Source organism: Ranitomeya imitator, chromosome 1, assembly GCF_032444005.1.
Source record: "Ranitomeya imitator isolate aRanImi1 chromosome 1, aRanImi1.pri, whole genome shotgun sequence".
NCBI lineage: Eukaryota > Metazoa > Chordata > Amphibia > Anura > Dendrobatidae > Ranitomeya > Ranitomeya imitator.
Genome location: NC_091282.1, coordinates 1,174,322,112 through 1,174,394,200, shown reverse-complemented (window position 1 = coordinate 1,174,394,200; position 72,089 = coordinate 1,174,322,112). Strand labels below are relative to the sequence as shown.

General features: G+C 44.7%; 3 long non-coding RNA genes across 3 annotated transcripts; all 3 read right to left on the bottom strand.

The window, feature by feature from the left end:
• Positions 1–26,097: 26,097 nt before the first annotated feature.
• Positions 26,098–61,405, bottom strand: LOC138658336 (uncharacterized). The gene is made up of 3 exons (XR_011317457.1): positions 61,387–61,405; positions 26,765–26,866; positions 26,098–26,146 (listed from the first exon to the last, which is right to left on the bottom strand). It is a non-coding gene; the product is annotated as an uncharacterized lncRNA (long non-coding RNA).
• Positions 61,406–64,241: 2,836 nt separating this feature from the next.
• Positions 64,242–64,959, bottom strand: LOC138658335 (uncharacterized). The gene is made up of 3 exons (XR_011317456.1): positions 64,862–64,959; positions 64,641–64,768; positions 64,242–64,306 (listed from the first exon to the last, which is right to left on the bottom strand). It is a non-coding gene; the product is annotated as an uncharacterized lncRNA (long non-coding RNA).
• Positions 64,960–65,171: 212 nt separating this feature from the next.
• LOC138658334 (uncharacterized) lies at positions 65,172–67,171 on the bottom strand. Its single transcript, XR_011317455.1, has 3 exons — positions 67,026–67,171; positions 66,812–66,910; positions 65,172–65,246 (listed from the first exon to the last, which is right to left on the bottom strand). It is a non-coding gene; the product is annotated as an uncharacterized lncRNA (long non-coding RNA).
• Between the last annotated feature and the right edge of the window lie 4,918 nt (positions 67,172–72,089).

Below are 72,089 nucleotides of genomic sequence, written 5' to 3'. Positions count from 1 at the left end.
TTCCAGCTTCTCACTGATGTGTTGATTTCAGACATGGAGGATGAAGAGGAGGAGGAGGTGCAGGAGCTGTAGACTGTAGGGGCAATCTTGATTGACGTAGGACCAGCAATCCTCGGCGTGGGGAGGATGTGTTCCATCCCAAGGTCCGACTGGGTTCTGGCTTTCACTATGTCAACCCAGTGTTCTGTCAGTGAGATGTACCATCCCTGCTCACAAGCACTTGTCCATGTGTCCGCGGTTAGGTGGACTTTCCCTGTAACAGCATTGTTGAGGGCACGGGTAATGTTGTGGGACACATGCTGGTGTAATGCCGGTATGACACACCGGGAAAATTAGTGGCGACTGGGGACCAAGTACCTTGGGACGGCCGCCGCCATCAGGTTGCAGAAAGCTTCCGTCTCAACAAGCCTAAAAAGGCAGCTTTTCTAGTGCAAGCAGAAGAGAAATATTAGAATTTAGGACTGTGGCCTGTGTTGGCTGGGTATTTCCGCTTGCGTTACAAAGACTGGGTTATAGCCAACTGAAGGCTGTGCTGGGACAAGGACGTGGACGGGCTTGATGATGGTGGTGCTTGACTGTGGGCCACAACAAGTGCAGGGCTAGAGGCATCGTCACATGCACGGTGTACTAGGGATTGGCTTCTACGCCAAACAGTGGAAGAAGCAGTGGTGTCACCTGCACACAGTGGTCCTGGAGCCTGGGGTTTGGCCCACAAAGTCAGGTGCTTTGCTGCCATGTGCCTGATCATGCTGGTGGTGGTCAGGCTGGTTGTTTTGCTACCACTGCTGATGTGGGCATGGCAGGTGCTGCAAATGGCCTGTTTGGGGTTATCGGCAGAGTCTTTAAAAAATAACCAGACACGGTAAGATCTAACAGTTGGAATGGCAACTTTCCTCATGTTGGTGTTACGGGGAACGTATGCACGGCTTCTGTCTGTGGCCACCACACTGTTTCTTCCTGCCTGTTTGGGTGATATACCTCCTTCCCCATGTGTGCTGTTGCCCTCGCTCTGCATGTTCTCCTGCCAGGTTGGGTCAGTCACATAGTCATCCACCACCTCTTCTTCCACATTCGCACCCTGCTCCTCCTCCTGACTTTCTGACAATTGTGTCTCATCATCGTCCACCTCTTCTGACACTTTCCCACCATCGCCTTTGTGTGACCGGGGCTGGTCAAAGCTTTGGGCATCTCTACATGCAATCTCATCTGTCCCCACTTCAAGTTGACCGGCTGAGAGTTCGGAATCTTGAAATGGAAAACTGAACAGCTCTTCAGAGTGTCCAAGTGTGGGATCAGTTGTCTCAGGACACTCGGCATGGTGGGAGGAAGGAGGATCAGGGTGAGGGATATCCGGGCCACACTCACGGCATGGTGGTGGTGGTGATGGCTAAATGATTGGAAGCATTATCCGTTATCCAACCAACAACCGTTTCACACTGCTCTGGCTTCAATAGTGGTGTGCTGCGGTTCCCTAGAAACTGGGGCAGGAAGGTCGAGCGAGAAGATGTGTGTCTTTGCTGTTGCCCACTTTTACCTTGGCCACGGCCTCGTCCCTTGCCCCTTGCCTTGCCCATTTTAAATGGACTACTGCACTATTTCAAATGCTCAACACAAATGTATTTATTAGTAGCGAAATAATATCTTATCAGTATGCCTGCAAATCTGCAATTTTTTAAACCCAAACACCAGGCAGGCCTCAGCCTGACATAATAGACTGTATTCAATTTTTGGGGGCTTTTTTGTGAAGTTAATTTATGCAAAATAGTCCTGTATATAAATAGAGTAACAGACAGAAAAAAAGTGGTCCACTGGCCTACAATGCCCAAACTTGGAGCACGCAGATATATGACGGCTGTAACGGAAATACCACACTGGCAAATCTGTGGCCTTTCAATTTTTTTGATGCAAAATAGGCCTCCTATGACCAATTTTGGAGCACGCAGATATATGAGGCCCTTTTCGGTGAATTTAAACCACCCAAAAAAAAAGAAAAGGGCACAAGGGTAGCACACAACTATTCTACAGATGCCTGACAAACTATAACTTTTCAACAGGCCTCAGTCTGACAGAACAGACTGTATATTTTTTTTGGGGGGGAGGGAATTTTTGAAAAAAAAAGAAAAACATAGGCAGGGGCGTATTATAATAGGGTCAATCTGGGCGGTAGCCCAGGGCCCAGTGGTGTGGGGGGGGCCCTGGGCTACCGCTCAGATTGCCCACCACCATCAGGGAATTACTGCCCTGACTGGCGTATTGGCCCGGTGGCCAGAGGGGGCCCGCATCGGGCCCCGTCTCATCTTCTCACCGGGCCCCTACCGGCGCTGCGGCAGTTTCATCTATTGACGTGTGGGCACGCGCCCGCACGTCAATAGTTAACATCAGCTGCCAGCCAATTGGTGGCTGGCAGCTGAAGTCGGCCGCAGGCGCAGCGCATACGTCGCCGGCGTCTGACGTCATTGTCAGTCACCCGCGAGTCCGCGCTGCTGGAGGAAGCTCATCGCTGGAGGGCCGGTCAGGTGAGGAGAACTCGTTTTTTTGTTGTTTTTTGCGAACGGCAATCCGGGCTGCCCGGGGCAATATGCTGGACACACTGGGGCAGATTGCTGCACACACTGGGGCAGATTGCTGGACACACTGGGGCAGATTGCTGGACACACTGGGGGCAATGCTGGAGACACTGAGGCAGATTGCTGGACACACTGGGGGCAATTCTGGAGACAGTGGGGCAGATTGCTGGACACACTGGGGGCAATGCTGGACACACTGGGGCAGATTGCTGGGCACACTGGGGCAATATTGGAGACACTGGGGCAGATTGCTGGACACACTGGGGGCAATGCTGGAGACACTGGGGCAGATTGCTGGACACACTGGGGGCAATATGCTGGAGTCAGACACTGGGGCAGATTGCTGGATATACTGGGGCAGATTGCTGGACACACTGGGGGTAATATGCTGGACACACTGGGGCAGATTGCTGGACACACTGGGGCAATATTGGAGACACTGGGGCAGATTGCTGGACACACTGGGGGCAATGCTGGAGACACTGGGGCAGATTGCTGGACACACTGGGGCAATATGCTGGACATACTGGGGCAGATTGCTGGACACACTGGGGCAATATGCTGGACACACTGGGGCAGATTGCTGGACACACTGGGGGCAATAAGCTGGAGACACTGGAGCAATATGCTGGAGACACTGGGGGCAAAATGCTGGACACACTGGGGGTAATATGCTGGACACACTGGGGCAGATTGCGGGACACACTGGGGGCAATATGCTGGACACACTGGGGCAGAATGCTGGACACACTGGGGGGCAATAAGCTGGAGACACTGGGGCAATATGCTGGAGACGCTGGGGGTAACATGCTGGACATTTTGGGGGCAAAATGCTGGACACATTGGGGTAATATGCTGGACACACTGGGGCAGATTGCTGGACACACTGGTGCAATATGCTGGACACACTGGGGCAGATTGCTGGACACACTGGCAGCAATATGCTGGACACACTGGGGCAGAATGCTGGACACACTGGGGGCAATAAACTGGAGACACCGGGGCAATATGCTGGAGACACTGGGGGCAACATGCTGGACATTTTGGGGGCTAAATGCTGGACACGCTGGGGGCAGGATGCTGGGCACATTGGGGGCAGGATGCTGGACACATTGGGGGCAGAGATGCTGGACACTGGGGGCAGAGATGCTAGACACTGGGGGCAGAGATGCTGGACACACTGGGGGCAGAGATGCTGGACACTGGGGGCAGAGATGCTGGACACTCTGGGGGCAGGACTGGAGACATGGGCAGAATGTAGATACGGGGCATAATTGGAGACACGGGGCAGAATGAAAGACATGGAGCAGGATTGGAGACAGAACGTGTAGGATCATGGGGCAGGATGGATACAATGGAGACTGATGGGGAGATCATATGGAGCAGGATGGATACTCATGAGGGCAGGATGGGAGAACATATTGCTGGAGCCAGGAATGAGATAAATGGGGCCAGGATGGAGGATATTATTATTACCATAGGGGCTAATTAAGGGATATTATTACTGCAGTGATGTATTTATTTTATTTTTTGAGTATACTGTTTTAAATGGTGGGGGGGGGGGGGGTCCTGTTACTGTGCAGAGTGTCACCTTTTTTTCTTCATGTGGTGTAATGTAGAAGTTGGGAAAAATTAAGTAATGTGTTCTGCAAGTGGAGCTCGAGATAACTGTGTTATTTCCTGCAGAGACGAGTCCTGGCTGGATGAAGTGATGGCGGTCTGTGCTGGATGAAAGATGAAGGACGTCACCTAGAGACGTCACTGGTGAGTCAGTGTTACCTATACACTGACACTATACACTGTATACAATATACTGAACTGAAGGGTAAATTGACTAGATCAATGGATGTTTGACAGGTTATAGTTTCACACAGCAACTATTTTTCTGGAATAATCTGGTTCAGGTATATGATGACCCCGTCACATGACTGGGGTGCCCACAGTGTCTGAACAGCCCGGGGCCCTGGCTACCCTTAATCCACCCCTGAACATAGGTATATGGACAGTAAGTAAGCTGCAGCAGCAGGCAGTTATGGAGCTTTGGGAAGGATGCAGTGGGACCAATGGACGCACATACAGTGCCTGCAGGCCTTGTACTGATATGGATATGCTGTGCCGTGCCTACCTAGTGCTGCAATATCGGGACCCAGGAATTAGCCCTAAAAAGGAGTTTTGGTTTCTGAGGAGTTGTGGATGTAAGAGTTGCAGACCTACACTAACTCTAAAACCACAATTCTGACCCTATCTCGGCAGCAGCTCTCCTTACTCTCGCTGAAACAGGAACAGAATGCAGCGAGCAGGGTGGAGCCTGGTCTCTTATGCTCGGGATGATGCTGTACGGCCCAGCCAATCACTGCACGACCACAACAAAGATGGCTGCGGGGTTTCATGGCTTGGCAGACAATCCCTGCAGCGTGATTGGGTCTCCAAAGTCCACCAAAACTGCTCGGTGGAGACTGCAGTTACCGCCGAATAATACCGGAAATGCTCGCTGCTCGTCGAGTATGCCGAGCATAGCGATACTCGGGCGAGTAACGAGTAGTGGCGAGCACGTTCGCTCATCACTACTAATTACTAAATATTATGTCAAAAAAGATCGCAATTACCTCATTTCTCCCAATAACACAGGTCTGCAAAAAAATGTTTTCAAAGAGCTGTTTTGGTTATTCCACGTAATCTTTATGTTTTTAAGTGCGCTGAATCCGAAAATTACCTCCGTTTTGTCACAGGACATCACGTTTTCTGACAATTTAAGTAACTATGTTAAATAAGACAATACCTCAAAATAAATGAAAATAGACTAATAATAAATAAATGAAAATTAATTTTTTATTACAAATGTTTCATGAAAATCATTTTTTAACTGCATTGAGCTCACTAACACACACTAAAATCAATTCTTCTTCCCTGTGAGGCTTCTCTTGGTACATTTACGCTTGTGAGTAGCATCTGGAATGTCTCTCTGAAGCGTCCAACAGTAGTCTGCCATCAGTGTAATGCTCCATCTTCCCTGGTATCTTCTTTCCATCTCTTTAACCCCTTAGTGACAGAGCCAATTTGGTACTTAATGACCGAGCCAATTTTTGCAATTCTGACCACTGTCACTTTATGAGGTTATAACTCTGGAACGCTTCAACGGATCCCGCTGATTCTGAGATTGTTTTTTCGTGACATATTGTACTTCATGTTAGTGGTAACATTTCTTCGATATTACTTGCGATTATTTATGAAAAAAATGGAAATATGGCGAAAATTTTTAAAATTTTGCAATTTTCAAACTTTGTATTTTTATGCCCTTAAATCAGAGAGATATGTCACGAAAAATAGTTAATAAATAACATTTCCCACATGTCTACTTTACATCAGCACAATTTTGGAAACAAATTTTTTTTTTGTTAGGGAGTTATAAGGGTTAAAAGTTGACCAGCAATTTCTCATTTTTACAACACCTTTTTTTTTTAGGGACCACATCACATTTGAAGTCATTTTGAGGGGTCTATATGATAGAAAATAACGAAGTGTGACACCATTCTAAAAACTACACCCCTCAAGGTTCTCCAAACCACATTCAAGAAGTTTATTAACCCTTTACGTGCTTCACAGCAACTGAAACAATGTGGAAGGAAAAAATGAACATTTAACTTTTTTTTGCAAACATTTTAATTCAGAACCATTTTTTTTATTTTCACAAGTGTAAAAACAGAAATGTAACCATAAATTTTGTTATGCAATTTCTCCTGAATACGCCAATACCCCATATGTGGGGGTAAACCACTGTTTGGGCGCACCGCAGAACTTGGAAGTGAAGGAGCGCCTTTTGACTTTTTCAATGCAGAATTGGCTGGAATTGAGATCGGACGCCATGTGACGTTTAGAGAGCCCCTGATGTGCCTAAACAGTGGAAACCCCCCACAAATGACACCATTTTGTAAACTAGATCCCTTAAGGAACTTAGCTAGATGTTTGTTGAGCACTATGAACCCCCAAGAGCTTCACAGAAGTTTATAACGTAGAGCCGTGAAAATAACAAATCGCATTTGTTTACACAAAAATGATCTTTTCGCCCACAAATTCTTATTTTCACAAGGGTAACAGGAGAAATTACACCACAAAAGTTGTTGTGCGATTTCTCCTGAATACGTCGATACCCCATATGTGAGGGTAAACCACTGTTTGGGCGCACCGCAGAGTTTGGAAGAGAAGGAGTGCCGTTTTACTTTTTCAATGCAGAATTGTCTGGAATTGAGATCGGACGCCATGTCGCGTTTGGAGAGCCCCTGATGTGCCTAAACAGTGGAAACCCCCCATAAGTGACACCATTTTGGAAACTAGACCCCTTAAGGAACTTATCTAGATGTGTGGTGAGCACTTTGAACCCCATGTGCTTCACAGAAGTTTATAACGTTGAGCCGTGAAAATAAAAAATCGCATTTTTTCTACAAAAATGGTTTTTTGCCCCCAAATTTTTATTTTCACAAGGGTAACAGGAGAAATTAGACCACTAAAGTTGTAGTGCAATTTCTTCTGAGTACGTCGATACCCAATATGTGGGGGTAAACCACTGTTTGGGCGCACCGCAGAGCTTGGAAGAGAAGGAGTGCCGTTTTACTTTTTCAATGTAGAATTGTCTGGAATTGAGATTGGACGCCATGTCGCGTTTGGAGAGACCCTGATGTGCCTAAACAGTGGGAACCCCCCACAAGTGACCCCATTTTGGAAACTAGACCCCCCAAGGAACTTATCTAGATGTGTGGTGAGAACTTTGAATGCCCAAGTGCTTCACAGAAGTTTAGAATGCAGAGTTGTGAAAATAAAAAAAAAATTTTTTTCCACAAAAAAGATTTTTTAGCCCCTAAGTTTTTATTTTCACAAGGGTAACAAGAGAAATCGGACCCCAAAAGTTGTTGTCCAATTTGTCCTGAGTATGCTGGCATCCCATATGTGGGGGTAAACCACTGTTTGTGCACACGGCAGAGCTCGGAAGGAAGGAGCGCCGTTTTGCAATGCAGACTTAGATAGAATGGTCTGTGGGCGTTATGTTGCGTTTGCAGAGCCCCTGATGTACCTAAACAGTAGTAACCCCCCACAAGTGACCCCGTTTTGGAAACTAGACCCCCCAAGGAACTTATCTAGATGTGTGGTGAGAACTTTGAATGCCCAAGTGCTTCACAAAAGTTTAGAATGCAGAGTCGTGAAAATAAAAAAATATTTTTTTTTTCCACAAAAAAGATTTTGTAGCCCCCAAGTTTTTATTTTCACAAGGGTAACAGGAGAAATTGGACCCCAAAAGTTGTTGTCCAATTTATCCCGAGTACGCTGATGCCCCATATGTGGGGGTAACCCACTGTTTGGGCGCACGGCAGAGCTCAGAAGGGAGGGAGCACCATTTGACTTTTTGAGCGCAAAATTGGCTGTCGTGTTTGGAGACCCCCTGATGTACCTAAACAGTGGAAACCCCCCAATTCTAACTCCAACCCTAACCCCAACACACCCCTAACCCTAATCCCAACCCGATCCATAATCCTAATCACAACCCTAATGATAATCACAACCCTTACCCCAAAACAACCCTAATGTCAACCCTAACCATAACCCTAATCAAAACCCTAAATCCAACACACCCCTAATCCTAATCTCAACCCTAACCTCAAACCTAACCCTAATCCCAATACACCCCTAATCACAACCCTAACCTGAACCCTAATCCCAAACCTAACCCTAATCCCAAGCGTAACCCTGATGCCAACCCTAACCCTAATACCAACCCTAATCCAAACCCTAACCCTAATCCCAACTCTAACCATAACTTTAGCCCCAACCCTAGCCCTAACTTTAACCCCAACCCTAACCCTAGCCCTAAGGCTACTTTCACACTTGTGTCGTTTGGCATCCGTTGCAATCCGTCGTTTTGGACAAAAAACGGATCCTGCAAATGTGCCCGCAGGATGCGTTTTTTGCCCATAGACTTGTATTGCCGACGGATCGTGACGGATGGCCACACGTCACGTCCGTCATGCACTGGATCAGTTGTGTTTTGGCGGACCGTCGGCACAAAAAACGTTCAATGTAACGTTTTTTTGTACGTCGCGTCCGCCATTTCTGACCGCGCATGCGTGGCTGTAACTCCGCCCCCTCCTCCCCAGGACATAGATTGGGCAGCGGATGCGTTGAAAAACTACATCCGCTGCCCAGATTGTGCACAATTTTCACAACGTGCGTCGGTATGTCAGGCCGACGCATTGCGACGGCCCCGTACCGACGTAAGTGTGAAAGAAGCCTAACCCTAAATTTAGCGTCAACCCTAACCCTAAATTTAGCCCCAACCCTAACCCTAAATTTAGCCCCAACCCTAACCCTGAATTTAGCCCCAACCCTAACCCTAAATTTAGCCCCAACCCTAACCCTAGCCCTAGCCCTAACCCTAGCCCTAACCCTAGCCCTAACCCTAGCCCTAACCCTAGCCCTAACCCTAGCCCTAGTTAGGGTTAGGGTTACTAACCCTAACCCTAGCCCTAACCCTAGCCCTAACCCTAACCCTAACACTAGCCCTAACCCTAGCCCTAACCCTAACCCTAATTTTAGCCCTAACTGCTCTTCTCCTGCCGGCCGGCAGATGGCGACAGATGGCGGGCGCACTGCGCATGCGCCCGCCATTTTCTTTTGCCAAGAAGACGCCGGCGGCCAGGAGGAGCAGCAGGAGGACCCAGGGACACCGGTAAGTATAATAGGGTCCCCGAATCCCCCTATTTCTCTGTCCTCTGATGTGCGATCACATCAGAGGACAGAGAATTACACTTTGCTTTTTTTTTTTTTTTTTTAACAGTTAATTACCGGCGATCGCAAAACAGGGTCGGTAAAACCGACCCCGATCATGTTCTTTGGGGTCTCGGCTACCCCCGGCAGCCGAGACCCCAAAGATTCTCCCGATGCCGGCCGGCGGGCGCACTGCGCATGCGCCCGCCATTTTGAAGATGGCGGCGCCCATCGGGAGCCACGAGGAGCACCGGGGGAGACAGGTAAGTATTGGGGGGCTACCTGGGACCCCATTTCTCTGTCCTCTGATGTGCGATCACATCGGAGGACAGAGAAATTAAAAAGAAATCGCGTTTTTTTTTTTTTTTTTGCGATCGCCGGTAAACGGTTAATTACCGGCGATCGCAAATGCGGGGAAAATCCGACTCTGGGGGGCGCTATTTACTTTTTCCACAGCGCCGTTAATTAACGGCGCTGTGGTTTAAGTACCCTTAGCGGCCGCCGTTAAAAGGCGTATCGGCGGTCGTTAAGGGGTTAATGTCCTGGTGGAATCGTTCACCTTGCTCTTCACTCACAGCTCCCAAATTTTCAGGAAAGTTCTCAAGGTGGGAATGGAGGAAATGCACTTTCAAACTCATCAGGCAACCTAAAGCTTGAAATGCTTTCAGCATTCGTCCGACGATTTTTTTTGTAGTCAGGGTCTTTGTTATTGCCTAAAAATTTCTCTCTGACCTCTTTAAATGCAAACCACCCTTCTTTTTGAGGATGCGTCATGGTATTGATAAACTCTTGATCAGTTATAATTCTTTTAATGTCTGGTCTGACGAACACACCTTCTTTCAACTTGAATATGACGAGCTAACACGAACTGAGATGAAAAAGTGTGAACAGGCGAGAACCAAGATAAAACAATTGAATCAAGCCCGGGCATGTCAGAGCCTGCTCCTTCAGCTTGCAACATGTTGATGCTGGTTTCATTAGCTCACTCTGAAAGTTCTTTTCTTTGAAAGTTATATTTTTTTGGCATTGTATATCTTCAATGCATTGATGTAAATTAATTAATAGTAATTTTGACTTTCAAAACCCTAAGATAAAAAAAATACCAAAAATTGAGAAAAATATACAAAATTTGAAGAGAATTTTGCATTTTGTGGCAAATCCTGACGTCCAGGATTTTTTTCTAAATTTTTTTCGTTGTCAGCACACCAAAATACATGGAAATTAGATGCAAATAATCAAACATCTTTTTAGTCGCAGACCTGTGTAATGATAAAAATAAAAATAATGATCATCAATTTACAATTAGACCTTTTATTTGCTTTCAATATAGTCCTCAATTTTACAAAATTTAGCAGATTATGTATACATTTTTCTGTATACTATATGAGGATCAAACTTTGGCATCTGTTTTACAGTCAGGTTGCAATGTAGTGGCGAGGAAAGCACCCACACTGGGGAGTATTCTATCCCCCATTATGCTTGTGTCAAAAATCCCTCACAAAACATGGCTTGATTGTAAGGGTTGTTGGTCAATACTAAACCATTTAGGAATCATGACAATTTTTCCAAATGATAATATTAAGGAATTTATCAATTGTAATTCATGCTATGTCATCTATAAAATTAATTTTGCTGTATGCTGTGAGATAGCGCTTACCGCATGTGTTGGGGAACACTCACTTGGCACGGAATTCCAGCACACAGGAACGGTTTTTCGCTTAAACACAGTCTATGCGGTTTATTAAAGTGTCATAAACCGGGTCATGCATAGTTCATTATTTACATTTTGTACGGCTTCAATTCACAGTTCACTAAACATGCTGGACCTCTCACTTCGTCCAGTTACCATGGGTGACCGTACGCCGAACAGTTCATATGGCAGATATACTGTATTATACGGCATAGAAGTGTATGACAATCCCCTTGTCCGGGGTTACATTTCTGGAGCTCCTGCTCCTCACACTGACCTTCTGTCAGTCCTCTCTCACAGGAAAGCTGCCAACCTGAGATCACCATCCCGGACAATGCCTTGCTCACTAGGCCACCTGACAGTCCAGACCCTCAGACGGGCTGTAGCTCCCCCAGTGCAGTGCCGTTACAGACTCTGCATCCACTCCTTCCCATGTGCTCTTCAGGAGACCTACTCCCAGGACTCCCAACACAGGTTGTGCTATTCAGCAAGTCCTACTCCCAGGACTTCCAACACCTCTCTTGGGGAAACTGCCTTACAGGGATCACCAACTTGCCTGGCAGGCACACATCAGTCAGTCCAGAGCCAGCGAAGGACGGTAGCTTCCCCAACACAGACCGTCCAGGTCCACGGTCTCTTAGGTGCTCCAGGAAGACTCCACTCACAGGAGCTTCCAACACAGACAGTCCAGGACCATTGTCACTATGCACTATTCAGGATGTCCATCCCTCCTGGGACCGTACAAAACACAACCGTCCAGGTCCACGGTCTCTCAGGTGCTCCAGGAAGACTCCACTCACAGGAGCTTCCAACACAGACAGTCCAGGACCATTGTCACTATGCGCTATTCAGGATGTCCATCCCTCCTGGGACCGTCCAAAACACAACCATCCAGGTCCACGGTCTTTCAGGTGCTCCAGGAAGACTCCACTCACAGGAGCTTCCAACACAGACCGTCCAGGACCACGGTCACTGTGCGCTATTCTGGACGTCCATCCCTCCTGGGACTGTCCAACACACAACCGTCCAAGTCCACGGTCTCTTACGTGCTCCAGTAAGACGCCACTCACAGGAGCTTCCAACACAGACCGTCCAGAACCACGGTTTCACTGTGCGCTATTCAGGACTTCCATCCCTCCTGGGACCATCCAACACACAACCGTCCAGGTTCACGGTTTCTCAGATGCTCCAGGAAAACTCCACTCACAGGAGCTTTCAACACAGACCGTCCAGGACCACAGTTTCACTGCGCTATTCAGGATGTCCTTCCTTCCTGGGACCGTCCGTCACACAGGCATGTGACTTGTCCTGGTGCTATTCTAGGACGTTCGTCCAAGACCCCAGGCCACCAGGTCCAAAGCCCCACCACGTGCTCTGCAAGGAGAAGGCACTCCCAACACATAGGCTTCCAGGACCTTACTCAGAAACCATGTGACTCACACCCTGGTCACATTATGAAGCTGTAACCACTCCCACAGGTGGGAGTGGGTGTGTGTGGCTAGTTCAACCCGCCCATCTCTCATAACGAGCCTCCCTTCACAATTATACAAACAACACAATTACTTGTGGGACTACAGGTCCCAAAACAACCTTACCTGAGGCTGGCAGTGCAGAGTGTCTTCCTCTGCGACACGCATACCGGCCATTCACAATACTGCCGGATTTTGACTCATTACCACAGTTATTCCTGCGACTGCCATGCATTCCTATGGCCTCAATACGCCTATATGCGTATTCTGGGGAGACCAGGCAGCGCCCCCTACCTGTAACAGGGGTCACTGCATCACAATGCAAAAAAGCAAATATGCGATGCACATCAAGAAAACTAAAAACACACATCTCAGGGCATTTGCATGACAAATATCTAACATTACTAATACTAACACTAATAGCAACATCTCATCAGTAGCCGAACATTTTGTTTCCTACCATTTACCCAGTATTGCATCTTTCCAGGTGTGTGAGATAGAATGGGTTAACAGGTCATTGCATGGAGGAGATATCTCACTCGTGAGTCTTATTTTATCTACAACCTGGGCACAAAGGTCCTTTATGGTCTCAATAGACGCAACGAAATTATGTTTCATTATTAGTTTCTCAGCAATGGTATCAATTTTGTTTTTATATACTGTATACTGTATATATATATATTTAACTTTATTTGCATGTTCTTTTTTTGTCTTGCTTTGTTTAATATGTTTGCCTTTTTAAGATCTGACATTTATCATGTGATGTGACTTGACTAACTGACTGGTCTAGGGCTACTTGTATGGGCCTTGATAAAGATCGCTGCGGCTATTGAAATGCGTAGCTTTGTTTCTCTTGTCACTATAGTGCTGTCCAGGAGCATTTTGTATGTTTTAAAAGGAATTGAATATAGTTTTGAATTTTTTTTTATCAAGGAACTGCAGCATCAAACTGTCTTTTTCAATATTGTTCACTTCTCGTCAGGACGGAGTTCCGTGCTCCTTTGCAACTATCGCTGAGCTGGCTATATTCCTTTTTTTTTAACAAACTGCATGGTTAAGTTTGATAAATTGATAAATGTGGAAAAAATTTCAATAAACCTAAAAGTTTTTATTTATTTATTTTTATTTGAACTAATAATAGAATAGAAGGATGTGGGAGGGGTAAAACCAGGAACAGAACCAATAGACAAAATCATAGTCAGGGAGTCAGCCGAGGTCAAATACCAAGTGATCAGTAAAAGCCCGGTCAGGCGAGCAGTAGGATTACAGCCTGGTGACAGAGGTGATATCAAAACATGTCCGGGTCTAGATGTAAGAGTCAGAAGGCCACAGGTAGCAGGTGAAGGTCCTTCTATACAGGTCCAGCAGTGATGGTGGATCTGCTGGACTTCAGGGCGCTGGATTCTTAGGTTTCTCGTCCTTCAGATGGTTCTAGGGCAACAATAACAACAAGCAAATACTCGAGCAGCCCTGGATAATCCACGCTGGCAGGATGATAAGATCCGGCGGAAGATGGAACCTATGAGAAGAGAAGTAAATATAAAGTAAGTGATGGGACTCCATATGACATGATACTACTGTGCGGTCACTGTGGCTGGACGGGGGTGGAATATTATCACACAGAGGTCAGGTATCATTGTCAGCCATCATACATGTGATAATCCCATCACTGACAGATGACATCTGCTCCACATGAATGATTCTCACTGACATCACACAACATGGAGCTGATTCTCACACTTACCTCGTCTCTTTCTTCCCCTTTCTCCATTTTCTGATTTTTCTTCTTCTTTAATCAGATTTATTGGTGAATATGTTCTTTCCATCTGAGCTGGAAATTCTGATCAGAAAGTAAAAAACAAACCTCAGTAACGACATTTCCTAATGGGATCTGCTTTGTCTCCTGTATATAGTAGGATTGTTCTAGTTGTGTCTACTATAGTCCTAATAATCTGGTAATATATCATAATAGGGCAGAATAAGTCCTATATAACGTACATAATCCCATCTGATGGGCATTAGATGTGTCACTGATATAGAGCAGTAAGCACCCTGTGTGCCGCCATGTTGTGTCTCACTGATGAGCGATATTCTATTATAGGAGACGATGTCTCCTCATGATGATGTAGGTTATTGGACGCTACAACATATCTCACAGAATTCATGTAAAAAAACTTTACAAAATGAGTGAAATAGAGATACAGTATGGGCCCATGGGAAACATAATTGGGATCAATGAAACATGGATAACATAGGAGACATAATACAGAAAAAACATGTGGAAATATTTGAAGTCAACATCCACATTGTTGATGCTGCAGACATGGACATACCTGACAGTTGGGACAAGGATGGCAAGATAATAATAGCATCGTCTCTATCAGATGCGGTTACAAATTCTTTCTGCCTGTATGGAAGAAGAAAAACACATAAATCACAAGGAAACTGTATAAAAGGGGTTGTCTCACTATAAGAACACCGACTATAGGGTCTAATAGGACATATGACTGTCATAGTGGGGAACGTCTTCTGACCGACCTCAATCATGGGCTGTTATTACCAGCACTTTCTAAGGACAAGAGCACAATGACAGCTAATCAAGGGGCGGTGGATGTTGCATTTGATATGATGGTATTTCTATTTCTGTGCTATATTTGGTGTTGTGCACATATATCAGCCTGAAGCTCCAGTAAAGAACCCCATAATCTACTCACATTTCTGAGGTATTTGTGCTGGATTTTGGTGCACACTCTGGAGGGGACTTGGGATCCTCCTCATCCTCTGAGTCCAGATTTTTTTTTATATCAGAGTGATCTACAAGACATAGGTAATGAAGTGTTATTAGAGGTTGTCAGTATAACATAGTCAACATTTATACATGAAACATGGAAAACATAAGAGACCTATTACAGAAAAACCATGTGGAAATATTTGAGCCTTGAAGTCAACATCCACATTGTTGGTGCTGCAGACATGGACATACCTGATAGTGGGGACAAGGATGGCAAGATAATAATAGCATCGCCTCTATCAGATGCGGTAACAAATTCTTTCTGCCTGTTTGGAAGAAGAAAAACACGTAAATCACAAGGAAGCTGTATAAATGGGGTTGTCTCACTATAAGAACACTGATTATAAGGCCTAATAGGACATATCACTGCCATAGTGGGGAAGGTCTTTTGCTCCAAAATAACTTTTATAGAGCAGAGTGGAAACAACTAAAAATGCATGACCAGGCGCAATCATGGGCTGCTGTCAACAGCACTTTATAAATGCTAACCATGGGTCAGTGGATGTTGCATTTTGAGATTATGGTATTTCTGTCCTATATTTGGTGTTGTGCATATATATCAGACTGGAACCCCCAGTAATGACCCCATAATCTACTCACATTTCTGATATGTTTGCGCTGGATTTTGATGCACACTCTAGAGAGATGTTTGTGCTGGATTTTGGTGCACACTCTGGAGGTGACTTGGGATACTCGTCGTTCATCATCCCGTTTGTGGTGGTATAGAGCTACATGCAGAAGCAACAAGACATGAAATAATTTTATGTTTACTTTTATGGGTCTTTTTATATATATTTTGGATTTATTAATCACATACTTACTTTAGAAAGCCTTTCAGATGATGATGTAAAATTTTGGAAGTCAAACAACTCATTGTCCTCACTTGTGCACTTCTCATCCTCTGAGACCAGATGTTTTTTCATATTAGAATGGTCTGTAAGACATAGAAAATGAAGTGTTATTAGAGGTTGTCAGTATAACACAGTCACCATTTATCATTAATAATAATGGGAAGCGATTATCACATAATATGGAAGATGAGACAAACAGACACTTAGTCTACATGACGTCTTTTTCTACTTACTGATAAATAAACTGGTGTCCACATCTGATGCAAGCTGAGGAACGTACAGCGGCTTTTGACTTAGTAGGTTATCGAAGTCTAAATCTCTAAGGAATGGATGATCCTTGATCTCAAATGCTCCTCCTGGATAAAGAAAAACAAAAGTGATGCGGAAATTATCAGAGACAGTGTCATACCAACAAATTAAGGGAAGCACTTAGTCGAGTAGGCTGGGACCATCTTAAGGTAACTGGAGATGCTGACAATAAATGGGGCATGTTTAAGGATATGCTACTAGAATCCTGTAGAAAACTTATACCCTCTGGAAAAAAAATGTGCAGAAATGGAAAGAAGCCATTATGGATAAATTAGACACTACAAAGTTTAATCAGACTAAAACAAAGGGCATTCAAAATCCTGAAGGCTGAGAATACAAAAATAACATTTCAGTAGTATAAAGAACTAAGTAAGAAATGTAAATAAGAAATCAAGCTGGCAACGTTATCCACAGAGAAACAAAATGCCAGTGACATAAGAATAAATCCCCCAAAATGTTATAAATACATTAATGCCAAAAAAGTAAAAAAAGATGGTATAGGTCCCTTAAAAACAATAATAACAAGATAATAATTGAGGACAAAGAAGAGGCTGAGATATTAACCAGGCACTTTTCATCGGTGTTCACCAATGAACTAACTGTTCCAGGGATCATTCAACAAGGCAAAGGTCACCACCGGAAATAACTCAAGAAGAAGTATGCCGCGCCTGAGCAAATTAAACATTGACAATTTCCCTGGCCCAGATGGCATTCATCCACGGATACTGAGGGAATCGAGCTCAGTAAATGACAGACCGCTGTATCTTATATTCTTAGCCTCTCTTTTAACAGATGTGGTGCCACAGGATTGGAGGATGGGTGATGTGGTACTGATATTTAAAAAAGGTAAGAAGGTGGAGCCAAGTAACTACTGTCCGGTAAGCCTGACATAAGTAGTGCGCAAAATTTTTGAGAGCATTATAAGCATGGATTCATTAACGATAGGTCATGTCTAACTAACATGTTGCGTCTCTATGAGGAGGTAAGTGCTTGTCTTGATGTTGGTAATGCAGCTGATGTGATTTATCTGGACTTTGCAAAGGCTTTTGATACTGTTCCACATAACAGCCTTATACTGAAGCTCCATACACAGGGACTGGGGGAAACTGTATGCAGAAGGGTAAGGGAATTGGCTAAATGACAGGAAACAAAGAGTTGTCATAAATGGTACATACTCTAAATGGTATATAGTCAGCAGTGGGGACCGCAGGGATCTGTACTGGGAGCAGTGGGGTACCACAGGGATCTGTGCTAAGAGCAGTGGGGTACCGCAGGGATCTGTGCTGGGAGCAGTGGGTACTGCAGTGATCTGTGCTAGGAAAAATTATTTTTAACCTCTTTGTTAATTTAGTGACAAAATGAAAAATTGGTGGAGAAAGGTTGAACTTGATGGATCTTGGTCTTTTTTCAACCTTTGTAACTGTGTAACTATTTTTGAACAGTTTATCTTAATCTGAACTAATGACGTAACTAAGCAGACAGGAGGAAATAGCCTGAAAATCTTAGTACGGAGAACTATAAATGGAGAAGATGATAGAGAAATAATGATCCTCATGGACATGAGTGATATGTCCTCGGTATAATAAGGGAATATTAATATTATTGTGTCCGTTACCTGTCCCAAGTCTTTGCACAGGATTTGTTTTGAGCAGCTGAGTGATGAGGTTCTGAGCATCCAGGGGAGGAGTGTAACAATGATTCCATTTTATAGCTCCTGTTATATAGAAAATACAGAACAGAAAACATCTTTACTGGACTGTAAGATAAAGCAAAGGAAGTAACTAAAACAAAATAACCAGTCAAAGCATTGATCAGTTTATTCTACTTACCCCTGACCATATTTTTATAAAGCTCACTTCGGGAAACCCCAAGAAATGGTGGATATCCCATGAGAAATTCATATAATATGATGCCCATTGACCACCAGTCAACAGGTCTTCCATAGGCTCTCTGCCTGATGACCTCTGGGGCTTTGTAACACGGGGTGCCACAGTTCTGCAAACCAACAGAAAATAGAGATGAGAACTGATAAAACGATATTATGACAAGTTTTTGACCAAAACAGAATGACAGAAGATAAAATATCAGTGGAAATGAAGAATGTAGGGAAGAGAAAATATAGTTATGAGATTTGTACAGAACAAGCTAAGTTCCTGTAGGTAATGCTGACCTCAAAGTCCAGGAACTCTCTGGAGATGTCCTCTGCTGAGTGCTTGTAGGTGTTGGTGTTTGGTATCATTAGACCAACTTTTGAAAGTCCAAAGTCGGTAATTTTAATATGTCCTGCAGATGTTATCAGGAGGCTGTGAAAGAGAAGATGATTTTAGCTTCATAGACCGTGAGATAATAAATTATAACATTCCCTATTTATTACTATGGGGGCACTTACTTATCCGGCTTCAGGTCTCTGTGCACCACACCGTAACTATGCAGGTATTCCACACCAAGAACTACTTCTGCAAAGTACATGCGGGCCAAGGGGACAGAGAGTGGTCCCCTGGTGGTTAGAAGGGTCCTACAGTCTCCACCTATAGAAGAAAGGAAATATGACCGGTGAGGGGTTTATATAGCAGATCACCATGACATATGATGAGAGGTGAGCGGAAACATTGGGGCAGGAGAAAATATATACAGATATGATGCACTGTATACTGCACAGATTAATTAGTCTGAAGTCATGGTGAAATGTCATCTATCTAACTAGTGACATAAAGTGATGTCAGGTACCGTCTACAGCTGTAGATACTGACGTGCTCAGTGCGGACATATAGGGAAGTCAAACAGATCAATGGCTTCCCGGGCATCTTGGTCATAGATAACCTATAGTAAATGCTCTGTGGGGATGTAACCGTCCTCGAGGACAAGTGTGGCACCCCAGGAATCCGGTTGCCACAGTTGCATTGCCTTCCTCAGCGGGGGTGATGCCATGCCTGGAAGCAAAGAGGGACTCAACTTAATTTTGAAATCCAGTGATTTTTAATGCAGTCCTGTCACAGTAACATGAGGCGTTTTGGTCCTACATGGACCTTCGTCAGTCCGACTGCTGTGGTTGTAGGAATATGTACAGTTGAAGATATCTGTAAACTAGAAGGACAGATCTCGGCAAAAATTGCTCTTTCAGAGTACAAGAATGGAATTCTGCGCGTGTCTCTCCTACACCAACGCGGTATTCTCTGCTAGTTGGAAATCACTGGAGTTTTATGTTACTACACCTTGGGCCTGGGAACCTACTTGTGCACCTCTACAGTTGTGCTACCATATATTCTATATATGGAAGCAAACAGGGGTCCCCTTACCAGCTGATGTCTGCATCCAACACCTTTCCTGACTTCAGACCAGAAGGGGGAGCTCTAAACCTAGTTTTCAGGGAAGCTTCCCTATAAGTTCTGGTCTGGAGGTGGGGTTAGTGAGTCTTAGTCAGTGGAAGGCAGCAGACAGAGAAGGAGGAAGAGGCAAGAAGTGAGGAAAACCTGAGGGATTGGAGCTACGACTGAGCTCACCCCAGGACTGAGCGCCGAAGACTGGACACCGGAGTCCAGGGTGGTGTGGGAACTGCAGGCTCTGCAACCAAATCCGGAGGACAGGAGATTACAGGTCTCCTGGCCCCAGCTGACACCCAGAGGCACAGCAGCATACAAGAACCCAGAGTCACCACGAGGGAGTGACACCTCAAAGAGGCTCAAGCGGCCTGCCATGCGGGAAGTGTTTCACTTAGTGATATAAACAGAATATACGGCATAAGCCAGCTCACCGATCATTGCAGGAAGCCCGGAACTTCGTCCTGACAAGACGCAGTAGGATTCCATAAACAAAAAGAGAATGGTTCCAGCTTCAATAAAATCATGAAAATTTATTCCAATTTTTAAAATGGAGAAACAACTCCTGGGACAGCACCATAGCACATGCGAGGTAGGCTACGCGTTTCGACCGACACAGCGGTCTTTATCACAGCTGTGTCGAGCAGAACCATCACAGCTGCATTACCATCGGCCCCAGCAGTCCCCTTAAGCAGCGTCGGCCATTTATAGCCAAACACCACAGGTGGCGTCACGTACAATCCCTTATGAACTTCCCCTTTCTTCTTTTTATTGCGCGTCTAAGGCCACAGACTGGGTCACCGCTGCCGTGACCACCCCTTTAAGAGCCGTGCGACACGGTTATGAGTACTCCCCGGCCCTAGCGGGTGTTGTACAAGTCTAAATGATATGAGAGGTGTTAATATGTCATCAGACATAGGCTAAATATAATACAATGTACGTGTCCTACCTCCTACATACTCCATGACCATACACAGGTGAGATTTAGTTAGGAAGGAGCAGAGCATGGAGGCCACAAAGGGACAATCTGCGAATGTTAGGATGTCTCTCTCGATAAAGGCTCTTTCCGCTTTTTTAGGAGTATCTAGGTTCCGCTTGGCCATTTTCTTCATTGCAAAGATCTCTTGAGAGTCTTTATGGCGCACTAAGTGGACGGACCTGGAAAGAAAGAGAATTCATGGTTTATAATGAATACTTATTAACAGTCTGTATATACAAGTCATTACATGATCTTCTGTACTAATGTTTGACACCAGCAGTCCGGCCATCACTAGAAATCCACATCTAGAAATACATGAAAGAGCTCTACATACAGTGGGTACGGAAAGTATTCAGACCCCTTTAAATTGTTGACTCTGTTTTATTACAGCCATTTGGTAAATTCAAGAAAGTTCATTTTTTTCTCATAAATGTACACTCTGCACCTGATCTTGACTGAAAAAAAAGTAGAAATTTTTGCAAATGTATTAAAAAAGAAAAACTGAAATATCAAATGGTCATAAGTATTCAGACCCTTTGCTCAGTATTGAGTAGAAGCCCCTTTTGAGCTAGTACAGCCATGAGTCTTCTTGGGAATGAGGCAACAAGTTTTTCACATCTGGATTTGAGGATCCTCGGCCATTCTTCCTTGCAGATCCTCTCCAGTTCCGTCAGGTTGGATGGTGAACGTTTGTGGACAGCCATTTTCAGGTCTCTCTAGTTATTCTCCATTGGGTTTAGGTCAGGGCTCTGGCTGGGCCAGTCAAGAATGGTCACAGAGTTGTTCTGAAGCCACTCCTTTGTTATTTTAGCTGTGTGCTTAGGGTCATTGTCTTGTTGGAAGGTGAACCTTCGGACAAGTCTGAGGTGCAGAGCACTCTGGAAGATGTTTTCATCCAGGATATCTCTCTACTTGGCCGCATTCATGATTCTTTCAATGACAACCAGTCGTCCTTTCCCTGCAGCTGAAAAACACCCCCATAGCATGATGCTGCCACCACCATGTTTCACTTTTGGGATTCTATTGGGCAGGTGATGAGCAGTGCCTGGTTTTCTCCACACATACCGCTTAGAATTATCACGAAAAAAGGTCTATCTTCGTCTCATCAGACCAGAGACCAGAGAATCTTATTTATCATAGTCCTTAGTAGTTTTTCATGTGTTTTTTAGCTAACTCTATGCGGGCTTTCTTATGTCTTGCACTGAGGAGAGTCTTCTGTCAGGCCACTCTGCCATAAAGGCCCGACTGGTGGAGGGCTGCAGATATAGTTGACTTTGTAGAACATTCTCCCATCTCCCTACTGCATCTCTGGAGCTCAGCCATAGTGATCTTGGGGCTCTTCTTTACCTCTCTCACCAAGGCTCTTCTCTCTCGATTGCTCAGTTTGGCTGGATTGCCAGGTCTAGGAAGATTTCTGGTGGTCCTAAACTTCTTCCATTTAAGGATTTTGTAGGCCACTGTGCTCTTAGGAACCTTGAGTACTGCAGAAATTCTTTTGTAACCTTGGCCAGATCTGTGCCTTGCCACAATTCTGTCTCTGAGCTCCTTGGCCAGTTCCTTTGACCTCATGATTCTCATTTGGTCTGACATGCACTGTGAGCTGTGAGGTCTTATATAGACAGGTCTGTGCCTTTCCAAATCAAGTCCTATCAGTTTAATTACACATAGCTGGACTCCAATGAAGGAGAAGAACCATCTCAAGGGAGGAGAACGAGGAAATGGAAATGTAACTTAAATATGAGTGTCTGAGCAAAGGGTCTGAATACTTATTACCATGTGATATTTCAGGTTTTCTTTCCGTACCCACTGTAGATCACCTATGGGAGGTCTGCGCAATACCCCGTCTGCCAGACCCTCACACAGGTCACATTATAGATGAGAGAATCTACTGAAATTCTTCTTGGGCAGATTCGCTATAACCGAACAGTAGATACGATTCAGAAAAAATATAAATTGGCCTAAATTGAAAATGTTCAATTGTCATAAGAAGATGGTTTTTAGGCTTCCTCCACAGCCCAAGGCAGAATAAATGGAGGGGAGGGAGGAAGTTATAATATAATTAATCACATTACACCCACTTGTCCTCGGTCCTCCCCGTCCATCACTGCCGTCCTCCGTCCTCTGTGCCGGTCTTTGGTTGTTCTCCCTTCTGCTGCTGAGGCCAGTGATTGGACTCACATGGTCATGGTGGAGGGTGGGGGTGCAGATGTCATTGGCGTCAGTATCGTGTCACCCCTCACGTGACCGTGTGCAGCCAATCACTATTATCAGCTCCATAATGGGGTCCCGAATACTCCGAAGATCAGTGCGGAGGACGGGGAAGCTGTGGTGGAGCCGGCAGCATAAGAACAGATGAGGTCTAGGACCGGTGACTGTAATGTATTATATCTTCCCTTTCCTTACAGATTGATTTGTTACAGATCAGTTCGCTCAGATTATATAACGGAGCTGAATAGTGACACTGAGATGTGGACAGTGATGTGGACTCAGATCGTTTCCCTATGACAACACTGAATGGCAGAGCACAGAGGCGGAAGCATTGTCATAGGGAACCCTAAGAAATGGGGATTATGGGAACAGGAATCTCACCCAAAAGCTCCACAGCTGATCAGTTTAGATGTCTCATAGTCGCTCATACGCGGCTCTCCTGCCGGGATCAATGATCTGATCAAGTCCTAGAAAAGAATAAGAAATAATACTAAGATATAGAAGCTGCAGGAAAACATCTCAGGATATTAAAACGTCTCCTCCTATATTATTTCCCAGCTGATTTACACTGATCCGATGTAGAGGACGATACAAGCCGGACGCTCCTCATGGATGTAATATAAGGGAGATCCTCTATACACCGGTCTTACTGTAATGTGCTGGATAATACAGGAGATCACGCAGGGGAGAACTATGTATTCTGAGAGCAGCATGATTTAGGAGCAGAGACCTTGATTCCAGCGATGTGTTACTTAATAGGCTGTGTGCTGTTGTTTCAATAAAATCAGTGTTTTATCAGCAGGAGATTATCACTGAAGGACTATTTGTCTCGTGCCATGTAGTCCTATTGCTCTGTAAATCCTCTACCAACACTGAATAGCTGCTTTCTGCCTATCCACAGTGTACACAGAAAGCTGCAAATCAGTGGGTGTGTGCGGGGTTATACAAGGCTCAGGATTCAGAGCTCTGCAGCATAGAAAACTGGGATTTTATCACATCTGCTGCATCCAGTAAAGTAAGTGATATATCGCTGGAATCAGGGTCTCTGTCCCTACTGCTGCTCTGAGATCAAATAGCATAAACCTGGTGACAGATTCCATTTAATATAAATGCTATTATCTAACACAATAGTATCACCTACACTTAGAACAGAGCCGTCCCATGAATATGGGGGATAATACTGGACGGGTCACTCACACCCCATGATCTGGTGATACACAGACACCCCTATATCTGTATGATACTTACACCGGCGGATTCTTGGATCTCCGGGATTTCACAGTTTCCACTGTCGGGATTCGCCAGCGCTGATGGTTCTAAAATAGTGATAAAGTGATGAAGAAATAAAATGTATTAGACGATATCAATCCTACATACATAATACCGCAATATAACGGAGAAGTGACGAGACGTCTGTAAATGGGATTAATATATGGAGCAGAGAGTACAGTGCCTTGCGAAAAAACTTTTCAACCTTTCCCCACATATCATGCTTCAAACATAAAGATACCAAATGTAAATTTTTGGTGAAGAATCAATAACAAGTGGAACACAATTGTGAAGTTGAATGAAATTTATTGGTTATTTTAAATTTTTGTGGAAATTCAAAAAACTGAAAAGTGGGACCTGCAATATATTAACTTAATACTTTGTTGCGCCACCTTTTGCTGCGATTACAGCTGCAAGTCGCTTGGGGTATGTCTCTATGAGTTTTGTACATCGAGAGACTGAAATTCTTGCCCATTCTTCCTTGGCAAACAGCTCGAGCTCAGTGAGGTTAGATGGAGATCGTTTGTGAACAGCAGTTTTCAGCTCTTTCCACAGATTCTCGATTGGATTGAGGTCTGGACTTTGATTTGGCCATTCTAACACCTGGATACGTTTATTTGTGAACCATTCCATTGTAGATTTTGCTTTATGTTTGGGATCATTGTTTTGTTGGAAGACAAATCTCCGTCCCAGTCTCAGGTCTTTTGCAGACTCCAAGAGGTTTTCTTCACGAATGGTCCTGTATTTGGCTCCATCCATCTTCCCATCAATTTTAACCATCTTCCCTGTCCCTGCTGAAGAAAAGCAGGCCCAAACCATGATGCTGCTACCACCATGTTTGACAGTGGGGATGGTGTGTTCAGGGTGATGAGCTGTGTTACCATTACGCCAAACATATCGTTTGGCATTGTTGCCAAAAAGTGTGATTTTGGTTTCATCTGACCAGAGCACCTTCTTCCACATGTTTGGCGTGTCTCCCAGGTGGCTTGTTGCAAACTTTAAACAACACTTTTTATGGATATCTTTGAGAAATGGCTTTCTTCTTGCCACTCTTCCATAAAGGCCAGATCTGTGCAGTGTACGACTGATTGTTGTCCTATGGACAGACTGTCCCACCTCAGCTGTAGATCTCTGCAGTTCATCCAGAGTGATCATGGGCCTCTTGGCTGCATCTCTGATCAGTCTTCTTGTTTGAGATGAAAGTTTAGAGGGACGGTCGGGTCTTGGTAGATTTGCAGTGGTATGATGCTCCTTCCATTTCAATATGATCACTTGCACAGTGCTCCTTGGGATGTTTAAAGTTTTGGAAATCATTTTGTATCCAAATCCAGCTTTAAACTTCTCCACAACAGTATCACGGACCTGCCTGTTGTGTTCCTTGGTCTTCATGATGTTCTCTGTGCTTCATACAGATCCCTGAGACTATCACAGAGCAGGTGCATTTATACGGAGACTTGACTACACACAGGTGGATTATATTTATCATCATTAGGCATTTAGGACAACATTGGATCATTCAGAGATCCACAATGAACTTCTGGAGTGAGTTTGCTGCACTGAAAGTAAAGGGGCCGAATATTATTGCACGCCCCACTTTTCAGAATTTGAATTTCCACAAAAATTAAAAATAACCAATAAATTTCGTTCAACTTTACAATTGTGTTCCACTTGTTGTAGATTCTTCAACAAAAGTTTACATTTGGTATCTTTACGTTTGAAGCCTGATATGTGGGAAAAGGTTGAAAAGTTCCAGGGGGCTGAATACTTTCGCAAGGCACTGTAAATCTGCCATTATTCCCTGCTCTGTGTAATCTCCGGATATTCCCTGTAGTGATCGGCTCACCTGTCATCAGATCGCTGCTCGGCTCCGGCTGACTCCTATTAGGGTCAGTGATTTCTGGGGTCACATTCTCCCCACATTCGTCGTCGCCTTCTGGTGTTTCCTGATAGATATAATATAGATAATTAATATGTGGAAGATTTACAGATGCAGCAATTATAACTCCACAAATCACGCGCCATCATGAGAACTTTTCTCAGAAACTTCTCTCACTTACGTGGATTATCTTAACATTGAAAAATCTCACGTTCGGTGTCAGATTTTATTTTCTGCACCATGATATCCCAGAGCTGCGCTATCCGCGCTCTTTACACCATGGAAACATCTTGTGCTTCATTCATTACAGTAATGGGTAGAATTGCTTTACACTGCAGCTCCTCTCCACAAGTCCACATTAATATACTGTATAAGGGACTTGTATGCAGAACATTTCTGTAATGACGTCTATTATCTCAGCTGCAGCGTTTACAAGCAGGAAGACTCTGATAGAGCGAGAAAGAAGAGAAAATCCCGACTTCCCCCACTGAGCTGTGACTACCTCAGCAGAATACAGACTGTCCTCACAGAGGAGGGAGACAGGCGGCCATGACACCTCCTGTGCCTGCCGGGGACTGACAGGGAGGCCTGTAAGATCTAACCCCAGATCTTCTGATCTCTGACCGGTGATCTGGAGAAGATCAGAAAACAAGGATGTATGATAGAGAAGATGGTGGCTCCTTACCGGGCGTTCTGACGAGCGGGCCGGACCTTCCAGGACACACAGGACTTTTTCGGCCAGTTGTTTAATAAAAGCCAAATCTCCATATTGAGATCTTTTTTCAGCCTATAAAGAAGAAAAGAAATAAAAATTATGATATGAGAAAGGAAACAATGGAGGCGGCCATTGTATGTGACCTCTGCTCCTCTCTGCAGATACAATGGCTCCATATCTGGGGACTCGTCGTGTTCTATATGGGGGAAAGGAGAAGCTTCTATCCCACCATTATCATCTATGATTATGGAGAAGTTTTGTGCGGAGCGTCCGCCATTTACCTGGTGCACTAATGTCCTGATGTTGTGACATAAATCCGTCAGATACTCTGACGTTAGTTTTTCCTGTCGTTGTTTCTTCAGGCAATCCTTTACTAGCTGCACCACCAGCCGGTGAGTGAAGCAGAGGACGCCATCGGGTGGTAGAAGCTCAATGTTAGGGTGATTGATGATAAGAATCTCCCACAGAGCATGTACCTGAAATTCATTCAGACGTAATTCAGCCATAGTGAAAAATTGCTAATGCTCTCAGTCACTAAGGAACCAAAAATGGCACCTGGGATTCCGTGTACATTGTAGAAATAGGGAATGTTGTCTGTGATGTCATAATAGCTGACAATCACCAGTGATGTCATAATGGCTGATCATCACCAGTGATGTCATCGTGGCCAAGCAGCACCAGTGATGTCATCGTGGCCAAGCAGCACCAGTGATGTCATCACGGAATCATGTGATGGAATCTTCAATGATCGGCTCTGCACAAGTACAGTGGGGATAATAAGTATTTGATACACTGACAACTTTGCAAGTTTTCCCACCTGCAAGGAATGGGGAGATCTGTAGTAATTTTTATCGTAGGTGCATTTCAACTGTGAGAGACAGAATCTAGAAATAAAAAACCAGAAAATCACATTGTATGATTTTAAATAATTAAATCGCATTTTATTGCATGAAATAAATATTTGATCACCTACCAACCAGCAAGAATTCTGGCTCTCACAGACCTGTTAGTTTTTCTTTAAGAGGCCTCCTACTCTACACTTATTACCTGTATTAATTGCTCCTGTTTGAACTCGTTACCTGCATAAAAGACACCTGTCCACACACTCAATCACACTCCAACCTCTCCACCATGGCCACGACCAAACAGCTGTATAAGGACACCAGGTACAAAAATGTAGACCTGCACATGGCTGGGAAGGGCCACACAGGACAATAGGAAACCATGATGATCATGCCGCATGTATGCAACATACAGAGCAAGAAGTGCTTATATTCAACACAAAATTAAATGGAATACTTTATTTTTGCTAAATTAAAACACTGCATAAAAGACAAAACATTAATGAGATAAAAGGTGTCTCAAACCAACAAGCACATGGAGGGCAGTTGTAGCAAATTACCAGTAGTTGTAAAGCAAATGACTATACAGAGTGGGCGATTTATATGGATACACCTAAATAAAAAGGGAATGATTGGTGATATCTAGTGATGAGCGAGCACTAAAATGCTCGGGTGCTTGTTGCTCGGGTCGAGGAAATTGGAATACTCGGGTACTCGGCCAGAACAAGGAGCCCAATGTAACATAGTAACATAGTTAGTAAGGCCGAAAAAAGACATTTGTCCATCCAGTTCAGCCTATATTCCATCATAATAAATACCCAGATCTACGTCCTTCTACAGAACCTAATAATTGTATGATACAATATTGTTCTGCTCCAGGAAGACATCCAGGCCTCTCTTGAACCCCTCGACTGAGTTCGCCATCACCACCTCCTCAGGCAAGCAATTCCAGATTCTCACTGCCCTAACAGTAAAGAATCCTCTTCTATGTTGGTGGAAAAACCTTCTCTCCTCCAGACGCAAAGAATGCCCCCTTGTGCCCGTCACCTTCCTTGGTATAAACAGATCCTCAGCGAGATATTTGTATTGTCCCCTTATATACTTATACATGGTTATTAGATCGCCCCTCAGTCGTCTTTTTTCTAGACTAAATAATCCTAATTTCGCTAATCTATCTGGGTATTGTAGTTCTCCCATCCCCTTTATTAATTTTGTTGCCCTCCTTTGTACTCTCTCTAGTTCCATTATATCCTTCCTGAGCACCGGTGCCCAAAACTGGACACAGTACTCCATGTGCGGTCTAACTAGGGATTTGTACAGAGGCAGTATAATGCTCTCATCATGTGTATCCAGACCTCTTTTAATGCACCCCATGATCCTGTTTGCCTTGGCAGCTGCTGCCTGGCACTGGCTGCTCCAGGTAAGTTTATCATTAACTAGGATCCCCAAGTCCTTCTCCCTGTCAGATTTACCCAGTGGTTTCCCGTTCAGTGTGTAATGGTGATATTGATTCCCTCTTCCCATGTGTATAACCTTACATTTATCATTGTTAAACCTCATCTGCCACCTTTCAGCCCAAGTTTCCAACTTATCCAGATCCATCTGTAGCAGAATACTATCTTCTCTTGTATTAACTGCTTTACATAGTTTTGTATCATCTGCAAATATCGATATTTTACTGTGTAAACCTTCTACCAGATCATTAATGAATATGTTGAAGAGAACAGGTCCCAATACTGACCCCTGCGGTACCCCACTGGTCACAGCGACCCAGTTAGAGACTATACCATTTATAACCACCCTCTGCTTTCTATCACTAAGCCAGTTACTAACCCATTTACACACATTTTCCCCCAGACCAAGCATTCTCATTTTGTGTACCAACCTCTTGTGCGGCACGGTATCAAACGCTTTGGAAAAATCGAGATATACCACGTCCAATGACTCACCGTGGTCCAGCCTATAGCTTACCTCTTCATAAAAACTGATTAGATTGGTTTGACAGGAGCGATTTCTCATAAACCCATGCTGATATGGAGTTAAACAGTTATTCTCATTGAGATAATCCAGAATAACATCCCTCAGAAACCCTTCAAATATTTTACCAACAATAGAGGTTAGACTTACTGGCCTATAATTTCCAGGTTCACTTTTAGAGCCCTTTTTGAATATTGGCACCACATTTGCTATGCGCCAGTCCTGCGGAACAGACCCTGTCGCTATAGAGTCACTAAAAATAAGAAATAGTGGTTTATCTATTACATTACTTAGTTCTCTTAGTACTCGTGGGTGTATGCCATCCGGACCCGGAGATTTATCTATTTTAATCTTATTTAGCCGGTTTCGCACCTCTTCTTGGGTTAGATTGGTGACCCTTAGTATAGGGTTTTCATTGTTTCTTGGGATTTCACCTAGCATTTCATTTTCCACCGTGAATACCGTGGAGAAGAAGGTGTTTAATATGTTAGCTTTTTCCTCGTCATCTACAACCATTCTTTCCTCACTATTTTTTAAGGGGCCTACATTTTCAGTTTTTATTCTTTTACTATTGATATAGTTGAAGAACAGTTTGGGATTAGTTTTACTCTCCTTAGCAATGTGCTTCTCTGTTTCCTTTTTGGCAGCTTTAATTAGTTTTTTAGATAAAGTATTTTTCTCCCTATAGTTTTTTAGAGCTTCAATGGTGCCATCCTGCTTTAGTAGTGCAAATGCTTTCTTTTTACTGTTAATTGCCTGTCTTACTTCTTTGTTTAGCCACATTGGGTTTTTCCTATTTCTAGTCCTTTTATTCCCACAAGGTATAAACCGCTTACACTGCCTATTTAGGATGTTCTTAAACATTTCCCATTTATTATCTGTATTCTCATTTCTGAGGATATTGTCCCAGTCTACCAGATTAAGGGCATCTCTAAGCTGTTCAAACTTTGCCTTCCTAAAGTTCAATGTTTTTGTGACTCCCTGACAAGTCCCCCTAGTGAAAGACAGGTGAAACTGCACAATATTGTGGTCGCTATTTCCTAAATGCCCAACCACCTGCAGATTTGTTATTCTGTCAGGTCTATTAGATAGTATTAGGTCTAAAAGTGCTGCTCCTCTGGTTGGATTCTGCACCAATTGTGAAAGATAATTTTTCTTGGTTATTAGCAGAAACCTGTTGCCTTTATGGGTTTCACAGGTTTCTGTTTCCCAGTTAATATCCGGGTAGTTAAAGTCCCCCATAACCAGGACCTCATTATGGGTTGCAGCTTCATCTATCTGCTTTAGAAGTAGACTTTCCATGCTTTCTGTTATATTTGGGGGTTTGTAACAGACCCCAATGAGAATTTTGTTACCATTTTTCCCTCCATGAATTTCAACCCATATGGACTCGACATCCTCATTCCCTTCGCTAATATCCTCCCTTAAAGTGGACTTTAGACAAGACTTTACATAGAGACAAACCCCTCCTCCTCTCCGATTTTTACGATCCTTTCTAAACAGACTGTAACCCTGTAAGTTAACTGCCCAGTCATAGCTTTCATCTAACCATGTCTCGGTTATTCCCACTATGTCAAAGTTACCTGTAGATATTTCTGCGTCTAGTTCTTCCATCTTGTTTGTCAGGCTTCTGGCGTTTGCGAGCATGCAGTTTAGAGGATTTTGTTTTGTTCCAATCTCCTCACTGTGGATTGTTTTAGAAATGTTCTTACCTCCCTTCTGAGTATGTTTTCCTGGGTCGTCTTTGTACGAGTCTAATGTTTTTCTTCCCGTCCCCTCTTCTTCTAGTTTAACGCCCTCCTGATGAGTGTAGCGAGTCTTCTGGCGAATGTGTGTTTCCCAGGTTTGTTGAGGTGTAGTCCGTCTCTGGCGAGGAGTCCATCATACCAGTAATTCACACCGTGGTCCAGGAATCCAAATCCTTGTTGTCTGCACCATCGTCTTAGCCAGTTGTTTGCATCAAGGATCCTGTTCCATCTCCTGGTGCCATGCCCATCTACTGGAAGGATAGAAGAAAAAACTACCTGTGCATCCAGTTCCTTTACTTTCTTCCCCAACTCTTCAAAGTCCTTGCAGATTGTCGGTAGGTCCTTCCTTGCCGTGTCATTGGTGCCAACATGTATCAGAAGAAATGGGTGGACGTCCTTGGAGCTGAAGAGCTTTGGTATCCTATCGGTCACATCCTTGATCATCGCACCTGGAAGGCAGCATACTTCTCTTGCAGTTATGTCCGGTCTGCAGATGGCTGCTTCTGTGCCTCTCAGTAGTGAGTCTCCCACCACCACCACTCTTCGTTGCTTCTTGGCTGTACTTTTTGCTGTCACTTGTTGCTGTGTGCCCTTTTCTTTTTTGCTTGCTGGTATTGCTTCATTCTTAGGTGTAAGTCTATGTAAGTCTATGGGAGACCCAAGTATTTTTACCGCGATCCCCCGAGGTCCTTTTAAGGTCTAAAAACGTCTGAAAATGATGGAAACACTGCTCAAATGGCACAGGGACATCATGGGGATCGCCCCTGTGAGCATTCCTGACTCCTAGTTCACAGCTCTAAACTTTTTTTTTCCGAGATTCATGCCATTTTTGCCGGTGCCATAAAATACACTAAAACGAAACCAAAATGGATTTTGCTGGAAATATGACAAGGTACATCCTTTGCAGGTTAATGACTTGCCTGTAAGGCCAAATATTTAACACCAGACCCAAAATTTCCTCTCCCCCTTAGGCTTAGTTCAGACGCTGCCTTTTTGAAGCGTTTTTCAACTTTAACATTGCTTTCAACCACTACAAATGCATTCACTGGGAAATGTCATTGTAACATTTAACACCCCTAGCTGGCCATGTGGTGTGTGACCCATAAGCAGACCCATCTTGTTTCATGTATGAAGGAGGGACTCTTAAAGTCACAGAGCCTATTTTTACTGGTGCATCAGGTGGCAATAATCTTCTTAAAGGGCTATTATGAAACAGTGCGTCTCCTAAGCTGTTGTAGCCTATGCTGTGAGCTGCCAAGAATTACGACGCACCACAATACCCCTGTCATAAGATGTCCAGGAGGGCCACCTGGAAAAGTGTTGCATTGAATTCAAGGCCAGCCCTGCTACCAATTCATATGCACCCCAATAAGCCTTTAAACCCACATACTGGATGGGCCCATGAAAATCCACTTCACAATATGCATTTTGTACTCCCGCACGCCTTTCTTTTACACATTGGCATCAAGGCGAGCCCTGCTGCATACTTATATGCACCCCATTACGCCTTGGAACCCACATACTGGATGGGCCCATGAAAATCCACTTCACAATATTCATTTTGTACTCCTGTACTCCTTTGCTTTACACATTGGCAGCAACGCCAGCCCTGCTGCATAGTCATATGCACCCCATTATGCCTTGGAACCCACATACTGGATGGGCCCATGAAAATCCCCTTGTATTTTTAATGGTATGATGGTTCACTCTTTGCAGAATTATTTACAGGAGAATTTGGCAATTTTATTTGCCATGTTTTTAACACTAAGGTTCAGATTCAGATACGACTTTAAATAAGACTAATACTTGCAATACAACTCAATTTTATTGTGCAGCGCGCTAGGGTCCTTGTCGCTGCAGTAATGTCATTTTTCTCTAGGGGAGAGTGATATTATGTTTGGAGGCAAAGAAGGACAACTGCATCCAGGTATCACAAACATGCAACACATTTCACACTCCAGGCCACCAGGGGGAGCTCTGCTCCTATTTATTAGGTCACTCCCCACACTTAGGTCAAACTGGTTGCCTGTAGGAAAAAGTGAGTTAGTTGCTGGCTGAGCTCTGCTCAGGTAGTTGGTCCCTGACAGGGGTGGGATCCTGTCAGAGATCAAGACAGAATGACATGGAGCTGTGCCTGCCTTAAGTGCGGCAGCTCCTAGGAAGAAACACTGAAGGAGAACTGTATTGCAGAGAGGGTGAGAAGAAGTCGTAGCAAAGGAGTGGATACCAGGAGGGGAACAGCCCTACACAGGCTGCCTCCTTCTGAGGCGCAGGATCCGGTAGCCGGAACACCGAGGGAGCAACGACCCTTTATGCCTTGCTCCAGAGACCGGCAGGACAGCTAATTTCACGTTACCTGTCCGCCCTACACCCAGGAGGCAAGGTGGCACCCCTTAGAGGCTGGGGCGTGATAGAGTCCCTGTAAAACGCCTCAAGCCACCGGTCATATGGGTTTGTCCTATCCTATCCGGGAGACAGAGAGAGAGACATAACACCTACAACATCTCTGAGGACCTTATGAGAAGCTTAGCAGTAAGGGACTACAACACCACGGCGCTAGAGGAAGGCTACTGATTTCCACCTGGACAAGGGGACTCTGGACTTGCCTCCAAACCGTCCGGACTCTGCCTACCCTGTGGTCTGGTGCTCTGGACTGTGGATGCTGAAGCCTTCAGTAAAGTTAAAGAGACTGCAACCTTGTGTCCTCATTCTTCACTGCGCCTCTCACCATCCACCATCTTCGCAATGGGAAGCCCTGGGGATACACATCACCTGTGGGAAGGTATACCATCTAGCTGCAATAACATAACCCCAGCGGACCCCTTAAAGCAGCATCGGTCACCCTGACCGAATACCACAGGTGGCGTCACCAACACTTCCCCTTTAAAGACCTTTCCCTTTAATACGGACGTCCCAGGGCCACAGACCGGGTCAGCCACCGTGATATCCCCCTGTGAACCGAAGGACCCGGTACCGAGTACCCCGCTGCCCTTGGGGGCGCTCCAATTGCAAACTACAAAATTCAAGGAATAGTATGATTGAATAGTGTGAGTGTGTACACTTTTGTATATGTTAACATACAAAGGTTAATAAGTACATATAAGGATTAAATACATATAGTGATTACGCATATATGAAGATTAACTACATACAGTATACTTACATCATCCACAAGAGGCTTTCAACCCCTTTACCCCCAAGGGTGGTTTGCACGTTAATGACCGGGCCAATTTTTACAATTCTGACCACTGTCCATTTATGAGGTTATAACTCTGGAACGCTTTAACGGATCTTGGTGATTCTGACACGGTTTTCTCGAGACATATTGTTCTTCATGATAGTGGTAAAATTTCTTCGATATAACTTGCGTTTATTTGTGAAAAAAATGGAAATTTGGCAAAAATTTAGAAAATTTTGCAATTTTCCAACTTTGAATTTTTATGCCCTTAAATCACAGAGATATGTCATGTAAAATAATTCATAAGTAACATTTCCCACATGTCTACTTTACATCAGCACAATTTTGAAACCAGAAATTTTTTTGTTAGGGAGTTATAAGGGTTAAAAGTTGACCAGCAATTTCTCATTTTTACAACACCAATATTTTTTAGGGACCACATCACATTTGAAGTCATTTTGAGGGGTCCATATGATAGAAAATACCCAAGTGTGACACCATTCTATAAACTGCACCCCTCAAGGTGCTCAAAACCACATTCAAGAAGTTTATTAACCCTTCAGGTGTTTTACAGGAATTTTTGGAATGTTTTAAAAAAATTAACATTTAACTTTTTTTCACAAAAAATTTTCTTCAGCTCCAATTTGTTTTATTTTCCCAAGGGTAAGAGAAGAAATTGGACCCCAAAAGTTGTTGTGCCATTTGTTCTGAGTTTGCCGATACCCCACATGTGGGGGTAAACCACTGTTTGGGCGCATGGCAGAGCTCGGAAGGGAAGGAGCGCCGTTTGACTTTTCAATGCAAAATTGACTGGAATTGAGATGGGACGCCATGTTGCATTTGGAGAGCCCCTGATGGGCCTAAACATTGAAACCCTCCACAAGTGACACCATTTTGGAAAGTAGGCCCCCTAAGGAACTTATCTAGATGTGTGGTGAGCACTTTAACTCACCAAGTGCTTCACAGAAGTTTATAATACAGAGCCGTAAAAATAAAAAATCATATTTTTTCACAAATATGATCTTTTCTCACCCAATTTTTTATTTTCCCAAAGGTAACAGAAAAAATTGGACCCCAAAAGTTGTCGTGCCATTTATTCTGAGTACGCCGATACCCCATATGTGGGGGTATACCACTGTTTGGGCGCATGGCAGAGCTCGGAAGGGAAGGAGCGCCATTTGACTTTTCAATGCAAAATTGACTTGAATTGCGATGGGACACCATGTCACGTTTGGAGAGCCCCTGATGGGCCGAAACATTGAAACCCCCCACAAGTGACACCATTTTGGAAAGTAGACCCGGAAAGGAACTTATCTAGCTGTGTTTTGACAGCTTTGAACCCCCAAGTGTTTCACTACAGTTTATAATGCAGAGCCGTGAAAATAAAAACTATTTTGTTTTCTCAAAAATTATTTTTTAGCCCCCAGTGTTGTATTTTCCCAAGGGTAACAGGAGAAATTCGACCCCAAAAGTTGTTATCCAATTTGTCCTGAGTATGCCGATACCCCATATGTGGGGGGGAACCACCGTTTGTGCGCATGGCAGAGCTCGGAAGTGATGGAGCGCCATTTGGAATGCAGACTTAGATGGATTGGTCTGCAGGCGTCACGTTGCATTTGCAAAGCCCCTGATGCACCTAAACAGTAGATACCCCCCAGAAGTGACACCATTTTGGAAAGTAGACCCCCTAAGGAACTTATCTAGATGTGTTGTGAGAACTTTGAACCCCCAAGTGTTTCACTACAGTTTATAATGCGGGGCCGTGAAAATAAAAATTATTTTTTTTTCACAAAAATTATTTTTTAGCCCCCAGTTTTGTATTTTCCCAAGGGTAACAGGAAAAATTCGACCCCAACAGTTGTTATCCAATTTGTCCTGAGTACGCTGATACCCCATATGTGGGGGGAACCACTGTTTGTGCGCATAGAAGAGCTCGGAAGGGAAGGAGGGCCATTTGGAATGCAGACTTAGATGGATTGGTCTGCAGGCATCATGTTGCATTTGCAAAGCCCCTGATGCACCTAAACAGTAGATACCCCCCAGAAGTGACACCATTTTGGAAAGTAGACCCCCTAAGGAACTTATTTAGCTGTGTTTTGACAGCTTTGAATCCCCAAGTGTTTCAATACAGTTTATAATACAGAGCCGTGAAAATAAAAATTATTTTTTTTTTCACAAAAATTATTTTTTAGCCCCCAGTTTTGTATTTTCCCAAGGTTAATAGGAGAAATTTGACCACAAAAGTTGTTATCCAATTTGTCCTGAGTACACTGATACCCCATATGTGGGGGGGCGGAACCACCGTTTGTGCGCATGGCAGAGCTCGTAAGGGAAGGAGTGCCATTTGGAATGCAGAGTTAGATGGATTGGTCTGCAGGCGTCACGTTGCATTTGCAAAGCCCCTGATGCACCTAAACAGTAGGTACCCCCCAGAAGTGACACCATTTTGGAAACTAGACCCCCAAAGGAACTTATCTAGATGTGTTGTGAGAACTTTGAACCCCCAAGTGTTTCACTACAGTTTTTAACGAAGAGCCGTGAAAATAAAAATTAATTTTTTTCCCACAAAAATGTTTTTTTAGACCCCCCAATTTTTATTTTCCCAAGGGTAACAAGAGAAATTGTACCTCAATTGTTGTTGTCCAATTTGTCCTGAGTACGCTGATACCCCAAATGTGGGGAAGAACCACCGTTTGGGCACATGGCAGAGCTCGGAAGGGAAGGAGCGCCATTTGAAATGCAGACTTAGATGGATTGGTCTGCAGGCGTCACGTTGTATTTGCAAAGCCCCTGATGCAACTAAACAGTAGGTATTCGCCAGAAGTGACAACATTTTGGAAACTAGACCCCCAAAGGAACTTATCTAGATGTGTTTTGACAGCTTTGAACCCCCAAGTGTTTCACTACAGTTTTTAACGAAGAGCCGTGAAAATAAAAATTAATTGTTTTCCCACAAAAATGTTTTTTTAGACCCCCAAATTTTTATTTTCCCAAGGGTAACAGGAAAAATTCGACCCCAACAGTTGTTATCCAATTTGTCCTGAGTACGCTGATACCCCATATGTGGGGGGAACCACTGTTTGTGCGCATAGAAGAGCTCGGAAGGGAAGGAGGGCCATTTGGAATGCAGACTTAGATGGATTGGTCTGCAGGCATCATGTTGCATTTGCAAAGCCCCTGATGCACCTAAACAGTAGATACCCCCCAGAAGTGACACCATTTTGGAAAGTAGACCCCCTAAGGAACTTATTTAGCTGTTTTTTGACAGCTTTGAATCCCCAAGTGTTTCAATACAGTTTATAATACAGAGCCGTGAAAATAAAAATTATTTTTTTTTTCACAAAAATTATTTTTTAGCCCCCAGTTTTGTATTTTCCCAAGGTTAATAGGAGAAATTTGACCACAAAAGTTGTTATCCAATTTGTCCTGAGTACACTGATACCCCATATGTGGGGGGGCGGAACCACCGTTTGTGCGCATGGCAGAGCTCGTAAGGGAAGGAGTGCCATTTGGAATGCAGAGTTAGATGGATTGGTCTGCAGGCGTCACGTTGCATTTGCAAAGCCCCTGATGCACCTAAACAGTAGGTACCCCCCAGAAGTGACACCATTTTGGAAACTAGACCCCCAAAGGAACTTATCTAGATGTGTTGTGAGAACTTTGAACCCCCAAGTGTTTCACTACAGTTTTTAACGAAGAGCCGTGAAAATAAAAATTAATTTTTTTCCCACAAAAATGTTTTTTTAGACCCCCCAATTTTTATTTTCCCAAGGGTAACAAGAGAAATTGTACCTCAATTGTTGTTGTCCAATTTGTCCTGAGTACGCTGATACCCCAAATGTGGGGAAGAACCACCGTTTGGGCACATGGCAGAGCTCGGAAGGGAAGGAGCGCCATTTGAAATGCAGACTTAGATGGATTGGTCTGCAGGCGTCACGTTGTATTTGCAAAGCCCCTGATGCAACTAAACAGTAGGTATTCGCCAGAAGTGACAACATTTTGGAAACTAGACCCCCAAAGGAACTTATCTAGATGTGTTTTGACAGCTTTGAACCCCCAAGTGTTTCACTACAGTTTTTAACGAAGAGCCGTGAAAATAAAAATTAATTGTTTTCCCACAAAAATGTTTTTTTAGACCCCCAAATTTTTATTTTCCCAAGGGTAACAAGAGAAATAGTACCTCAATATTTGTTGTCCAATTTGTCCTGAGTACGCTGATACCCCTTATATGGGGAAGAACCACCGTTTGGGCGCATGGCAGAGCTCGGAAGGGAAGGAGCGCCATTTGGAATGCAGACTTAGATGGATTGGTCTGCAGGCGTCATGTTGCATTTGCAGAGCCACTGATGCACCTAAACAGTAGAAACCCCCCAGAAGTGACACCATTTTGGAAAGTAGACCCCCTAAGGAACTTATCTAGATGTGTTTTGACAGCTTTGAACCCCCAAGTGTTTCACTACAGTTTATAACACATATAACACAGTCGTGAAAATAAAAAATAATTTTTTTCCCACAAAAATGTTTTTTTAGACCCCCAAATTTTTATTTCCCAAAGGTAACAAGAGAAATTGGACCCCAATAGTTGTTGTCCAATTTGTCCTCAGTATGCTGATACCCCATATGTTGGGGTAAACCCCTGTTTGGGCGCATGGGAGGGCTCGGAAGGGAAGGACCACTGTTTTACTTCTTCAACGCCGAATTGGCTGGAATTGAGATCGCGTTTGGAGAGCCCTGATGTGCCTAAACAGTGGAAACCCCCAATTCTAACTGAAACCCTAACCCCAACACACTCCTAACCCTAATCCCAACCATAACCCTAACCACACCCCTAACCCTGACACACCCCTAACCCTAATACCAACCATAAATGTAACCCTAACCCTAACTTTAGCCCCAACCCTAACTTTAGCCCCAACCCTAACTTTAGCCCCAACCCTAACCCTAACTTTAGCCCCAACCCTAACTCCAGCTTTAGCCCCAACCCTAACTTTAGCCCCAACCCTAACCCTAGCCCCAACCCTAGCCCCAACCCTTACCCTAACCCCAACCCTAACCCTAACCCTAGCCCTAACCCTAATGGGAAAATGGAAATAAATACATTTTTAATTTTTTTTTTATGTTTCCCTAACTAACGGGGTGATGAAGGGGGGTTTGATTTACTTTTATAGCAGGTTTTCTAGCGGATTTTTATGATTGGCAGCCGTCACACACTAAAAGACGCTTTTTATTGCAAAAAATATTTTTTGTGTTACCACATTTTGAGACCTATAATTTTTCCATATTTTGGTCCACAGAGTCATGTGAGGTCTTGTTTTTTGCGGGACGAGTTGACGTTTTTATTGGTAACATTTTCGGGCACGTTGCTTTTTGCCTAGTTTTTTTTTATTTTTTTTACGGTGTTCACTGAAGGGGTTAACTAGTGAGACAGTTTTATAGGTCGGGTCGTTACGGACGCGTTGATACTAAATATGTGTACTTTTATTGTTTTTTTTATTTAAATAAAGAAATGTATTTATGGAAACAATATATATATTTTTTTTCATTATTTAGGAATTTTTTTAATTTTTTTTTTTCACATCTAAAAATTTTTTTTTTACTTTTTTACTTTGTCCCAGGGGGTACATCACTGTATAGTGACAGATCGCTGATCTGAAACTTTGCAGAGCACTGTGTCAGATCAGCGATCTGGCGTGCCCTGCTGCTTGGTTACCAGAGCCTGCTCTGGACCCGGAAGTACTACCTGCAGGACCCGAAGTAGCCCCGCGGCCATTTTGGATCCGGGGCCTGCAGGGAGGAGACGCTTTGTACCGATCGTCTCAGGGAAGCCCGCAGGGAGCACCCTCCCTGCGCGATGCTTCCCTATGCCCCCGGAACACTGCGATCATGTTTGATCGCGGTGTGCTGGGGGTTAATGTGCCGGGAGCGGTCCGTGACCGCTCCTGGCACATAGTGCCCCGGATGTTAGCTGCGATAGTCATCTGACACCCGGCCGCGATCAGCCGCGCTCCCCTTTGATCGTGGCCGATAGCGCTGGACGTACTATTCCGTCCTTGGGAATTAGGGCTCACCCCACATGGACGGAATAGTACGTCCAATGTCAGAAAGGGGTTAAACATCATCCGTCTGAAATATCAGAGAAGCAACTCCAAGACAGAGAACCCCTGGGAGATTACCTACACTGCATGGGCGTCCCCAATTATGCAGGTATAAGCACACTGTACACTGTAGTTAAGGTTTCTCTGGTCTTATATAGTGATTTACACTATGTACTAACTCTAGTTTCACCCAGCCCTTCAAGTGGCCAGCTTCCAAGTTTGTATGAAATTGAGATATCATGGAGTCATCAGACGAGGGGCCATAAACCCCTAGAAAATAAAAACCACAAGGATTTAGATCAAACTACTACAAGCAGAGTTTCAGTGAACCTTAATGTTTTGCAGTGACAAACAGCAAACATATAGAGGATTAAAACTGTTTGTGAAGTGAATAAACAAACATTTCTCAAGAATGTGTCACTATGAGCATTGTCTGCCAAATCTGTAGATGTTTTTCAAGAAATACAGCTATGTGATGGTCTGAATGCATTCAGGATACAGTATTTTAATCTTTATTCCAAATCACCATTTGTACTTTTTAGGCAGCCAAAGTTATCGCTCTCAAAGAGAGAAACTAATATAGTCGACAAAGAAATATTTGTAATGAACTACTGAGCCAAACTAACAGCATTGCTTTATCAAAATTATATGAAGTGTATTGTGTCCAATGTTAGCAACCAGGCAACACAAAAAGGAGCTTTTCAAGTGAGCTCTTTAAGGTACACACTGTTATGAAGTCTTAGCCAACAAGGATGTGGTTTCACCAATGGGGGTTCCTTTTTTAAAAATATACTATTGCCATTACAGCCCCCCTTGCTCAAAATTCTGTGGCCTATAAAAGTACAGAACACGTTTACCCAGGTCATGTCGTTGGGGATAAGGGAGATACATTGCAGGAAACAGAGTTAAGAAGTAAGCCCAATGTAGGGGTGTGGGTCTCTGATACTTGTAATGGAGGCCATGAGCTGACAAACAATTTCCCAATGTGGGGTCCATTTTTTAATAAATAAAATAGTGCCATCACAGCCCCCTTGCCCAAAATTCACCGTACAGAGCACGTTCACACTGGTGATCTAGTGGCAGTTAAAGGACATATTGCAGGAGACAAAGTTAAGAAGTAGGCCCAATGTAAAGTAATGCCCAATTCCCCAATGTGGGGTCATTTTTTACTAAATAAAATAGTGCCATCACAGCCCCCTTGCCCAAAATTCACCATACAGAGCACGTTCATCCTGATGATCTAGTGGCAGGTTAAGGACACACTGCAGGAGACAGAGTTAAGAAGTAGGCCCAATGTAATGTAATGCTCAATTCCCCAATGTGGGGTCCTTTTTTTACTAAATAAAATAGTGCCATCACAGCCCCCTTGCCCAAAATTCACCGTACAGAGCACGTTCACACTGGTCATCTAGTGGCAGGTAAAGAAGAGACATTGCAGGAGACAGAGTTAAGAAGTAGGCCCAATGTAGGGGTGTGGGTCTCTGAGACTTGTAATGAAGTGCCTGGCCTGACAAGCATTTGCTCATGGGGAGTAAATTTTTTAAAAATATTTCATGTGGATCATAGACACTAGGGTTGAGCGACTTTTCTTTTTATAGGATCGGGTCGGGTTTCACGAAACCCGACTTTTTCAAAAGTCGGGTCGAATGAAATCGGCCGATCCTATAGAAAAGTCGGGGTCAGGGTTGGCCGAAACACGAAACCCAATGCAGTGCATTGGGTTTCTAATGGTTCCCAGGGTCTGAAGGAGAGGAAACTCTCCTTCAGGCCCTGGGATCCATATTTAAGTGTAAAATAAAGAATCAAAATAAAAAATATTGATATACTTGGTTCTCACCGGCAGCCTTCCTTCCTAAGAATGAGCGCCTGAAGGATCTTCAATGACGTCGCGGCTTGTGATTGGTCGCGTGAGCGGTCACATGGGCACAGAACACGTGAACCCTTGTGATCTAGTGGTGGAGAAAGAGGAGACATTGCTGAAGGCCTCATTACAAACCTAGGCCCAATGTAAAGGATTGTGTCTCCTACACTTGTAATGTCGATACACTAAGTGCCTATGGGCTGACAAACATTTCCCCAAGGGGGATACATTGATTAAAAACATACTATGGGCATCCGAGACACCCTTGCCAAAAAATTGACTGCCTGTAGCGGCCCAGAGGCTGATAAGCCTGGTGATCTAGTGGTGGACAATGAGAAGACATAAGCTAAATCATAATGAAATTAAACAAATACCGTATATACTCGAGTATAAGCCGACCCGAGTATAAGCCGACCCCCCTAATTTTGCCACAAAAAACTGGGAAAACTTATTGACTCGAGTATAAGCCTAGGGTGGAAATGCAGCATTTACCGGTGAATTTCAAAAATAAAAATAGATCATTATTTCCCCATAGCTGTGCCATATAGTGCTCTGCACCGTTCATATTTCCCCATAGGTGTGAACCATATAGTGCTCTGCACCGTTCATTATGCCCCCTAGCTGTGCCATATACGGTGCTCTGCACCGTTCATTGTGCCCCATAGATGTGCCATATACGGTGCTCTGCACCGTTCACTGTGCCCCATAGCTGTGCCATATACGGTGCTCTGCACCGTTCACTGTGCCCCATAGCTGTGCTGTGCCATATACGGTGCTCTGCACCGTTCACTGTGCCCCATACATAGCTGTGCTGTGCCATATACGGTGCTCTGCACCGTTCACTGTGCCCTATAGCTGTGCTGTGCCATATACGGTGCTCTGCACCGTTCACTGTGCCCCATAGCTGTGCTGTGCCATATACGGTGCTCTGCACCGTTCACTGTGCCCCATAGCTGTGCTGTGCCATATACGGTGCTCTGCACCGTTCACTGTGCCCCATAGCTGTGCTGTGCCATATACGGTGCTCTGCACCGTTCACTGTGCCCCATAGCTGTGCTGTGCCATATACGGTGCTCTGCACCGTTCACTGTGCCCCCCCTAGCTGTGCCATATACGGTGCTCTGCACCGTTCACTGTGCCCCCCCTAGCTGTGCCATATACGGTGCCCTGCACCGTTCACTGTGCCCCCCCTAGCTGTGCCATATACGGTGCTCTGCACCGTTCACTGTGCCCCATAGCTGTGCTGTGCCATATACAGTGCTCTGCACCGTTCATTGTGCCCCATACATAGCTGTGCTGTGCCATATACGGTGCTCTGCACCGTTCATTGTGCCCCATAGCTGTGCTGTGCCATATACGGTGCTCTGCACCGTTCACTGTGCCCCATAGATGTTCCACATAAATTTGTGCCGCCGCTGCCGCAATAAAGAAAAAAAACCACATACTCACCTCCCTTGATTGCAGCTCCCGGCGTCTCGTTCCGGCGCCTCCATCTTCCCGGCGTCTCTGCTCTGACTGATCAGGCAGAGGGCGCCGCGCACACTGTATGCGTCATCGCGCCCTCTGACCTGAACAGTCAGAGAGCAGAGACGCCGGGAAGATGGAGGCGCCGGCCGGGAAGATGGAGCGGCGCCCGGCGGCTGGAACGAGGACAGGTGAATATAACATACTCACCTAGTCCTGGCGATCCTCGCGCTGTCCCCTCCTGTCTTCGGTGCCGCAGCTTCTTTCTCTATCAGCGGTCACCGGCACCGCTGATTAGAGAAATGAATAAGCGGCTCCGCCCCTATGGGAGGTGGAGCCGCTTATTCATTTCTGTAATGAGCGGTCCCACGTGACCGCTGAAGAGAGGAAGAAGCTGCAGCGCCGAAGCCCGTGGGACGGCAGGGACAGCGCGAGGATCGCTGGGACTAGGTAAGTATACCCCAGCGCCCTCAGCCCCTCACCCGCCGACCCCACCGCTACCGTGACTCGAGTATAAGCCGAGGGGGGCACTTTCAGCCCAAAAATTTGGGCTGAAAATCTCGGCTTATACTCGAGTATATACGGTAAATAAAAAATGTGAATCCACCAATGAAAGTAAATAACAAAAGGGAGGCTTGAACACAGGTTCATAGATTTTAAGCCTGAATGTGTCCATGTGTCCAACGAGATATGTTTGTCCCTAGCAACAGCTCAGAGACAGGGCTATAAATAAAAAAAATAATTTAAAAGTCTTTGAATAATTTTCTATTGTTGAGGTATACACTACCCCATACCAGGACTGTCCAGAGTTTGGGAAATGGAAAATATAAGAATACAGGGGATAAATAGACTTACATCTCTTTTTTATATTTCCCCCTGTGGGAGTAACATTTGTTTTGGCTTCCAATTATTTACAGTTTTATATTTACACCCTTGCAAAAAAAAATATTGTGCCTTTCGCATCAAGGAATCCGTTCACTCTGATGCTCTACTGGTTATGGATGATGAGGATAAAGAGGAGGATAACAACAAACAGACCAAATCTGGAAGCGTATACCCGTGTGTGGTTGTGAAGAGGTGCATGAGAATACACCTCCCCAAAAGAGAGAATGTATTTGAGGTTATGTTTCACTGTTTCACTTGATGGTGTACAGAAGTCTTTCCCAATCCAGCCCATGCTCATTTTTGTAAGAGTCAGCCTGTCAGCATTTTCAGTTGACAGGTGGATGCGCTTATCTGTTATAATTCCACCAGCGGCACTAAAAACCTGCTCTGACAGAATGCTAGCAGCAGGGCAGGCCAGGACCTCCAAGGCATAGAGAGCCAGTTCATGCCACATGTCCAGCTTGGATACCCAATAATTAAAAGGCACAGAGAAATCCCGGAGGACGTTTGTGTGATCTGCAAGGTACTCCCTCAGCATTTTCCCAAACATTGCACTTCTTGTGACAGCACCCCTTGCCTTTGTCCAGGTACGATAGGAGGGCCTGAGTAAACTGTCCAAGAACTTTGCCATTGTTTCCCTGCCTGAGCTGGATTGTACTTCTGTCTCTCTCGCTTGGAGTCCTTGGTTGTACAACAAACTCTGACGTCTGCTGCCAGCGTTCTCACATGGGAATTTTCTAAGTAATTCCGCTACAAGGGCCTTCTGGTACTGCAACTTGTTAGTACACTTCTCTGCCTCTGGTAGAAGAGATTGAAAGGTCTCCTTGTAGCATGGGTCTAGAAGTGTCACCAACCAGTAATGAGTGTCACCCAAAATTTTTATGATGCAAGGGTCATGTGAAACGCAGCACAACATAAAGTCAGCCATGCATGCCAGACTGCTAACAGCCACAAGAAAGAAAAAAATGATGATACACGACCAAAAGAGTATCACAAAAATGTATAAACTTTATTCATATTAAAATACAGCAAGTGTATGTAAGGTAACATAGTAACATAGTAACATAGTTAGTAAGGCCGAAAAAAGACATTTGTCCATCCAGTTCAGCCTATATTCCATCATAATAAATCCCAAGATCTACGTCCTTCTACAGAACCTAATAATTGTATGATACAATATTGTTCTGCTCCAGGAAGACATCCAGGCCTCTCTTGAACACCTCGACTGAGTTCGCCATCACCACCTCCTCAGGCAAGCAATTCCAGATTCTCACTGCCCTAACAGTAAAGAATCCTCTTCTATGTTGGTGAAAAAACCTTCTCTCCTCCAGACGCAAAGAATGCCCCCTTGTGCCCGTCACCTTCCTTGGTATAAACAGATCCTCAGCGAGATATTTGTATTGTCCCCTTATATACTTATACATGGTTATTAGATCGCCCCTCAGTCGTCTTTTTTCTAGACTAAATAATCCTAATTTCGCTAATCTATCTGGGTATTGTAGTTCTCCCATCCCCTTTATTAATTTTGTTGCCCTCCTTTGTACTCTCTCTAGTTCCATTATATCCTTCATGAGCACTGGTGCCCAAAACTGGACACAGTACTCCATGTGCGGTCTAACTAGGGATTTGTACAGAGGCAGTATAATGCTCTCATCATGTGTATCCAGACCTCTTTTAATGCACCCCATGATCCTGTTTGCCTTGGCAGCTGCTGCCTGGCACTGGCTGCTCCAGGTAAGTTTATCATTCAGGGTGTTTGCACCGAAACGCGCGTTGGGGCGGAGGCGCGCTCCCGGAACCTTCAGTCCACATTGCGGTGGGTATCATTTGGTGGTTATGTCGGCCGTATAGTTGTATTATAGTAATTATGACCTATTTTGTATAGCGGCAGTCCCAGGTGTACTATCACTCTTATCTTGCACTGTCATGTGATTAATTTTCCTGGGGCTGTAGTCTGCGGTGAAGTATTCTGATCACCGTCTATGTGGTCGCTTCCCACTCCATTTGGTTTTCTCACGTATTGCCGTATTTATTTATGTATGCTGAGTTTTTTAGGCTTATTTTCATGATTTTGCTTATTTTTTTGTAATCATGTTAGGCAATATGTGATTACTATACTTTGTGGACTGATACTTCTGTGCGCGTGCCTCCTGCTGTTTCTATTGCAGGGTCCACTCCTGTGGCGCTATGCTGCGTGTTACCTTACATACACTTGCTGTATTTCAATATGAATAAAGTTTATACATTTTTGTGATACTCTTTTGGTCGTGTATCATCATTGTTTTCTTTGTTGTGGCTATGTATTTGATGATAGGCCATTTAGGTCCTTTTGTGATTAGTGGTACAGACTTCTGATTTATATTAGTGTTACCATGGTAGTTGGCTATATTTACTTGCATCAGACTGCTAACAGGCAAGACTTCCGTGTCCTCACCAACAGGACGACTGACCATGCTGTCCTTCTCCTCCTCATCCTAATCCTCCTCCTCCCTGTCCTCAGGCCATCCCCGCTGAACAGACGGTATGACAGCTGTGTTTGTAGTACCATCTATAGCGCATGAAAGTAGCTCCTGTTCTTCCTCCTCCTCATTGACTACCAATCCACGTTGAGAAGACATGAGGCTGGGCTGAGTGTAATCCCCCTGTATGGTTCCTTGCTCCATGTCCTTGTGCTCTGCCTGCAATGCATCCTCTTTAATTGTGAGTAGAGAGGTTTTCAGAATGCTGAGAAGCAGGATGGTGACGATAATTATGGCGTCATCGCCGCTCACCATCTTGGTGCAGTCCTCAAAGTTTTGGAGGATGGTACATAAGTTGGACATCCATGTCCACTCCTGAGGTCTTATGTGTGGAGTCTGAACTGAATATCAACGGCCTTGTTGATGTTGGTAGGCAACAACTGCCTCTTCTGCTCACAAAGCCTTTCCAACATAAGCAGCGTAGAGTTCCAGTGCATGGGGCATCACACACCAGCTGGTGAGCTGGAAGCTGCAAATGCTGCTGAAGCACGGCAAGGGCGGCTAAAGCTATAGCTGACTTTTTAAATAGGCAGACAGATGGCGTACTTTCACTAGCAGATCCAGCAGCTCTGGGTAGCTTTTCAGAAAACGTTGAAGCACGAAGTTAAGCTCATGGGCCAAGCAAGGTACGTGTGTGAGCTCACCTTGCCTCAGAGCTGCCACCAGGTTATGGTCATTGTCACTCACGATCATGCCTGGCTGTAGGTTTAGCGGTGTCATCCAAACATCTGACTGCTCTTTCAGCGCTGTCCACAACTCTTCTGCATTGTGCTGTTTGTCACCTATGCAGATTAGCTTCAGCACAGCCTTTTGCCGCTTGGCTGAGGCAGTGCTGCAGTGCTTCCAGCTTCTCACTGATGTGTTGATTTCAGACATGGAGGATGAAGAGGAGGAGGAGGTGCAGGAGCTGTAGACTGTAGGGGCAATCTTGATTGACGTAGGACCAGCAATCCTCGGCGTGGGGAGGATGTGTTCCATCCCAAGGTCCGACTGGGTTCTGGCTTTCACTATGTCAACCCAGTGTTCTGTCAGTGAGATGTACCATCCCTGCTCACAAGCACTTGTCCATGTGTCCGCGGTTAGGTGGACTTTCCCTGTAACAGCATTGTTGAGGGCACGGGTAATGTTGTGGGACACATGCTGGTGTAATGCCGGTATGACACACCGGGAAAATTAGTGGCGACTGGGGACCAAGTACCTTGGGACGGCCGCCGCCATCAGGTTGCAGAAAGCTTCCGTCTCAACAAGCCTAAAAAGGCAGCTTTTCTAGCGCAAGCAGAAGAGAAATATTAGAATTTAGGACTGTGGCCTGTGTTGGCTGGGTATTTCCGCTTGCGTTACAAAGACTGGGTTATAGCCAACTGAAGGCTGTGCTGGGACAAGGACGTGGACGGGCTTGATGATGGTGGTGCTTGACTGTGGGCCACAACAAGTGCAGGGCTAGAGGCATCGTCACATGCACGGTGTACTAGGGATTGGCTTCTACGCCAAACAGTGGAAGAAGCAGTGGTGTCACCTGCACACAGTGGTCCTGGAGCCTGGGGTTTGGCCCACAAAGTCGGGTACTTTGCTGCCATGTGCCTGATCATGCTGGTGGTGGTCAGGCTGGTTGTTTTGCTACCACTGCTGATGTGGGCATGGCAGGTGCTGCAAATGGCCTGTTTGGGGTTATCGGCAGAGTCTTTAAAAAATAACCAGACACGGTAAGATCTAACAGTTGGAATGGCAACTTTCCTCATGTTGGTGTTACGGGGAACGTATGCACGGCTTCTGTCTGTGTCCACCACACTGTTTCTTCCTGCCTGTTTGGGTGATATACCTCCTTCCCCATGTGTGCTGTTGCCCTCGCTCTGCATGTTCTCCTGCCAGGTTGGGTCAGTCACATAGTCATCCACCACCTCTTCTTCCACATTCGCACCCTGCTCCTCCTCCTGACTTTCTGACAATTGTGTCTCATCATCGTCCACCTCTTCTGACACTTTCCCACCATCGCCTTTGTGTGACCGGGGCTGGTCAAAGCTTTGGGCATCTCTACATGCAATCTCATCTGTCCCCACTTCAAGTTGACCGGCTGAGAGTTCGGAATCTTGAAATGGAAAACTGAACAGCTCTTCAGAGTGTCCAAGTGTGGGATCAGTTGTCTCAGGGCACTCGGCATGGTGGGAGGAAGGAGGATCAGGGTGAGGGATATCCGGGCCACACTCACGGCATGGTGGTGGTGGTGATGGCTAAATGATTGGAAGCATTATCCGTTATCCAACCAACAACCGTTTCACACTGCTCTGGCTTCAATAGTGGTGTGCTGCGGTCCCCTAGAAACTGGGGCAGGAAGGTCGAGCGAGAAGATGTGTGTCTTTGCTGTTGCCCACTTTCACCTTGGCCACGGCCTCGTCCCTTGCCCCTTGCCTTGCCCATTTTAAATGGACTACTGCACTATTTCAAATGCTCAACACAAATGTATTTATTAGTAGCGAAATAATATCTGATCAGTATGCCTGCAAATCTGCAATTTTTTAAACCCAAACACCAGGCAGGCCTCAGCCTGACATAACAGACTGTATTCAATTTTTGGGGGCTTTTTTGTGAAGTTAATTTATGCAAAATAGTCCTGTATATAAATAGAGTAACAGACAGAAAAAAAGTGGTCCACCGGCCTACAATGCCCAAACTTGGAGCACGCAGATATATGACGGCTGTAACGGAAATACCACACTGGCAAATCTGTGGCCTTTCAATTTTTTTTTATGCTAAATAGCGCTCTATAGAATTTGAGTATTACACAGCCAAAAAATAAGTACACCGGCCTCCAATGCCCAAACTAGGAGCACAGAGATATATGAAGGCTGTAAGGGAAATACCACACTGGCAAATCTGTGGCCTTTGAATTTTTTTGATGCAAAATAGGCCTCCTATGACCAATTTTGGAGCACGCAGATATATGAGGCCCTTTTCGGTGAATTTAAACCACCCAAAAAAAAAGAAAAGGGCACAAGGGTAGCACACAACTATTCTACAGATGCCTGACAAACTATAACTTTTCAACAGGCCTCAGTCTGACAGAACAGACTGTATATTTTTTTTGGGGGGGAGGGAATTTTTGAAAAAAAAAGAAAAACATAGGCAGGGGCGTATTATAATAGGGTCAATCTGGGCGGTAGCCCAGGGCCCAGTGGTGTGGGGGGGGCCCTGGGCTACCGCTCAGATTGCCCACCACCATCAGGGCATTACTGCCCTGACTGGCGTATTGGCCCGGTGGCCAGAGGGGGCCCGCATCGGGCCCCGTCTCATCTTCTCACCGGGCCCCTACCGGCGCTGCGGCAGTTTCATCTATTGACGTGTGGGCACGCGCCCGCACGTCAATAGTTAACATCAGCTGCCAGCCAATTGGTGGCTGGCAGCTGAAGTCGGCCGCAGGCGCAGCGCATACGTCGCCGGCGTTTGACGTCATTGTCAGTCACCCGCGAGTCCGCGCTGCTGGAGGAAGCTCATCGCTGGAGGGCCGGTCAGGTGAGGAGAACTCGTTTTTTTTGTTGTTTTTTGCGAACGGCAATCCGGGCTGCCCGGGGCAATATGCTGGACACACTGGGGCAGATTGCTGCACACACTGGGGCAGATTGCTGGACACACTGGGGCAGATTGCTGGACACACTGGGGGCAATGCTGGAGACACTGAGGCAGATTGCTGGACACACTGGGGGCAATTCTGGAGACAGTGGGGCAGATTGCTGGACACACTGGGGGCAATGCTGGACACACTGGGGCAGATTGCTGGGCACACTGGGGCAATATTGGAGACACTGGGGCAGATTGCTGGACACACTGGGGGCAATGCTGGAGACACTGGGGCAGATTGCTGGACACACTGGGGGCAATATGCTGGAGTCAGACACTGGGGCAGATTGCTGGATATACTGGGGCAGATTGCTGGACACACTGGGGGTAATATGCTGGACACACTGGGGCAGATTGCTGGACACACTGGGGCAATATTGGAGACACTGGGGCAGATTGCTGGACACACTGGGGGCAATGCTGGAGACACTGGGGCAGATTGCTGGACACACTGGGGCAATATGCTGGACATACTGGGGCAGATTACTGGACACACTGGGGCAATATGCTGGACACACTGGGGCAGATTGCTGGACACACTGGGGGCAATAAGCTGGAGACACTGGAGCAATATGCTGGAGACACTGGGGGCAAAATGCTGGACACACTGGGGGTAATATGCTGGACACACTGGGGCAGATTGCGGGACACACTGGGGGCAATATGCTGGACACACTGGGGCAGAATGCTGGACACACTGGGGGGCAATAAGCTGGAGACACTGGGGCAATATGCTGGAGACGCTGGGGGTAACATGCTGGACATTTTGGGGGCAAAATGCTGGACACATTGGGGTAATATGCTGGACACACTGGGGCAGATTGCTGGACACACTGGTGCAATATGCTGGACACACTGGGGCAGATTGCTGGACACACTGGCAGCAATATGCTGGACACACTGGGGCAGAATGCTGGACACACTGGGGGCAATAAACTGGAGACACCGGGGCAATATGCTGGAGACACTGGGGGCAACATGCTGGACATTTTGGGGGCTAAATGCTGGACACGCTGGGGGCAGGATGCTGGGCACATTGGGGGCAGGATGCTGGACACATTGGGGGCAGAGATGCTGGACACTGGGGGCAGAGATGCTAGACACTGGGGGCAGAGATGCTGGACACACTGGGGGCAGAGATGCTGGACACTGGGGGCAGAGATGCTGGACACTCTGGGGGCAGGACTGGAGACATGGGCAGAATGTAGATACGGGGCATAATTGGAGACACGGGGCAGAATGAAAGACATGGAGCAGGATTGGAGACAGAACGTGCAGGATCATGGGGCAGGATGGATACAATGGAGACTGATGGGGAGATCATATGGAGCAGGATGGATACTCATGAGGGCAGGATGGGAGAACATATTGCTGGAGCCAGGAATGAGATAAATGGGGCCAGGATGGGGGATATTATTATTACCATAGGGGCTAATTAAGGGATATTATTACTGCAGTGATGTATTTATTTTATTTTTTGAGTATACTGTTTTAAATGGTGGGGGGGGGGGGGTGGTCCTGTTACTGTGCAGAGTGTCACCTTTTTTTCTTCATGTGGTGTAATGTAGAAGTTGGGAAAAATTAAGTAATGTGTTCTGCAAGTGGAGCTCGAGATAACTGTGTTATTTCCTGCAGAGACGAGTCCTGGCTGGATGAAGTGATGGCGGTCTGTGCTGGATGAAAGATGAAGGACGTCACCTAGAGACGTCACTGGTGAGTCAGTGTTACCTATACACTGACACTATACACTGTATACAATATACTGAACTGAAGGGTAAATTGACTAGATCAATGGATGTTTGACAGGTTATAGTTTCACACAGCAACTATTTTTCTGGAATAATCTGGTTCAGGTATATGATGACCCCGTCACATGACTGGGGTGCCCACAGTGTCTGAACAGCCCGGGGCCCTGGCTACCCTTAATCCACCCCTGAACATAGGTATATGGACAGTAAGTAAGCTGCAGCAGCAGGCAGTTATGGAGCTTTGGGAAGGATGCAGTGGGACCAATGGACGCACATACAGTGCCTGCAGGCCTTGTACTGATATGGATATGCTGTGCCGTGCCTACCTAGTGCTGCAATATCGGGACCCAGGAATTAGCCCTAAAAAGGAGTTTTGGTTTCTGAGGAGTTGTGGATGTAAGAGTTGCAGACCTACACTAACTCTAAAACCACAATTCTGACCCTATCTCGGCAGCAGCTCTCCTTACTCTCGCTGAAACAGGAACAGAATGCAGCGAGCAGGGTGGAGCCTGGTCTCTTATGCTCGGGATGATGCTGTACGGCCCAGCCAATCACTGCACGACCACAACAAAGATGGCTGCGGGGTTTCATGGCTTGGCAGACAATCCCTGCAGCGTGATTGGGTCTCCAAAGTCCACCAAAACTGCTCGGTGGAGACTGCAGTTACCGCCGAATAATACCGGAAATGCTCGCTGCTCGTCGAGTATGCCGAGCATAGCGATACTCGGGCGAGTAACGAGTAGTGGCGAGCACGTTCGCTCATCACTACTAATTACTAAATATTATGTCAAAAAAGATCGCAATGACCTCATTTCTCCCAATAACACAGGTCTGCAAAAAAATGTTTTCAAAGAGCTGTTTTGGTTATTCCACGTAATCTTTATGTTTTTAAGTGCGCTGAATCCGAAAATACCTCCGTTTTGTCACAGGACATCACGTTTTCTGACAATTTAAGTAACTATGTTAAATAAGACAATACCTCAAAATAAATGAAAATAGACTAATAATAAATAAATGAAAATTAATTTTTTATTACAAATGTTTCATGAAAATCATTTTTAACTGCATTGAGCCCTGTGAGGCTTCTCTTGGTACATTTACGCTTGTGAGTAGCATCTGGAATGTCTCTCTGAAGCGTCCAACAGTAGTCTGCCATCAGTGTAATGCTCCATCTTCCCTGGTATCTTCTTTCCATCTCTTTAACCCCTTAGTGACAGAGCCAATTTGGTACTTAATGACCGAGCCAATTTTTGCAATTCTGACCACTGTCACTTTATGAGGTTATAACTCTGGAACGCTTCAACGGATCCCGCTGATTCTGAGATTGTTTTTTCGTGACATATTGTACTTCATGTTAGTGGTAACATTTCTTCGATATTACTTGCGATTATTTATGAAAAAAATGGAAATATGGCGAAAATTTTTAAAATTTTGCAATTTTCAAACTTTGTATTTTTATGCCCTTAAATCAGAGAGATATGTCACGAAAAATAGTTAATAAATAACATTTCCCACATGTCTACTTTACATCAGCACAATTTTGGAAACAAATTTTTTTTTTGTTAGGGAGTTATAAGGGTTAAAAGTTGACCAGCAATTTCTCATTTTTACAACACCTTTTTTTTTTAGGGACCACATCACATTTGAAGTCATTTTGAGGGGTCTATATGATAGAAAATAACGAAGTGTGACACCATTCTAAAAACTACACCCCTCAAGGTTCTCCAAACCACATTCAAGAAGTTTATTAACCCTTTACGTGCTTCACAGCAACTGAAACAATGTGGTAGGAAAAAATGAACATTTAACTTTTTTTTGCAAACATTTTAATTCAGAACCATTTTTTTTATTTTCACAAGTGTAAAAACAGAAATGTAACCATAAATTTTGTTATGCAATTTCTCCTGAATACGCCAATACCCCATATGTGGGGGTAAACCACTGTTTGGGCGCACCGCAGAACTTGGAAGTGAAGGAGCGCCTTTTGACTTTTTCAATGCAGAATTGGCTGGAATTGAGATCGGACGCCATGTGACGTTTAGAGAGCCCCTGATGTGCCTAAACAGTGGAAACCCCCCACAAATGACACCATTTTGTAAACTAGACCCCTTAAGGAACTTATCTAGATGTTTGTTGAGCACTTTGAACCCCCAAGAGCTTCACAGAAGTTTATAACGTAGAGCCGTGAAAATAACAAATCGCATTTGTTTACACAAAAATGATCTTTTCGCCCACAAATTCTTATTTTCACAAGGGTAACAGGAGAAATTACACCACAAAAGTTGTTGTGCGATTTCTCCTGAATACGTCGATACCCCATATGTGAGGGTAAACCACTGTTTGGGCGCACCGCAGAGCTTGGAAGTGAAGGAGCGCCGTTTTACTTTTTCAATGTAGAATTGGCAGGAATTGAGATTGGACGCCATGTTGGGTTTGGAGAGCCCCTGATGTGCCTAAACAGTGGAAACCCCCCACAAGTGACACCATTTTGGAAACTAGACCCCTTAAGGAACTTATCTAGATGTGTGGTGAGCACTTTGAACCCCCATGTGCTTCACAGAAGTTTATAACGTTGAGCCGTGAAAATAAAAAATCGCATTTTTTCTACAAAAATGATCTTTTTGCCCCCAAATTTTTATTTTCACAAGGGTAACAGGAGAAATTAGACCAAAAAAGTTGTAGTGCAATTTCTCCTGAGTACGTCGATACCCAATATGTGGGGGTAAACCACTGTTTGGGCGCACCGCAGAGTTTGGAAGAGAAGGAGTGCCGTTTTACTTTTTCAATGCAGAATTGTCTGGAATTGAGATCGGACGCCATGTCGCGTTTGGAGAGCCCCTGATGTGCCTAAACAGTGGAAACCCCCCATAAGTGACACCATTTTGGAAACTAGACCCCTTAAGGAACTTATCTAGATGTGTGGTGAGCACTTTGAACCCCATGTGCTTCACAGAAGTTTATAACGTTGAGCCGTGAAAATAAAAAATCGCATTTTTTCTACAAAAATGGTTTTTTGCCCCCAAATTTTTATTTTCACAAGGGTAACAGGAGAAATTAGACCACAAAAGTTGTAGTGCAATTTCTTCTGAGTACGTCGATACCCAATATGTGGGGGTAAACCACTGTTTGGGCGCACCGCAGAGCTTGGAAGAGAAGGAGTGCCGTTTTACTTTTTCAATGTAGAATTGTCTGGAATTGAGATTGGACGCCATGTCGCGTTTGGAGAGACCCTGATGTGCCTAAACAGTGGGAACCCCCCACAAGTGACCCCATTTTGGAAACTAGACCCCCCAAGGAACTTATCTAGATGTGTGGTGAGAACTTTGAATGCCCAAGTGCTTCACAGAAGTTTAGAATGCAGAGTCGTGAAAATAAAAAAAAATTTTTTTTCCACAAAAAAGATTTTTTAGCCCCTAAGTTTTTATTTTCACAAGGGTAACAAGAGAAATTGGACCCCAAAAGTTGTTGTCCAATTTGTCCTGAGTATGCTGGCATCCCATATGTGGGGGTAAACCACTGTTTGTGCACATGGCAGAGCTCGGAAGGAAGGAGCGCCGTTTTGCAATGCAGACTTAGATAGAATGGTCTGTGGGCGTTATGTTGCGTTTGCAGAGCCCCTGATGTACCTAAACAGTAGTAACCCCCCACAAGTGACCCCATTTTGGAAACTAGACCCCCCAAGGAACTTATCTAGATGTGTGGTGAGAACTTTGAATGCCCAAGTGCTTCACAAAAGTTTAGAATGCAGAGTCGTGAAAATAAAAAAATATTTTTTTTTTCCACAAAAAAGATTTTGTAGCCCCCAAGTTTTTATTTTCACAAGGGTAACAGGAGAAATTGGACCCCAAAAGTTGTTGTCCAATTTATCCCGAGTACGCTGATGCCCCATATGTGGGGGTAACCCACTGTTTGGGCGCACGGCAGAGCTCAGAAGGGAGGGAGCACCATTTGACTTTTTGAGCGCAAAATTGGCTGTCGTGTTTGGAGACCCCCTGATGTACCTAAACAGTGGAAACCCCCCAATTCTAACTCCAACCCTAACCCCAACACACCCCTAACCCTAATCCCAACCCGATCCATAATCCTAATCACAACCCTAATGATAATCACAACCCTTACCCCAAAACAACCCTAATGTCAACCCTAACCATAACCCTAATCAAAACCCTAAATCCAACACACCCCTAATCCTAATCTCAACCCTAACCTCAAACCTAACCCTAATCCCAATACACCCCTAATCACAACCCTAACCTGAACCCTAATCCCAAACCTAACCCTAATCCCAAGCGTAACCCTGATGCCAACCCTAACCCTAATACCAACCCTAATCCAAACCCTAACCCTAATCCCAACTCTAACCCTAACTTTAGCCCCAACCCTAGCCCTAACTTTAACCCCAACCCTAACCCTAGCCCTAAGGCTACATTCACACTTGTGTCGTTTGGCATCCGTCGCAATCCGTCGTTTTGGACAAAAAACGGATCCTGCAAATGTGCCCGCAGGATGCGTTTTTTGCCCATAGACTTGTATTGCCGACGGATCGTGACGGATGGCCACACGTCATGTCCGTCATGCACTGGATCAGTTGTGTTTTGGCGGACCATCGGCACAAAAAACGTTCAATGTAACGTTTTTTTGTACGTCGCGTCCGCCATTTCTGACCGCGCATGCGTGGCTGTAACTCCGCCCCCTCCTCCCCAGGACATAGATTGGGCAGCGGATGCGTTGAAAAACTACATCCGCTGCCCACATTGTGCACAATTTTCACAACGTGCGTCGGTATGTCGGGCCGACGCATTGCGACGGCCCCGTACCGACGTAAGTGTGAAAGAAGCCTAACCCTAAATTTAGCCCCAACCCTAACCCTAAATTTAGCCCCAACCCTAACCCGAAATTTAGCCCCAACCCTAACCCTGAATTTAGCCCCAACCCTAACCCTAAATTTAGCCCGAACCCTAACCCTAGCCCTAGCCCTAACCCTAGCCCTAACCCTAGCCCTAACCCTAGCCCTAACCCTAGCCCTAACCTAGCCCTAGTTAGGGTTAGGGTTACTAACCCTAACCCTAGCCCTAACCCTAGCCCTAACCCTAACCCTAACCCTAGCCCTAACCCTAGCCCTAACCCTAACCCTAATTTTAGCCCTAACTGCTCTTCTCCTGCCGGCCGGCAGATGGCGACAGATGGCGGGCGCACTGCGCATGCGCCCGCCATTTTCTTTTGCCAAGAAGACGCCGGCGGCCAGGAGGAGCAGCAGGAGGACCCAGGGACACCGGTAAGTATAATAGGGTCCCCGAATCCCCCTATTTCTCTGTCCTCTGATGTGCGATCACATCAGAGGACAGAGAATTACACTTTGCTTTTTTTTTTTTTTTTTTAACAGTTAATTACCGGCGATCGCAAAACAGGGTCGGTAAAACCGACCCCGATCATGTTTTTTGGGGTCTCGGCTACCCCCGGCAGCCGAGACCCCAAAGATTCTCCCGATGCCGGCCGGCGGGCGCACTGCGCATGCGCCCGCCATTTTGAAGATGGCGGCGCCCATCGGGAGCCACGAGGAGCACCGGGGGAGACAGGTAAGTATTGGGGGGCTACCTGGGACCCCATTTCTCTGTCCTCTGATGTGCGATCACATCGGAGGACAGAGAAATTAAAAAGAAATCGCGTTTCTTTTTTTTTTTGCGATCGCCGGTAAACGGTTAATTACCGGCGATCGCAAATGCGGGGTCGGTAAAAAAACCCCGAATCATGTTCTCTGGGGTCTCTGCTACCCCCGGCAGCCGAGATCCCGGAGAAAATCCGACTCTGGGGGGCGCTATTTACTTTTTCCACAGCGCCGTTAATTAACGGCGCTGTGGTTTAAGTACCCTTAGCGGCCGCCGTTAAAAGGCGTATCGGCGGTCGTTAAGGGGTTAATGTCCTGGTGGAATCGTTCACCTTGCTCTTCACTCACAGCTCCCAAATTTTCAGGAAAGTTCTCAAGGTGGGAATGGAGGAAATGCACTTTCAAACTCATCAGGCAACCTAAAGCTTGAAATGCTTTCAGCATTCGTCCGACGATTTTTTTTGTAGTCAGGGTCTTTGTTATTGCCTAAAAATTTCTCTCTGACCTCTTTAAATGCAAACCACCCTTCTTTTTGAGGATGCGTCATGGTATTGATAAACTCTTGATCAGCTATAATTCTTTTAATGTCTGGTCTGACGAACACACCTTCTTTCAACTTGAATATGACGAGCTAACACGAACTGAGATGAAAAAGTGTGAACAGGCGAGAACCAAGATAAAACAATTGAATCAAGCCCGGGCATGTCAGAGCCTGCTCCTTCAGCTTGCAACATGTTGATGCTGGTTTCATTAGCTCACTCTGAAAGTTCTTTTCTTTGAAAGTTATATTTTTTTGGCATTGTATATCTTCAATGCATTGATGTAAATTAATTAATAGTAATTTTGACTTTCAAAACCCTAAGATAAAAAAAATACCAAAAATTGAGAAAAATATACAAAATTTGAAGAGAATTTTGCATTTTGTGGCAAATCCTGACGTCCAGGATTTTTTTCTAAATTTTTTTCGTTGTCAGCACACCAAAATACATGGAAATTAGATGCAAATAATCAAACATCTTTTTAGTCGCAGACCTGTGTAATGATAAAAATAAAAATAATGATCATCAATTTACAATTAGACCTTTTATTTGCTTTCAATATAGTCCTCAATTTTACAAAATTTAGCAGATTATGTATACATTTTTCTGTATACTATATGAGGATCAAACTTTGGCATCTGTTTTACAGTCAGGTTGCAATGTAGTGGCGAGGAAAGCACCCACACTGGGGAGTATTCTATCCCCCATTATGTTTGTGTCAAAAATCCCTCACAAAACATGGCTTGATTGTAAGGGTTGTTGGTCAATACTAAACCATTTAGGAATCATGACAATTTTTCCAAATGATAATATTAAGGAATTTATCAGTTGTAATTCATGCTATGTCATCTATAAAATTAATTTTGCTGTATGCTGTGAGATAGCGCTTACCGCATGTGTTGGGGAACACTCACTTGGCACGGAATTCCAGCACACAGGAACGGTTTTTCGCTTAAACACAGTCTATGCGGTTTATTAAAGTGTCATAAACCGGGTCATGCATAGTTCATTATTTACATTTTGTACGGCTTCAATTCACAGTTCACTAAACATGCTGGACCTCTCACTTCGTCCAGTTACCATGGGTGACCGTACGCCGAACAGTTCATATGGCAGATATACTGTATTATACGGCATAGAAGTGTATGACAATCCCCTTGTCCGGGGTTACATTTCTGGAGCTCCTGCTCCTCACACTGACCTTCTGTCAGTCCTCTCTCACAGGAAAGCTGCCAACCTGAGATCACCATCCCGGACAATGCCTTGCTCACTAGGCCACCTGACAGTCCAGACCCTCAGACGGGCTGTAGCTCCCCCAGTGCAGTGCCGTTACAGACTCTGCATCCACTCCTTCCCATGTGCTCTTCAGGAGACCTACTCCCAGGACTCCCAACACAGGTTGTGCTATTCAGCAAGTCCTACTCCCAGGACTTCCAACACCTCTCTTGGGGAAACTGCCTTACAGGGATCACCAACTTGCCTGGCAGGCACACATCAGTCAGTCCAGAGCCAGCGAAGGACGGTAGCTTCCCCAACACAGACCGTCCAGGTCCACGGTCTCTTAGGTGCTCCAGGAAGACTCCACTCACAGTAGCTTCCAACACAGACAGTCCAGGACCATTGTCACTATGCACTATTCAGGATGTCCATCCCTCCTGGGACCGTACAAAACACAACCGTCCAGGTCCACGGTCTCTCAGGTGCTCCAGGAAGACTCCACTCACAGGAGCTTCCAACACAGACAGTCCAGGACCATTGTCACTATGCGCTATTCAGGATGTCCATCCCTCCTGGGACCGTCCAAAACACAACCATCCAGGTCCACGGTCTTTCAGGTGCTCCAGGAAGACTCCACTCACAGGAGCTTCCAACACAGACCGTCCAGGACCACGGTCACTGTGCGCTATTCTGGACGTCCATCCCTCCTGGGACTGTCCAACACACAACCGTCCAAGTCCACGGTCTCTTACGTGCTCCAGTAAGACGCCACTCACAGGAGCTTCCAACACAGACCGTCCAGAACCACGGTTTCACTGTGCGCTATTCAGGACTTCCATCCCTCCTGGGACCATCCAACACACAACCGTCCAGGTTCACGGTTTCTCAGATGCTCCAGGAAAACTCCACTCACAGGAGCTTTCAACACAGACCGTCTAGGACCACAGTTTCACTGCGCTATTCAGGATGTCCTTCCTTCCTGGGACCGTCCATCACACAGGCATGTGACTTGTCCTGGTGCTATTCTAGGACGTTCGTCCAAGACCCCAGGCCACCAGGTCCAAAGCCCCACCACGTGCTCTGCAAGGAGAAGGCACTCCCAACACATAGGCTTCCAGGACCTTACTCAGAAACCATGTGACTCACACCCTGGTCACATTATGAAGCTGTAACCACTCCCACAGGTGGGAGTGGGTGTGTGTGGCTAGTTCAACCCGCCCATCTCTCATAACGAGCCTCCCTTCACAATTATACAAACAACACAATTACTTGTGGGACTACAGGTCCCAAAACAACCTTACCTGAGGCTGGCAGTGCAGAGTGTCTTCCTCTGCGACACGCATACCGGCCATTCACAATACTGCCGGATTTTGACTCATTACCACAGTTATTCCTGCGACTGCCATGCATTCCTATGGCCTCAATACACCTATATGCGTATTCTGGGGAGACCAGGCAGCGCCCCCTACCTGTAACAGGGGTCACTGCATCACAATGCAAAAAAGCAAATGTGCGATGCACATCAAGAAAACTAAAAACACACATCTCAGGGCATTTGCATGACAAATATCTAACATTACTAATACTAACACTAATAGCAACATCTCATCAGTAGCCGAACATTTTGTTTCCTACCATTTACCCAGTATTGCATCTTTCCAGGTGTGTGAGATAGAATGGGTTAACAGGTCATTGCATGGAGGAGATATCTCACTCATGAGTCTTATTTGATCTACAACCTGGGCACAAAGGTCCTTTATGGTCTCAATAGACGCAACGAAATTATGTTTCATTATTAGTTTCTCAGCAATGGTATCAATTTTGTTTTTATATACTGTATACTGTATATATATATTTAACTTTATTTGCATGTTCTTTTTTTGTCTTGCTTTGTTTAATATGTTTGCCTTTTTAAGATCTGACATTTATCATGTGATGTGACTTGACTAACTGACTGGTCTAGGGCTACTTGTATGGGCCTTGATAAAGATCGCTGCGGCTATTGAAATGCGTAACTTTGTTTCTCTTGTCACTATAGTGCTGTCCAGGAGCATTTTGTATGTTTTAAAAGGAATTGAATATAGTTTTGAATTTTTTTTATCAAGGAACTGGAGCATCAAACTGTCTTTTTCAATATTGTTCACTTCTCGTCAGGACGGAGTTCCGTGCTCCTTTGCAACTATCGCTGAGCTGGCTATATTCCTTTTTTTTTAACAAAATGCATAGCTAAGTTTGATAAATGTGGAAAAAATTTCAATAAACCTAAAAGTTTTTATTTATTTATTTTTATTTGAATTAATAATAGAATAGAAGGATGTGGGAGGGGTAAAACCAGGAACAGAATCAATAGACAAAATCATAGTCAGGGAGTCAGCCGAGGTCAGATACCAAGTGATCAGTAAAAGCCCGGTCAGGCGAGCAGTAGGATTACAGCCTGGTGACAGAGGTGATATCAAAACATGGCCGGGTCTAGATGTAAGAGTCAGAAGGCCACAGGTAGCTGGTGAAGGTCCTTCTATACAGGTCCTGCAGCGATGGTGGATCTGCTGGACTTCAGGGCGCTGGATGCTTAGGTTTCTCGTCCTTCAGATGGTTCTAGGGCAACAATAGCAACAAGCAAATACTCGAGCAGCCCTGGATAATCCACGCCGGCAGGATGATAAGATCCGGCGGAAGATGGATCCTATGAGAAGAGAAGTAAATATAAAGTAAGTGATGGGACTCCATATGACATGATACTACTGTGCGGTCACTGTGGCTGGACGGGGGTGGAATATTATCACACAGAGGTCAGGTATCATTGTCAGCCATCATACATATGATAATCCCATCACTGACAGATGACATCTGCTCCACACGCTTGATTCTCACTGACATCACACAACATGGAGCTGATTCTCACACTTACCTCGTCTCTTTTTTCCCCTTTCTCCATTTTCTGATTTTTCTTCTTCTTTAATCAGATTTATTGGTGAATATTTTCTTTCCATCTGAGCTGGAAATTCTGATCAGAAAGTAAAAAAACAAACCTCAGTAACGACATATCCTAATGGGATCTGCTTTTTCTCTTGTATATAGTAGGATTGTTCTAGTTTTGTCTACTATAGTCCTAATAATCTGGTAATATATCATAATAGGGCAGAATAAGTCCTATTTAACGTACATAATCCCATCTGAGGGGCATGAGATGTGTCACTAATATAGAGCAGTAAGCGCCCTGTGTGCCGCCAAGTTGTGCCTCACTGATGAGCGATATTCTATTATAGAGACGATGTCTCCTCATGATGATGTAGGTTATTGGACGCTACAACATATCTCACAGAATTCATGTAAAAAAACTTTACAAAATGAGTGAAATAGAGATACAGTATGGGCCCATGGGAAACATAATTGGGATCAATGAAACATGGATAACATAGGAGACATAATACAGAAAAAACATGTGGAAATATTTGAAGTCAACATCCACATTGTTGGTGCTGTAGACATGGACATACCTGACAGTTGGGGCAAGGATGGCAAGATAATAATAGCATCGTCTCTATCAGATGCGGTTACAAATTCTTTCTGCCTGTTTGGAAGAAGAAAAACACATAAATCACAAGGAAACTGTATAAAAGGGGTTGTCTCACTATAAGAACACCGACTATAGGGTCTAATAGGACATATGACTGTCATAGTGGGGAACATCTTCTGACCGGCCTCAATCATGGGCTGTTATTACCAGCACTTTCTAAACACAAGAGCACAATGACCACTAATCATGGGGCGGTGGATGTGGCATTTGATATGATGGTATTTCTATTTCTGTGCTATATTTGGTGTTGTGCACATATATCAGCCTGAAGCTCCAGTAAAGAACCCCATAATCTACTCACATTTCTGAGGTATTTGTGCTGGATTTTGGTGCACACTCTGGAGGGGACTTGGGATTCTCCTCATCCTCTGAGTCCAGATGTTTTTTTATATCAGAGTGATCTACAAGACATAGGTAATGAAGTGTTATTAGAGGTTGTCAGTATAACATAGTCAACATTTATACATGAAACATGGAAAACATAAGCGACCTATTACAGAAAAACCATGTGGAAATATTTGAGCCTTGAAGTCAACATCCACATTGTTGGTGCTGCAGACATGGACATACCTGATAGTGGGGACAAGGATGGCAAGATAATAATAGCATCGCCTCTATCAGATGCGGTAACAAATTCTTTCTGCCTGTTTGGAAGAAGAAAAACACGTAAATCACAAGGAAGCTGTATAAATGGTGTTGTCTCACTATAAGAACACTGATTATAAGGCCTAATAGGACATATCACTGCCATAGTGGGGAAGGTCTTTTGCTCCAAAATAACTTTTATAGAGCAGAGTGGAAACAACTAAAAATGCATGACCAGGCGCAATCATGGGCTGCTGTCAACAGCACTTTATAAATGCTAACCATGGGTCAGTGGATGTTGCATTTTGAGATTATGGTATTTCTGTTCTATATTTGGTGTTGTGCATATATATCAGACTGGAACCCCCATTAATGACCCCATAATCTACTCACATTTCTGATATGTTTGCGCTGGATTTTGATGCACACTCTGGAGAGATGTTTGTGCTGGATTTTGGTGCACACTCTGGAGGTGACTTGGGATACTCGTCGTTCATCATCCCGTTTGTGGTGGTATAGAGCTACATGCAGAAGCAACAAGACATGAAATCATTTTATGTTTACTTTTATGGGTCTTTTTATATATATTTTGGATTTATTAATCACATACTTACTTTAGAAAGCCTTTCAGATGATGATGTAAAATTTTGGAAGTCAAACAACTCATTGTCCTCACTTGTGCACTTCTCATCCTCTGAGACCAGATGTTTTTTCATATTAGAATGGTCTGTAAGACATAGAAAATGAAGTGTTATTAGAGGTTGTCAGTATAACACAGTCACCATTTATCATTAATATTAATGGGAAGCGATTATCACATAATATGGAAGATGAGACAAACAGACACTTAGTCTACATGACGTCTTTTCTACTTACTGATAAATAAACTGGTGTCCACATCTGATGCAAGCTGAGGAATGTACAGCGGCTTTTGACTTAGTAGGTTATCGAAGTCTAAATCTCTAAGGAATGGATGATCCTTGATCTCAAATGCTCCTCCTGGATAAAGAAAAACAAAAGTGATGCAGAAATTATCAGAGACAGTGTCATACCAACAAATTAAGGGAAGCACTTAGTCGAGTAGGCTGGGACCATCTTAAGGTAACTGGAGATGCTGACAATAAATGGGGCATGTTTAAGGATATGCTACTAGAATCCTGTAGAAAACTTATACCCTCTGGAAAAAAAATGTGCAGAAATGGAAAGAAGCCATTATGGATAAATTAGACACTACAAAGTTTAATCAGACTAAAACAAAGGGCATTCAAAATCCTGAAGGCTGAGAATACAAAAATAACATTTCAGTAGTATAAAGAACTAAGTAAGAAATGTAAATAAGAAATCAAGCTGGCAACGTTATCCACAGAGAAACAAATTGCCAGTGACATAAGAATAAATCCCCCAAAATGTTATAAATACATTAATGCCAAAAAAGTAAAAAAAGATGGTATAGGTCCCTTAAAAACAATAATAACAAGATAATAATTGAGGACAAAGAAGAGGCTGAGATATTAACCAGGCACTTTTCATCGGTGTTCACCAATGAACTAACTGTTCCAGGGATCATTTAACAAGGCAAAGGTCACCACCTGAAATAACTCAAGAAGAAGTATGCCGCGCCTGAGCAAATTAAACATTGACAATTTCCCTGGCCCAGATGGCATTCATCCACGGATACTGAGGGAATCGAGCTCAGTAAATGACAGACCGCTGTATCTTATATTCTTAGCCTCTCTTTTAACAGATGTGGTGCCACAGGATTGGAGGATGGGTGGTGTGGTACTGATATTTAAAAAAGGTAAGAAGGTGGAGCCAAGTAACTACTGTCCGGTAAGCCTGACATAAGTAGTGCGCAAAATTTTTGAGAGCATTATAAGCATGGATTCATTAACGATAGGTCATGTCTAACTAACATGTTGCGTCTCTATGAGGAGGTAAGTGCTTGTCTTGATGTTGGTAATGCAGCTGATGTGATTTATCTGGACTTTGCAAATGCTTTTAATACTGTTCCACATAACAGCCTTATACTGAAGCTCCATACACAGGGACTGGGGGAAACTGTATGCAGAAGGGTAAGGGAATTGGCTAAATGACAGGAAACAAAGAGTTGTCATAAATGGTACATACTCTAAATGGTATATAGTCAGCAGTGGGGACCGCAGGGATCTGTACTGGGAGCAGTGGGGTACCACAGGGATCTGTGCTAAGAGCAGTGGGGTACCACAGGGACCTGTGCTGGGAGCAGTGGGTACTGCAGTGATCTGTGCTAGGAAAAATTATTTTTAACCTCTTTGTTAATTTAGTGACAAAATGAACAATTGGTGGAGAAAGGTTGAACTTGATGGATCTTGGTCTTTTTTCAACCTTTGTAACTGTGTAACTATTTTTGAACAGTTTATCTTAATCTGAACTAATGACGTAACTAAGCAGACAGGAGGAAATAGCCTGAAAATCTTAGTACGGAGAACTATAAATGGAGATGATAGAGAAATAATGATCCTCATGGACATGAGTGATATGTCCTCGGTATAATAAGGGAATATTAATATTATTGTGTCCGTTACCTGTCCCAAGTCTTTGCACAGGATTTGTTTTGAGCAGCTGAGTGATGAGGTTCTGAGCATCCAGGGGAGGAGTGTAACAATGATTCCATTTTATAGCTCCTGTTATATAGAAAATACAGAACAGAAAACATCTTTACTGGACTGTAAGATAAAGCAAAGGAAGTAACTAAAACAAAATAACCAGTCAAAGCATTGATCAGTTTATTCTACTTACCCCTGACCATATTTTTATAAAGCTCACTTCGGGAAACCCCAAGAAATGGTGGATATCCCATGAGAAATTCATATAATATGATGCCCATTGACCACCAGTCAACAGGTCTTCCATAGGCTCTCTGCCTGATGACCTCTGGGGCTTTGTAACACGGGGTGCCACAGTTCTGCAAACCAACAGAAAATAGAGATGAGAACTGATAAAACGATATTATGACAAGTTTTTGACCAAAACAGAATGACAGAAGATAAAATATCAGTGGAAATGAAGAATGTAGGGAAGAGAAAATATAGTTATGAGATTTGTACAGAACAAGCTAAGTTCCTGTAGGTAATGCTGACCTCAAAGTCCAGGAACTCTCTAGAGATGTCCTCTGCTGAGTGCTTGTAGGTGTTGGTGTTTGGTATCATTAGACCAACTTTTGAAAGTCCAAAGTCGGTAATTTTAATATGTCCTGCAGATGTTATCAGGAGGCTGTGAAAGAGAAGATGATTTTAGCTTCATAGACCGTGAGATAATAAATTATAACATTCCCTCTTTATTACTATGGGGGCACTTACTTATCCGGCTTCAGGTCTCTGTGCACCACACCGTAACTATGCAGGTATTCCACACCAAGAACTACTTCTGCAAAGTACATGCGGGCCAAGGGGACAGAGAGTGGTCCCCTGGTGGTTAGAAGGGTCCTACAGTCTCCACCTATAGAAGAAAGGAAATATGACCGGTGAGGGGTTTATATAGCAGATCACCATGACATATGATGAGAGGTGAGCGGAAACATTGGGGCAGGAGAAAATATATACAGATATGATGCACTGTATACTGCACAGATTAATTAGTCTGAAGTCATGGTGAAATGTCATCTATCTAACTAGTGACATAAAGTGATGTCAGGTACCATCTACAGCTGTAGATACTGACGTGCTCAGTGCGGACATATAGGGAAATCAAACAGATCAATGGCTTCCCGGGCATCTTGGTCATAGATAACCTATAGTAAATGCTCTGTGGGGATGTAACCGTCCTCGAGGACAAGTGTGGCACCCCAGGAATCCGGTTGCCACAGTTGCATTGCCTTCCTCAGCGGGGGTGATGCCATGCCTGGAAGCAAAGAGGGACTCAACTTAGTTTTGAAATCCAGTGATTTTTAATGCAGTCCTGTCACAGTAACATGAGGCGTTTTGGTCCTACATAGACCTTCGTCAGTCCAACTGCTGTGGTTGTAGGAATATGTACAGTTGAAGATATCTGTAAACTAGAAGGACAGATCTCGGCAAAAATTGCTCTTTCAGAGTACAAGAATGGAATTCTGCGCGTGTCTCTCCTACACCAACGCGGTATCCTCTGCTAGTTGGAAATCACTGGATTTCAAAACTAAGTTCAGTGCCAAAGTTTATGTTACTACACCTTGGGCCTGGGAACCTACTTGTGCACCTCTACAGTTGTGCTACCATATATTCTATATATGGAAGCAAACAGGGGTCCCCTTACCAGCTGATGTCTGCATCCAACACCTTTCCTGACTTCAGACCAGAAGGGGGAGCTCTAAACCCGGGTTTCAGGGAAGCTTCCCTATAAGTTCTGGTCTGGAGGTGGGGTTAGTGAGTCTTAGTCAGTGGAAGGCAGCAGACAGAGAAGGAGGAAGAGGCAAGAAGTGAGGAGAACCTGAGGGATTGGAGCTGCGACTGAGCTCACCCCAGGACTGAGCGCCGAAGACTGGACACCGGAGTCCAGGGTGGTGTGGGAACTGCAGGCTCCGCAAGCAAATCTGGAGGATAGGAGATTACAGGTCTCCTGGCCCCAGCTGACACCCAGAAGCACAGCAGCATACAAGAACCCAGAGTCGCCACGAGGGAGTGACACCTCGAACAGGCTCAAGCGGCCTGCCATGCGGGAAGTGTTTCACTTAGTGGACAGACTGTGAGAGGGACTTGAGGAGAACTAAAAGCACCAAGCACCCAGAGAATAGCGCAGCAGGAAGGCCTCCAATTCCACCTGGTTAGGTGGTCTCTGAAATACTTCCAGGCTGCCCTGATTTCCATCACCAGCTGTGACTTGTGCCCTGGACTGCACCTGCAACCTGGAATTGAAGGTAAAGAAAACTGCAACCCTTGTGTCCTCTAGTTATTCCTGGACCCTCAGTCCAGCACCCCAATGTCACAAGCACTTTACAAAATTGTACAGATAGCCCTGGGGCCCCGCTCCACTGTGTCGAGCAGAACCATCACAGCTGCATTACCATCGGCCCCAGCAGTCCCCTTAAGCAACGTCGGCCATTTATAGCCAAACACCACAGGTGGCGTCACGTACAATCCCTTATGAACTTCCCCTTTCTTCTCTTTGTTGCGCGCCTAAGGCCACAGACCGGGTCACCGCTGCCGAGACCACCCCTTTAAGAGCCGTGCGACACGGTTATGAGTACTCCCCGGCCCTAGCGGGTGTTGTACAAGTCTAAATGATATGAAAGGTGTTAATATGTCATCAGACATAGGCTAAATATAATACAATGTACGTGTCCTACCTCCTACATACTCCATGACCATACACAGGTGAGATTTAGTTAGGAAGGAGCAGAGCATGGAGGCCACAAAGGGACAATCTGCGAATGTTAGGATGTCTCTCTCGATAAAGGCTCTTTCCGCTTTTTTAGGAGTATCTAGGTTCCGCTTGGCCATTTTCTTCATTGCAAAGATCTCTTGAGAGTCTTTATGGCGCACTAAGTGGACGGACCTGGAAAGAAAGAGAATCCATGGTTTATAATGAATCCTTATCAACAGTCAGTATATACAAGTCATTACATGATCTTCTGTACTAATGTTTGATACCAGCAGTCCGGCCATCACTAGAAATCCACATCTAGAAATACATGAAAGAGCTCTACATACAGTGGGTACGGAAAGTATTCAGACCCCTTTAAATTGTTCACTCTTTGTTTTATTACAGCCATTTGGTAAATTCAAGAAAGTTCATTTTTTTCTCATAAATGTACACTCTGCACCTGATCTTGACTGAAAAAAAAGTAGAAATTTTTGCAAATGTATTAAAAAAGAAAAACTGAAATATCAAATGGTCATAAGTATTCAGACCCTTTGCTCAGTATTGAGTAGAAGCACCTTTTGAGCTAGTACAGCCATGAGTCTTCTTGGGAATGAGGCAACAAGTTTTTCACATCTGGATTTGAGGATCCTCTGCCATTCTTCCTTGCAGATCCTCTCCAGTTCCGTCAGGTTGGATGGTGAACGTTTGTGGACAGCCATTTTCAGGTCTCTCTAGTTATTCTCCATTGGGTTTAGGTCAGGGCTCTGGCTGGGCCAGTCAAGAATGGTCACAGAGTTGTTCTGAAGCCATGCCTTTGTTATTTTAGCTGTGTGCTTAGGGGTCATTGTCTTGTTGGAAGGTGAACCTTCGGACAAGTCTGAGGTGCAGAGCACTCTGGAAGATGTTTTCATCCAGGATATCTCTCTACTTGGCCACATTCATGATTCTTTCAATGACAACCAGTCGTCCTTTCCCTGCAGCTGAAAAACACCCCCATAGCACGATGCTGCCACCACCATGTTTCACTTTTGGGATTCTATTGGGCAGGTGATGAGCAGTGCCTGGTTTTCTCCACACATACTGCTTAGAATTATCACCAAAAAGGTCTATCTTCTTCTCATCAGACCAGAGAATCTTATTTCTCATAGTCTGGGAGTCATTCATGTGTTTTTAGCTAACTCTATGTGGGCTTTCATATGTCTTGCCCTGAGAACAGGCTTCCGTTGGGCCACGCTGCCATAAAGGCCCGACTGGTGGAGGGCTGCAGTGATAGTTGACTTTGTAGAACATTCTCCCATCACCCTACTGCATCTCTGGAGCTCAGCCATAGGGATCTTGGGATTCTTCTTTACCTCTCTCACCAAGGCTCTTCTCTCACGATTGCTCAGTTTGGCTGGATGGCCAGGTCTAGGAAGACTTCTGGTGATCCCAAACTTCTTCCATTTAAGGATTTTGGAGGCCACTGTGCTCTTAGGAACCTTGAGTACTGCAGAAATTCTTTTGTAACCTTGGCCAGATCTATGCCTTGCCACAATTCTGTCTCTGAGCTCCTTGGCCAGTTCCTTTGACCTCATGATTCTCATTTGGTGTGACTTGCACTGTGAGCTGTGAGGTCTTATATAGACAGGTGTGCGCCTTTCCAAATCAAGTCCTATCAGTTTAATTGAACACAGCTGGACTCCAATGAAGGAGAAGAATCATCTCAAGGGAGGATCACAAGGAAATGGAGAGCATGTGACTTAAATATGAGTGTCTGAGCAAAGGGTCTGAATACTTATTACCATGTGATATTTCAGGTTTTCTTTTCGTACCCACTGTAGATCACCTATAGGAGGTCTGCGCAATGCCCCGTCTGCCAGACCCTCACCCAGGTCACATTATAGATGAGAGAATCTACTGAAATTCATCTTGGGCAGATTCGCTATAACCGACCAGTAGATACGATTCAGAAAAAATATAAATTGGCCTAAATTGAAAATGCTCAATTGTCATAAGAAGATGGTTTTTAGGCTTCCTCCACAGCCCAAGGCAGAATAAATGGAGGGGAGGGAGGAAGTTATAATATAATTAATCACATTACACCCACTTGTCCTCGGTCCTCCCCGTCCATCACTGCCGTCCTCCGTCCTCTGTGCCAGTCTTTGGTTGTTCTCCCTTCTGCTGCTGAGGCCAGTGATTGGACTCACATGGTCATGGTGGAGGGTGGGGGTGCAGATGTCATTGGCGTCAGTATCGTGTCACCCCTCACGTGACCGTGTGCAGCCAATCACTATTATCAGCTCCATAATGGGGTCCCGAATACTCTGAAGATCAGTGCGGAGGACGGGGAAGCTGTGGTGGAGCCGGCAGCATAAGAACAGATGAGGTCTGGGACCGGTGACTGTAATGTATTATATCTTCCCTTTCCTTACAGATTGATTTGTTACAGATCAGTTCGCTTAGATTATATAACGGAGCTGAATAGTGACATTGAGGTGTGGACAGTGATGTGGACTCAGATCGTTTCCCTATGACAACACTGAATGG